This window comes from Oncorhynchus masou, chromosome 25, assembly GCF_036934945.1.
Source record: "Oncorhynchus masou masou isolate Uvic2021 chromosome 25, UVic_Omas_1.1, whole genome shotgun sequence".
Taxonomy (NCBI): Eukaryota; Metazoa; Chordata; class Actinopteri; order Salmoniformes; family Salmonidae; genus Oncorhynchus; species Oncorhynchus masou.
In genome coordinates this window covers 1463440-1534547 of record NC_088236.1, presented here as the reverse complement: position 1 = coordinate 1534547, position 71108 = coordinate 1463440, and the positions used below count along the sequence as shown (strand labels likewise).

Genomic DNA, 71108 nt, shown 5'->3' with positions numbered 1-71108 from the left:
CCACATTTTGCTACATTGCAGTTTTATTCTAAAATGGATTCAACAGTGTTCTCCCCCCCCCCCTTCTAAACACCCCATTATGACATCACAATACCCCATAATGACAAAACGAAAACAGGTTTTTAGAAATGTTTGCATTTTTTAAAATATAAAACACTGAAATATCACATTTACATAGGTATTCAGACCCTTTACTCAGTACTTTGTTGAAGCAACTTTGGCAGTGATTACAGCCTCTAGTCTTCTTGGGTATGATGCTACAAGCTTGGCACATCTGTATTTGGGGAGTTTCTCCCATTGTTCTCTGTCGATCCTCTCAAGCTCTGTCAGGTTGGATGGGGAGCATTGCTGCACAGCTATTTTCAGGTCTCCCCAGAGATGTTAGATCGCATTCAGGTCTGGGCTCTGGGTGGGCCACTCAAGGACATTCAGAGACTTGTCCTGAAGCCATTCCTTCGTTGTCTTGGCTGTGTGTGTAGGGTTGTTGTCCTGTTGGAAGGTGAACCTTCACCCCAGTCTGAGGTACTGAGTACGTTGAGTGAGCTGGAGCTGGTTTTCATCAAGGATCTCTCTGTACTTTGCTCCATTCAGCTTTCCCTCAATCCTGACTAGTCTCCCAGTCCCTGCCGCTTCCATCACCATGCTTCACAATAGGGTTGGTATTGGCCAGGTAATGAGCTGTGCCTGGATTCCTCCAGACGTGACCCTTGGCATTCAGTCCAAAGAGTTCAATCTTGGTTTCATCACACCAAGGAATCAATTATCGCATGGTCTGAGAGTCCGTTAGGTGCCTTTTGGCAAACTGCAAGCGGACTGTCATGTTCCTTTTACTGGGGAGTGGCTTCCATCTGGCCACTCTACCATACATGCCTGATTGGTGGAATGCTGTAGAGATGGTTGTCCTTCTGGAAGGTTCTCCCATCTCCACAGAGGAACTCTGGAGATCTGTCAGATTAACCATCGGGTTCTTGGTCACCTCCTTGACCAATGCCCTTCTTCCAAGCTTCAAGATTGCTTCGATCACGTGGACTGGGACATGTTCCGGATAGCCTCAGACAACAACATTGATGTATATGCTGATTCAGTGTGCGAGTTTATTAGCTAGTGCTGATGATTAGATCGTGTGATCGATCAGTGATGTTGTACCCACGGCGGCTATTAAAACCTTCCCAAACCAGAAACCGTGGATTGATGGCAGCATTCGCGCAAAACTTAAAGCGCAAACCACTGCTTTTAACTAGGGCAAAGCAACCGGAAACATGACCGAATACAAACAATGTAGCTATTCCCTCCACAAGGCAATCAAACAAGCTTAGCATCAGAGACAAAGTAGAGTCACAATTCAATGGCTCAGACACGAGCGGAATGTGGCAGGGTCTCCAGTCAATCACGGATTACAAAAAGAAAAACAAGCCCCGTCGCGGAACACAATGTCTTGTTCCCAGACAGACTTAACAACTTCTTTGCCCGCTTTGAGGACAATACAGTCTCACTGACACGGCCTGCAACGAAAACATGCGGACTCACCTTTACTGCAGCCGAGGTGAGTAAAACATTTAAACGTGTTAACCCTCGCAGGGCTGCCGGCCCAGATGGCATTCCGAGCCTCATCCTCAGAGCATGCGCAGACCAGCTGGCTGGTGTGTTTACGGAATTATTCAATCAATCCCTATCCCAGTCTGCTGTTCCCACATGCTTCAAATCAAATCAAATTTTATTTGTCACATACACATGGTTAGCAGATGTTAATGCGAGTGTAGCGAAATGCTTGTGCTTCCAGTTCCGACAATGCAGTAATAACCAACAAGTAATCTAACTAACAATTCCAAAATGAATTTCTTACACAGTGTAAGGGGATAAAGAATATGTACATAAAGATATGAATGAGTGATGGTGCAGAGCAGCATAGGCAAGATACAGTAGATGGTATCGAGTACAGTATATACATATGAGATGAGTATGTAAACAAAGTGACATAGTTAAAGTGGCTAGTGATACATGTATTACATAAGGATGCAGTCGATGCTATAGAGTACAGTATATACGTATGCATATGAGATGAATAATGTAGGGTAAGTAACATTATATTAGGTAGCATTGTTTAAAGTGGATAGTGATATATTTACATCATTTCCCATCAATTCAAAATTATTAAAGTGGCTGGAGTTGAGTCAGTGTCAGTGTGTTGGCAGCAGCCACTCAATGTTAGTGGTGGCTGTTTAACAGTCTGATGGCCTTGAGATAGAAGCTGTTTTTCAGTCTCTCGGTCCCAGCTTTGATGCACCTGTACTGACCTCGCCTTCTGGATGATAGCGGGGTGAACAGGCAGTGGCTCGGGTGGGTGTTGTACTTGATGATCTTTATGGCCTTCCTGTAACATCGGGTGGTGTAGGTGTCCCGGAGGCCTGGTAGTTTTCCCCCGGTGATATGTTGTGCAGGCCTCACTACCCTCTGGAGAGCCTTACGGTTGTGGGCGGAGCAGTTGCCGTAACAGGAGGTGATACAGCCCGCCAGGATGCTCTCGATTGTGCATTTGTAGAAGTTTGTGAGTGCTTTTGGTGACAAGCCGAATTTCTTCAGCCTCCTGAGGTTGAAGAGGCGCTGCTGCGCCTTCTTCACGATGCTGTCTGTGTGAGTGGACCAATTCAGTTTGTCTGTGATGTGTATGCCGAGGAACTTAAAACTTACTGCCCTCTCCACTACTGTTCCATCGATGTGGATAGGGGGCTGTTCCCTCTGCTGTTTCCTGAAGTCCACAATCATCTCCTTAGTTTTGTTGACGTTGAGTGTGAGGTTATTGTCCTGACACCACACTCCGAGGGCCCTCACCTCCTCCCTGTAGGCCGTCTCGTCGTTGTTGGTAATCAAGCCTACCACTGTTGTGTCGTCCGCAAACTTGATGATTGAGTTGGAGGCGTGCGTTGCCGCGCAGTTGTGGGTGAACAGGGAGTACAGGAGAGGGCTCAGAACACACCCTTGTGGGGCCCCAGTGTTGAGGATCAGCGGGGTGGAGATGTTGTGCCTACCCTCACCACCTGGGGGCGGCCCGTCAGGAAGTCCAGTACCCAGTTGCACAGGGCGGGGTCGAGACCCAGGGTCTCGAGCTTGATGACGAGCTTGGAGGGTACTATGGTGTTAAATGCCGAGCTGTAGTCGATGAACAGCATTCTCACATAGGTATTCCTCTTGTCCAGATGGGTTAGGGCAGTGTGCAGTGTGGTTGAGATTACGTCGTCTGTGGACCTATTTGGGCGGTAAGCAAATTGGAGTGGGTCTAGGGTGTCAGGTAGGGTGGAGGTGATATGGTCCTTGACTAGTCTCTCAAAGCACTTCATGATGACGGAAGTGAGTGCTACGGGGCGGTAGTCGTTTAGCTCAGTTACCTTAGCTTTCTTGGGAACAGGAACAATGGTGGCCCTCTTGAAGCATGTGGGAACAGCAGACTGGTATAGGGATTGATTGAATATGTCCTTAAACACACCAGCCAGCTGGTCTGCGCAAGCTCTGAGGGCGCGGCTGGGGATGCTGTCTGGGCCTGCAGCCTTGCAAGGGTTAACACGTTTAAATGTTTTACTCACCTCGGCTGCAGTGAAGGAGAGACCGCATGTTTCCGTTGCAGGCCGTGTCAGTGGCACTGTATTGTCCTCAAAGCGGGCAATAAAGTTATTTAGTCTGCCTGGGAGCAAGACATCCTGGTCCGTGACTGAGCTGGGTTTCTTCTTATAGTCAGTGATTGACTGTAGACCCTGCCATATACCTCTTGTGTCTGAGCCGTTGAATTGAGATTCTACTTTGTCTCTATACTGACGCTTAGCTTGCTTCAAGAGGTCCACCATTGTTCCTGTTCCCAAGAAAGCTAAGGTAACTGTGCTAAACTAGTATCTCCCCGTAGCACTCACTTCCGTCATCATGAAGTGCTTTGAGAGACTAGACAGGGATCATATCACCTCCACCCTACCTGACACCCTAGACCCACTCCAATTTGCGTACCGCCCCAATAGGTCCACAGACGGCGCAATCGCAATCACACTGCATACTGTCCTAACCCATCTGGACCAGAGGAATACCTATGTAAGAATGCTGTTCATTGACTACAGCTCAGCATTTAACACCATAGCACCCTCCAATCTCATCATTAAACTCAAGACCCTGGGTCTCGACCCCGCCCTGTGCAACTGGGTCCTGGACTTTCTGACGGGACACCTCCAGGTGGTGAGGATAGGAAACAACATCTCCACCCTGCTGATCCTCAACACTGGGGACCCACAAGGGTGCGTCCTCAGCCCTCTCCTGTACTCCCTGTTCACCCATGACTGTGTGGCCAAGTACGCCTCCAACTCAATCATCAAGTTTGCGGACGACACTACAGTGGTAGGCTTGATTACCAACAACGACGAGACGGCCTACAGGGAGGTGAGGGCCCTGGGAGTGTCAGGAAAATAACCTCACACTCAACATCAACAAAACAAAGGAGATAATTGTGGACTTCAGGAAACAGCAGAGGGAGCAACCCCCTATCCACATCGACGGGACAGTAATGGAGAGGGTAGTTAACCTCTTACATCTATGGGGGCGCTATTTCATTTTTGGATGAAAAACGTTCCCGTTTTAAACAAGATATTTTGTCACAAAAAGATGCTCGACTATGCATATAATTGATACCATTCGAAAGAAAACACTCTGACGTGTCCAGAAATACCAAGATATTCTCTGTGCGTGCCCTAGAACGTGAGCTTCAGGCAAAACCAAGATGAGATGGCATCCAGGAAATGACAAGGATTTTTGAGGCTCTGTTTTCCATTGTCTCCTTATATGGCTGTGAATGCGAGAGGAGTGAGTCAACCCTTTCTGTCGTTTCCCCAAGGTGTCTGCAGCATTGTGACGTATTTGTGGGCAGATCATTGGAAGATTGACCATAAGAGACCACATTTACCAGGTGTCCGCCCGGTGTCCTGCGCCGAAATTGGTGCGCAAAAGTCACCTGCCAGTATTTTTCCATGCGATACAGAGAAGAAAGCAAGCTTCCACGAACTGCATATCAATGAAGAGATATGTGAAAAAACACCTTGAGGATTGATTCCAAACAACGTTTGCCATGTTTCGGTCGATATTATGTAGTTAATCCGGAAAAAGTTTTACGTTGTAGGTGACTGAATTTTCGGTTCGTTTCGGTAGCCAGACGCAATGTAGAAAACGGAACGATTTCTCCTACACACAGACACTTTCAGGAAAAACTGCGCATTTGGTATGTAACTGAGAGTCTCCTCATTGAAAACATCAGAAGCTCTTCAAAGGTAAATGATTTTATTTATTTGGTTATCTGGTTTTTGTGAAAATGTTGCGTGCTAAATGCTACTCAAAATGCTATGCTAGCTTTGCATACTCTTACACAAATTAGTCAATTTCTATGGTTCAAAAGCATATTTTGAAAATCTGAGATGACAGTGTTGTTAAGAAAATGCTAAGCTTGAGAGCAGACACATTATTTTCATTTTATTTGCGATTTTCAGAAATCGTTAACGTTGCGTTATGCTAATGAGCCTGAGGCTTTAGTCACAAACCCGGATCCGGGATGGGGAGTTTCAAGAAGTTAATTTTAAGTTGCACATCCCGGACAAACTGAATTGGTCCACTCACACAGACAGCATCGTGAAGAAGGCGCAGCAGGGCCTCTTCAACCTCAGGAGGCTGAAGCAATTTGTCTTGTCACCAAAAACACTCACAAACTTTTACAGATGGACAATCGAGAGCATCCTGTCGGGCTGTATCATTTCCTGGTACGGCAACTGCTCAGCGCACAACCGTAAGGCTCTCCAGAGGCTAGTGAGTTCTGCACAATGCATCATCGGGGGCAAACTACCTGCCCTCCAGGACACCTACACCACCCGATGTTACAGGAAGGCCATAAAGATCATCAAGGACATCAACCACCCGAGCCACTGCCTGTTCACCCCACTATCATTCAGAAGGTGAGGTCAGTACAGCATCAAAGCTGGGACCGAGAGACTGAAAAAGAGTGGCTGCTGCCAACATACTGACTCAAATCTCTATCCACTTTAATAATTAAAAATTGGATGTAATAAATGTATTACTAGTCACTATAAATAATGCCACTTTATATAATGTTTACATACCCTACATTACTCATCTCATATGTATATACTGTACTCTAAACCATCTACTGCATCTTGCCTATGCCGTTCGGCCATCGCTCATCCATATATTTATATGTACATATTCTTAATCATCCCTTTACACTTGTGTGTATAAGGTAGTTGTTGAGAAATTGTTAGATTACTTTTTAGATATTACTGCATTGTCGGAACTAGAAGCATAAGTATTTCGCTTCACTCGCAATAACATCTGCTGACCATGTGTATGTGACCAATAAAATACAATTTGATTTGATTCTCCCCGATCGCTCAGTTTGGCCCGGTGGCCAGCTCTCGGAAGAGTCTTAGTGATTCTGAACTTCTGCCATTTATGAATGATGGAGGCAACTGTGTTCTAGGGGACCTTCAATGCAGCAGAAATGTTTTTCTTCCCTTCCGAAGCGGAGCTCTACGTTTCTGTTTGATTTATTTGTCATTTATTTGTAATACATTTGCAAAATGTTCTAAAATCCTGTTTTTCCACATTTTATTACATTACAGCCTCTAAAATGTATTTTCTTTTTAAAATCCTTTTCAATCTACACACAATACCCCACGATGACATCACAATACCCCACAATGATATCACAATACCCCACAATGACATCACAATACCCCACGATGACATCACAATACCCCACAATGACAAAGCGAAAATGTAAAAGGTCTGAATACTTCCCGATTGCACTGTAGTGGTAGGCCTACTGTATTAATCAAATACTTGTTATTCATTACTCTGTAGGGATGTTTTATGAAAAGTAGTTGAGTGAGAATTTTTGCTACATCCATTGATACAGTCCACATTATAGACCGGCGCATGCTGGGCCTTTTCACAGTGTTGTAACTTACTGGATAAATGAAGAGAGAAAGAAAAAGAAAGAGAGAGAGAGGGCCGAGCTGGAGTATTCCCTCCAGTCGTGAGAGGAGAGGAGAGGAGAGGAGAGGAGAGGAGAGGAGAGGAGAGGAGAGGAGAGGAGAGGAGAGGAGAGGAGAGGAGAGGAGAGGAGAGGAGAGGAGAGGACGTGGAGGACGTAGAGGAGAGGAGAGGACGTAGAGGAGAGGAGAGGACGTAGAGGAGAGGAGAGGACGTAGAGGAGAGGAGAGGATGTAGAGGAGAGGAGAGGAGTGGAGAGGAGAGGAGAGGACGGAGAGGAGTGGAGAGGAGTGGAGAGGAGAGGAGATCCAGCTACAGGAGATCTTTACCACATGCTTCCCCACAGCTTCTCTGTGTAGAGCGAGGCTGAGAAAATGAAGTGTTGGGGTATTTTGGAGCTGTGCTTAACATTACCATGACAATAGTGCCACTCGACTTCTCCTCCATCTAGCTTTCCAGACCAAGGGCCCTTGTCCCGTTCGAAAAAAACTTTTTGCAGCAATCACTGACGTGACATTCTGTTCTATTTTGTTCCCCCGAGTAGAGACAGAGGTAATAGGCGTAACACTTCCTTTAAACTGTTCCAAGAGGAGAAATCTATCCTACTCTAGTCAGAGAGATGTTGTGAAATCTATCCTACTCTAGTCAGAGAGATGTTGTGAAATCTATCTTACTCTAGTCAGAGAGATGTTGTGAAATCTATCTTACTCTAGTCAGAGAGATGTTGTGAAATGTATCCTACTCTAGTCAGAGAGATGTTGTGAAATCCATCCTACTCTAGTCAGAGAGAGGTTGTGAAATCTATCTTACTCTAGTCAGAGAGAGGTTGTGAAATGTATCCTACTCTAGTCAGAGAGATGTTGTGAAATGTATCCTACTCTAGTCAGAGAGAGATTGTGAAATCTATCTTACTCTAGTCAGAGAGAGATTGTGAAATCTATCTTACTCTAGTCAGAGAAATGTTATGCCAAATGCTAAGAAATAAACAAACAAACAAACAAATTAACTTTGTGTTTTTGCACCATAGGAAAAACATTTAATAAAAATGTAAAGCCCTAATTTGACAAATTGTGCAATCCTTCATGAATTATTATAAATCAATGAAAAATGGTGAAGTGATGATAATAATGGTAGGTGAGGGGTGAGGTGAGGGGTGAGGAGGGGGGTGAGGTGAGGGAGAGTAAAAGGGTTGATTTATCAGTGACAGATGTGTTTGACAAAAGTCAGTTAATAAACTGAGTCACTGCTTCATTCAGCCAGTTCAACTGAGTCACTGCTTCATTCAGCCAGTTCAACTGAGTCACTGCTTCATTCAGCCAGTTAAACTGAGTCACTGCTTCATTCAGCCAGTTCAACTGAGTCACTGCTTCATTCAGCCAGTTCAACTGAGTCACTGCTTCATTCAGCCAGTTAAACTGAGTCACTGCTTCATTCAGCCAGTTAAACTGAGTCACTGCTTCATTCAGCCAGTTAAACAGAGTCACTGCTTCATTCAGCCAGTTAAACTGAGTCACTGCTTCATTCAGCCAGTTAAACTGAGTCACTGCTTCGCTCAACCAGTTAAACTGAGTCACTGCTTCATTCAGCCAGTTAAACTGAGTCACTGCTTCATTCAGCCAGTTCAACTGAGTCACTGCTTCATTCAGCCAGTTAAACTGAGTCACTGCTTCATTTAGACCGTTAAACTGAGTCACTGCTTCATTCAGACCGTTAAACTGAGTCACTGCTTCATTCAGACCGTTAAACTGAGTCACTGCTTCATTCAGCCCGTTAAACTGTGTCACTGCTTCATTCAGCCAGTTAAACTGAGTCACTGCTTCATTGAGCCAGTTAAACTGAGTCACTGCTTCATTCAGCCAGTTAAACGGAGTCACTGCTTCATTCAGCCAGTTAAACTGAGTCACTGCTTCATTGAGCCAGTTAAACTGAGTCACTGCTTCATTGAGCCAGTTAAACTGAGTCACTGCTTCATTCAGCCAGTTAAACCAAGTCACTGCTTCATTCAAGCAGTGAATTACTGACTTGCAGCATAAAGAACACCTCTGCAGAAGTCTGACAACACTCCTTTCCCAACTCTGTCAGCCTGAAAACAATTCTTCATGACCGGTTGTATTAGACGTAGTGCATTGTAAAGGCCTATAGCTATTCTATATAAAGATAAATTAACCTTGTGTAGATATGATGAAGTATGAAGGAAAAAACTGCAACCAGTGAATTGAAACTAAAAGACTATTTCCTGAAAGTGTCGTCTGCAAAACTTGAGTCTGTTCCATATCTGGTTAACTTGGCATGGCCCGCAGCTGGGTTGTTGTTTGGGATGGTCGCGCAGCCCAAGGCCTTTGATTGGAGAGAACGATCAGTAGATAAATAAACAGGTCTATCTGGAAGCAAGTCAAATCTTTAACCCCCAAAACAGGGCAAAACGCTCCTTTTGTGTTGCTTTTTGAAAGACACCCAAATGTCAATGTTTATTCCTTCTGGTAAACAGGACTATTTAGAAAGCGAGAGCAGCAGCAACTCCAAGCTCCTCCTGGCGTAACAGTAGCCCTGTTTCAATGCTACAAGATACAATCCAGGCTGTGGGGTTATTAGTGTTTTATATCCAACGGTCAACAAGATTAGTAAATAACTAAGAACCCATGTCCATGGTTCTCCAAAATAGTGAGTCAATATAACAGAACAGCAGTTGGTCAACAGGTACATTAGGGTGAATGAACAAACAGAACAACAGGCACATTAGGGTGAATGAACAAACAGAACAACAGGTACATTAGGGTGAATGAACAAACAGAACAACAGGCACATTAGGGTGAATGAACAAACAGAACAACAGGTACATTAGGGTGAATGAACAAACAGAACAACAGGCACATTAGGGTGAATGAACAAACAGAACAACAGGCACATCAGGGTGAATGAACAAACAGAACAACAGGCACATCAGGGTGAATGAACAAAGAGAACAACAGGTACATTAGGGTGAATGAACAAACAGAACAACAGGCACATCAGGGTGAATGAACAAACAGAACAACAGGCACATCAGGGTGAATGAACAAACAGAACAACAGGTACATTAGGGTGAATGAACAAACAGAACAACAGGTACATTAGGGTGAATGAACAAACAGAACAACAGTCACATCAGGGTGAATGAACAAACAGAACAACAGGCACATCAGGGTGAATGAACAAACAGAACAACAGGCACATTAGGGTGAATGAACAAACAGAACAACAGGCACATAAGACATAATATGGGTCATGAATGTAGGCTACATCACCGAGCCAGTCAGTCTTACAGTGGAATGAGAGGGTTTTTCTAAACAGCGAATACATATTCTTATAACAATCAAATCGTCTCTGGATTGATAGGCTTTAATACACTATTCAGGTGTCTTAAAGAGACAAAACAACACAGCACTTACTTCCTTTCAATCCTCTACTTTTTTCCTTATGTTGTTGTCAGAAATCATATTTATTCAATATTCATATTGAAAGTTTGGATGTGACAGTGACACATCTCACTAGGCTCACACTGGTTGAATCAACTTTGTTTTAACATCATTGAACCAACGTGGAATTGATGTTGAATTGACGTCTGTCCCCAGGGGGATATAGGATTAATAAATTACTTTTAAAAAATGAATTTATTTACCAATATACAATATGTACAAATCCACCATATAGTTTCATTAAATACATAGAGATGGCCATCAGTCACCCAGTATCAATGATATTATGTTAAAATATTAAAATATAGGCAGTGAACTGTTTTTTATAAAAACCTTGCATTGTTTAATCTCTGTGTAACAAAATAGAAACGCATCTGTTGACATGTAGTATAGAAATGGACTACAGCAGGCCTGATGTGACATGTAGAATAGAAATGGACTAGAGCAGGCCTGATGTGACATGTAGTATAGAAATGGACTAGAGCAGGCCTGATGTGACATGTAGTATAGAAATGGACTATAGCAGGCCTGATGTGACATGTAGTATAGAAATGGACTACAGCAGGCCTGATGTGACATGTAGTATAGAAATGGACTACAGCAGGCCTGATGTGACATGTAGTATAGAAATGGACTAGAGCAGGCCTGATGTGACATGTAGTATAGAAATGGACTAGAGCAGGCCTGATGTGACATGTAGTATAGAAATGGACTAGAGCAGGCCTGATGTGACATGTAGTATATAAATGGACTAGAGCAGGCCTGATGTGACATGTAGTATAGAAATGGACTAGAGCAGGCCTGATGTGACATGTAGTATATAAATGGACTAGAGCAGGCCTGATGTGACATGTAGTATAGAAATGGACTAGAGCAGGCCTGATGTGACATGTAGTATATAAATGGACTAGAGCAGGCCTGATGTGACATGTAGTATAGAAATGGACTAGAGCAGGCCTGATGTGACATGTAGTATAGAAATGGACTAGAGCAGGCCTGATGTGACATGTAGTATAGAAATGGACTACAGCAGGCCTGATGTGACATGTAGTTTAGAAATGGACTACAGCAGGCCTGTTGTGACATGTAGTATAGAAATGGACTAGAGCAGGCCTGATGTGACATGTAGTATATAAATGGACTAGAGCAGGCCTGATGTGACATGTAGTATAGAAATGGACTAGAGCAGGCCTGATGTGACATGTAGTATAGAAATGGACTACAGCAGGCCTGATGTGACATGTAGTATAGAAATGGACTAGAGCAGGCCTGATGTGACATATAGTATATAAATGGACTAGAGCAGGCCTGATGTGACATGTAGTATATAAATGGACTAGAGCAGGCCTGATGTGACATATAGTATATAAATGGACTAGAGCAGGCCTGATGTGACATGTAGTATAGAAATGGACTAGAGCAGGCCTGATGTGACATGTAGTATAGAAATGGACTAGAGCAGGCCTGATGTGACATGTAGTATATAAATGGACTAGAGCAGGCCTGATGTGACATGTAGTATAGAAATGGACTAGAGCAGGCCTGATGTGACATGTAGTATATAAATGGACTAGAGCAGGCCTGATGTGACATGTAGTATAGAAATGGACTAGAGCAGGCCTGATGTGACATGTAGTATATAAATGGACTAGAGCAGGCCTGATGTGACATGTAGTATAGAAATGGACTAGAGCAGGCCTGATGTGACATGTAGTATAGAAATGGACTAGAGCAGGCCTGATGTGACATGTAGTATAGAAATGGACTACAGCAGGCCTGATGTGACATGTAGTTTAGAAATGGACTACAGCAGGCCTGTTGTGACATGTAGTATAGAAATGGACTAGAGCAGGCCTGATGTGACATGTAGTATATAAATGGACTAGAGCAGGCCTGATGTGACATATAGTATATAAATGGACTAGAGCAGGCCTGATGTGACATGTAGTATAGAAATGGACTAGAGCAGGCCTGATGTGACATGTAGTATATAAATGGACTACAGCGGGCCTGATGTGACATGTAGTATAGAAATGGACTAGAGCAGGCCTGATGTGACATGTAGTATAGAAATGGACTAGAGCAGGCCTGATGTGACATGTAGTATATAAATGGACTAGAGCAGGCCTGATGTGACATGTAGTATAGAAATGGACTAGAGCAGGCCTGATGTGACATGTAGTATAGAAATGGACTAGAGCAGGCCTGATGTGACATGTAGTATAGAAATGGACTACAGCAGGCCTGATGTGACATGTAGTATATAAATGGACTAGAGCAGGCCTGATGTGACATGTAGTATAGAAATGGACTAGAGCAGGCCTGATGTGACATGTAGTATATAAATGGACTAGAGCAGGCCTGATGTGACATGTAGTATATAAATGGACTAGAGCAGGCCTGATGTGACATGTAGTATATAAATGGACTAGAGCAGGCCTGATGTGACATGTAGTATAGAAATGGACTAGAGCAGGCCTGATGTGACATGTAGTATATAAATGGACTAGAGCAGGCCTGATGTGACATGTAGTATAGAAATGGACTAGAGCAGGCCTGATGTGACATGTAGTATAGAAATGGACTAGAGCAGGCCTGATGTGACATGTAGTATAGAAATGGACTAGAGCAGGCCTGATGTGACATGTAGTATATAAATGGACTAGAGCAGGCCTGATGTGACATGTAGTATAGAAATGGACTACAGCGGGCCTGATGTGACATGTAGTATAGAAATGGACTAGAGCAGGCCTGATGTGACATGTAGTATATAAATGGACTAGAGCGGGCCTGATGTGACATGTAGTATAGAAATGGACTAGAGCAGGCCTGATGTCCATGTCTCCATTTCTGATTGTGTTTTAAAATAAAGGACATTTTTCTTCAGGCCAGTGATACAACAAGGTTCCATAATGTTATTGAATATAATATTTGCATAGAAAATACTAACTGCATTCGATATCTTTTAGTACAGAAAAAAGTCGTACTTTAAAAAAAGCAAGTTTGGTTATGTACGAAATATTACATTCGCTGTTCTTCGGAGTAGTAGCTTCTTCCTTCAATAGTATTGGGCCAGACTGACTGGCGTCTGTTTGGAAAGGCAAGAGTTTCAACTTTGTCTGAACAACAGTCTGAGTTTGTAAGGCCATCAATGTGTTTATCTGTCCAACAGTCTGAAATATATATCTATATGTTTTACTATGAGGAGAGTTTAAAGAAGAGGCACTAGTAGAATCAGGACAGATGCAGTCACCGTTGTCACAACACCACAGGTGCCCAAAGCAGAGCCACCTGAACCGGCGCTCCTCCCCACGAACTCTGGTTCTGACACCGGGAAGCCCCCATCATCTTCCTCGTAGTCCTCTGACCCGCTGCCGTCCTCCGCCGTCACAGGAGCTTGGAAGCACAGGTTCTTCATGCTAATCTTGACATACTCGCAGATGGTCCTCTCCGTCCCGTCGCACACGCACGAATCCAACAGCTCCGCTTTGGGTATTTTGCGCATGTCTGCAATCACATTCCGACAAGCATTCGTGCAAGTTGCCCCGCTGAAAAGCTTCCCGCAGTAGATTAAATAGTCTCGCATGGCAGAGCTGCACGGCTGGTCTCTTTCACACTGCATCCGGGCCTCGGTGCAGCCCATGTTGCTAGTCCTGGGGAGGCATGGCTCGATGGCCCGCTTGGTGTTCCGGCAGATGGGGTCCGAAGCACAGCTGCAGTCCTCAAGCGCAGGCCCGTTCTTCGTCAGGTTGAGCTGCACCAGAGAGGAGATGCAGTGACTGGGACACCTCTTCCTGTCCCCTCTCAGAACAGCAGCGCATGCCTGCATGTACTGTCCATATGCGTAATGGCACTCAGGCTCTGTCTGACAATTCATGATGGCCTGCCAGCAGATTAACCTGCGGCTGTGGGAGGAGGATGCCACCGATAAGCAGCCCAAAAACAAAAACACACAACCGACAGGCCACACCAACATGCGGGAGCTGTGAGCCAAAGCCTCAAAACTGGCCATTTTAGTGATGGCTGTGACTGAAAGGATACAATTACACCAGCTTCATCCCTACGTATTTCATACTTCCAAAGACTGCACTAGACATAAAATATCAACATTCCAAGATAGGTAGTGTGTAAAGAGCAGAGCAGACTGCTGTACAGATCCCGTTCTGAAGTAGCTTCACTGCTCTGTTTGAAAACTCCGACAAAAGTGGTTGGAAGAAAGTTATCCATAAGTGCCCAAATAAAATGAAAACGAACCGTTTTTGAACAAAAAGCACACAACTGTTGGTTACCCATTGGTTTATTCCATTCCAGTATTTGTAGTGGAACCCCTCTGCTGCCTCAGCTCCTGTGCTTTCCTGATCTCGTCTTCCACTAGCAGCCGCTTCCCGTCCCCTCTGTCCTCTCCGTGGACAGAGCTGAGCGCTCAATGAGTCCGTCCATAGGCTATGAGGAGCTATTACTCCGCAGAGACTGTACGTCCACGAGACAGCGCTAATCACCGGTAATTACGTATGCATAGGAACACAAACAAGTATCAGAGGAAAACAGAAACTCTGCTTCTCCCAAAGTGATCTCTCTCTCTCTCTCTCTCTCTCTTGCTCCGTTTGTCTTTCTCTACCCCCCTCCCCTGTTGGCCCTCGCTGTCGAACTTCAGCAGCTTTCTTTTCTATTGGCCAGCCGCCTGTTGTAAATGTCGTCGGGCTATGGGCGGGACTCTGGGGTGGAGTTTTGGGAACATTGGCTCATTCCTCCTCATTCCCTCTCTCCAAACGATCAACTGCAGAGAGGACAGAGGATCAACGCGTTGAACCAATGAACTTGCTTCGTGCATAATTAACAAGTTATTCTACAGTCACGGATAGGCCGATGCTATAGTATAAGCATAGATAGGAAATCAACATAATAATTGGTGCAAAGTTTTCTTTGTCAAAAAGGAGGGTTGCAGCTGCAGATATGGGATGCTCTGCATAACATAAAACACACACAGAAAACAAACAGATAACAATATATACTGGTGATGTGATGGATTAGTTAGATAACAAGGTCAACGGCAGCTGCGGTAACAGAGCAACACAGCAAAAGCTAAGAAAACAATGCAAAAAGTAAAACATATTTTAACCAAGTTTCAACTACAGTGAGCTATGGGGGACTGAGTCAGTATCAATCTTGGGAACTTCCTGGTCAAGTAAACTAAATGGGCCTATTGCAACGGATATTCCCCAATGTACTAACACAAGATAATCTCTGCTTAAAAGATCAATATGCTTAAAATCACTCGCACAGCTGATCAGCAACCATCACTAACCACTGGGATTTAGATCCTTTACTAGGCTAAAGGGGATTTAGATCCTTTACTAGACTAAAGGGGATTTAGATCCTTTACTAGACTAAAGGGGATTTAGATTATATACTAGACTAATGGGGATTTATATCCTTTACTAGACTAAAGGGGATTTATATCCTTTACTAGACTAAAGGGGATTTATATCATTTCCTAGACTAAAGGGAATTTAGATCCTTTACCAGACTAAAGGGGATTTATATAATTTACTAGACTAAAGGGGATTTAGATTATATACTACACTAAGATTCCAAGAACACAGGATGAGATGTTACTATCCTTTGTGCAAGCACTTCCAAGAGTTAATGAACAGTGAGCGTGGTGAAATTTGGGGAGCGCATCGTCAGTAGTGTACCTTTGGTTCCTAGGGTGTTTCGGCCTTTCACACTATACACCCTCCCCAAAGGCGGCCAGCGACAGGGTGATCAATCCTACGCTGGCGTCCCATTCCTAATTAGTCATAGGAGTTGCCTTGTTGTTGATAGCCAACATCCCATGGGACTATGCATGGCAGGGGCGTCCTCCTCCCTGAGTCAAGCATTGTTGACAGCATACCTCCTGGCCCTCTCACTTCGGGGCCCAGCTGGGGTCTTTCCTCTTCATCCAGAGCCATTGACTGCTGCCTTCTGCCGCCTCTGATACAGCTTTGATTGCCGAACGCTGGCTCTGGCCCTTAATTCCCAGGTCTCTAAGCAGTCTGGTTGTAGATGTTGCCCCAAACCTCTGCAGCCCACCTCCACTGGTCGGACTTCTGTGTTCCAGCCATGATGCCGTGCTTCGGCAGCTAGATCAGCATAGCGCAGATGTTTTCGCTCATAAGCCTCATCTACTGAGTTTTCCCAGGTTACTGTGAGCTCAATGATGAAGACCTTATTGAGTGAATGGGACCAGAGCACCATGTCAGGTCTTAGGGTGGTGGTTGCGATCTCCGGAGGAAACACAAGTTGCCGGCCAATGTCAGCTAGCATTTTCCAGTCGCGGGCCAAGCGCAGCTGGTCTCGCTCTTATGGTGTAGAGCCGCTCTTCGGTGGTTTAGCCCCTTCGCGGACAAAGTTTGTCCGTAAGGAGTGTGATGCTGCTGTGGGTGGTAGGGAGTTGGTGGCAGCTCGCTTGTCCTCCAGGGCGGACGCAAAGTTTTTAAGGACTTGGTTGTGACGCCAAGTGTAGCGTCCTTGGGTGAGGCGCTTGTTTTACACCCTGTGAGAATGTGCCTGAGGTTGGCTGGCATGGAACAGAGGGCACAGTCCGGATCTTCACCATACCATTGGTGAAGATTAACTGGTGTTGGAATGTCGTCATATGTTGCTCTGATTGAAAAGCTCAACCGCCTCGCTTCCATGGCCCACAGATCCTTCCAGCTGATCTTCCTCTTCTCCACACTAAAGGGGATTCAGATCCTATACTAGACTAATGGGGATTTAGATCCAATACTAGACTAATGAGGATTTAGATCCTATACTAGACTAATGGGGATTTAGATCCAATACTAGACTAATGAGGATTTAGATCCTATACTAGACCAATGGGGATTTAGATCCTATACTAGACTAATGAGGATTTAGATCCTATACTAGACTAATGGGGATTTAGATCCTTAATTAGACTAAGGCTGATTTGGATATTTTACTAGACTATCAAGTTAAAGTAGCTATCTTATCTATCTATCTTAGCTTGCATGCCTGCTTGCAAAGTTGGTAGACCTTTTAAAGCAAGCAACAAACTGAATGTACTGAATAAGACTCACATTCCATTCCATCTGTTGCTCAGATTTGAGCAGAGAAGCAGAGAAGCGTATTTAGTTTCTTTAAAAAAAACTCCAGTGAGGAAGTTACAGACAACTCAACTCCTTTATATGCGGAAAATATAGAGTACCTGTCAAAAGTTTAGACACACCTACTCATTCAGGTTTTTTTCTTTATTTTATTATTTTTTACATTGTAGAATAATAGTGAAAACATCAGAGATAACACATATGGATTCATGTAGTAACCAAAAAGTGTTGAACAAATCAACATATATTTTAGATTCTTCAAAGTAGCCACCCTTTCTTTGCCTTGATGACTGCTTTGCACACACTTGATTCCACATGTGTGCCCTCATTTGTGAGCTTCAGCCCTCCTCCTTCCCCTCGGATCGCTCCAAAATAGCCTACCTCATCACGCTGATGTCTGGAAGGACTCTCACCTGGGCTACCTCTGTATGGGAACAGCAGCTGGCCATATGAGCATAGCCTGGAGGGGTTCGTGGGAGAGGTGAGGAAGGTCTTTGATGCCCTGTTCTCTGAAGGAGAAGCTGCCCGGAAGCTAATCCATCTCTGGCAATACGCCAAAACTGTGGCCGACTGGTGGTGGATTTCCGTACATTGGCAGAGGAGAGTGTGTGGAATCCGGAAGCAACATGTTCCGGCACGGCGTCTCAGAGCAGGTAAACTTCTTAAGGTATAGGGGGCAGCATTTTCACTTTTGATTAAATAGCGTGCCCAATTTCAACTTACTGTTACTCATGGCATGAATATAAGATATGCATATTATTAGTAGATTTGGATAGAAAACACTCTGAAGTTTCCAAAACTGTTTGAATCATGTCTGTGAGTATAACAGAACGTATGTAGCAGACAAAACCCAGAGGACTAACCATTCAGAATATGACGGAATTAATCCAACAAAAGCACCATTTGTGATGTTTATGGGACATATTGGAGTGCCAACAAAAGAAGCTCGTCAAAGGTAAGGTATGTTTTATATTTTATTTCTGCGTTTTGTGTAGCGCCTGCAGGGTTGAAATACGCTACTCTCTTTGTTTACTGTTGTGCTATCATCAGATAATAGCATTGTTTGCTTTCGCCGAAAATACTTTTAAAAATCTGACATGTTGGCTGCATTCACAACAAGTGTAGCTTTAATTTAGTATCTTACATGTGTGATTTAATGAAAGTTTGATTTATATATAATTTTATTTGAATTTGCCGCGCTGCAGTTTCCCTGGCTTATGGCCAATGGCCAGTCAGAGCTAGCCAACCGGGACCTTGAGACCACCCTGCGCCTCCTGGTCTCCGCCAACCCCACCACCTGGAGCCAGCAGCGGGTGTGGGTGGAACACGCCCATAACACGCGTCCCTGCTCTGCCACGGGACTATCAACATTTGAGTGTTCCCTGGGGTATCAGCCCCTGCTTTTCCCTGAGCAGGAAGAGGAGGTTGGCACCTTCTGCACAGATGTTTGTCCGCCGCTGTCGTCGTATCTGGAAGAGAGCCCGGTATGCTCTTCTCAAGACCACCTCCAGGTATCGACGACAAGCGGATCGCCATCGGACCCTGGCTTCCCAGAAGGGATCTGGTAGGATAGTCTTAATCGTAGATCATCCAGTTTGTTTTCCAATGATTGTACGTTGGCCAATAATACAGAAGGTAGCGGTGGTTTACTCACTCACCAACAAATTCTCACAAGGCACCGAGACTTCCGCCCACTGTATTTCCGTCTGTTCATCACTTGAATTATGGAGATTTGGGCCTGGTCTCTGGGAAGCAGTATATCCTTCGCATCGGACTCATTAAAGAAAAAAAAATCTTCATCCAGTTCGATGTGAGTAATATCTGTTCTGACATCCAGAAGCTTTTTTCGGTCATGAGAGGCGGTAGCAGCAACATTATGTAGAAAATTAGTTCCAAAAAAAATGAAAAAAGTAACAATTGGTTAGGAGACCCTAACATGGCAGCCACCCCTTCTGGAGCCGTTACTATAACCACAGAAGTCAATTTTCCACATTGATTCAACGTCATCAATAGATTTTTTGTAGTTGAAATGAAGTGGAAACTAAGTTGATTCAACCAGTTTGGGTGGTGTAGAAATCCTATTCTACCTTGCATGAGTTGATGATGAATGAGACAAGAGAGAGAGACGGTGTTTCCCCTTTGAAACTAATCTGTTTTGCATCCTGGATCACACAGTCAGTAGGTTTCCATTGACCCAGGTCTATTTGTCCAACTGTGTGACATGCTCTAAAGATTTACAACATTTTGATCTGTTGATCTGGGGGGGGGTTATTTTCTCCAACTTTCTTTATTCAGGCAAATTATGGAAACTGTGTTTTTCAAATAAATGATGATTAACAAATAATTTTAAAGGTACACGGGGTAGTGATGTCACCACATAGCTATAAGGCTCCACTTCACATTACATTTTGTCACCTATAAAATAAAATAAAATGTTTCTTTGCAGGACAAGGATTGTCCGGACTTTCCACAATGCATGAATTGCTTTTCTTTTCTTGATTGGCTGGATGCAAGTTTCACCATCCAATTATTTCAGACCTACAGGAGGGTTCACCAGGCCAGACCTACAGGAGGGTTCACCATGCCAGACCTACAGGAGGGTTCACCATGCCAGACCTACAGGAGGGTTCACCAGGCCAGACCTACAGGAGGGTTCACCATGCCAGACCTACAGGAGGGTTCACCATGCCAGACCTACAGGAGGGTTCACCATGCCAGACCTACAGGAGGGTTCACCAGGCCAGACCTACAGGAGGGTTCACCATGCCAGACCTACAGGAGGGTTCACCAGGCCAGACCTACAGGAGGGTTCACCAGGCCAGACCTACAGTAGGGTTCACCATGCCAGACCTACAGGAGGGTTCACCATGCCAGACCTACAGGAGGGTTCACCAGGCCAGACCTACAGGAGGGTTCACCATGCCAGACCTACAGTAGGGTTCACCATGCCAGACCTACAGGAGGGTTCACCATGCCAGACCTACAGGAGGGGTCACCATGCCAGACCTACAGGAGGGTTCACCATGCCAGACCTACAGGAGGGTTCACCATGCCAGACCTACAGGAGGGTTCACCATGCCAGACCTACAGGAGGGTTCACCATGCCAGACCTACAGGAGGGTTCACCATGCCAGACCTACAGGAGGGTTCACCATGCCAGACCTACAGGAGGGTTCACCATGCCAGACCTACAGGAGGGTTCACCATGCCAGACCTACAGGACGGTTCACCATGCCAGACCTACAGGAGGATTCACCAGGCCAGACCTACAGGAGGGTTCACCATGCCAGACCTACAGGAGGGTTCACCATGCCAGACCTACAGGAGGGTTCACCAGGCCAGACCTACAGGAGGGTTCACCAGGCCAGACCTACAGGAGGGTTCACCATGCCAGACCTACAGGAGGGTTCACCATGCCAGACCTACAGGAGGGTTCACCAGGCCAGACCTACAGGAGGGTTCACCAGGCCAGACCTACAGGAGGGTTCACCAGGCCAGACCTACAGTAGGGTTCACCAGACCGTGGTGATACGTTGACACATGAGAATTGTGGAAACATTCTTGCTTTCTATCCTTCTGTCTTCTGCAACCTGAGATACAGATAGGTGTGTGTATAGGTATAGGCTCTCCCCAATGATTCATATTTGACTAAATTCATAGTAGAAACACACAGTGTGTATAGGTATAGGCTCTCCCCAATTTATTAATACACAATTTGATGAAATGGATAGTAGAAACACTTCGTTTTTGTTCAACAACAGGTTTTTCTGATATTATTTTTTTGCGGGGGGTGTGACATCATTATGTTTAGCTGTTTTTTTATCAACACCAGATTGTTAAATGGAAACGTACCGTCGCTACGGTCACATCTGTTTTCTATGAAAACTTTCTAAATGTCGACAAAACAAATCACGGGACAAGTCAATGGAAACATAGCAACTATCGGTCTCCTAAATGGGACCATAGGGTTAAAAATAATGACCAAAGTTAAAATGTATTTTTCTTTACATAGAGGCTCGTTTGGGACACTAATATGAATCATCATAACCAACCCAGATCAAAGGTGCAGGGGTGTAAAACAACAACAGCACTACAAATCACTACAGGCATGAAGACTCAAGGAGAGGACAGAGAGGAGAGAGAGGAGAAAGAGGACAGAGAGGAGAGAGAGGACAGAGAGGAGAGAGGGGAGAGAGAGGAGAGAGAGGAGAGAGTGGACAGAGAGGAGAGAGAGGAGAGAGAGGACAGAGAGGACAGAGAGAAGAGAGAGAAGAGAGAGGAGAGAGAGGACAGAGAGGAGAGAGAGGACAGAGAGGAGAGAGAGGACAGAGAGGAGAAAGAGGAGAGAGAGGAGAGAGAGGACAGAGAGGAGAGAGAGGAGAGGAGAGAGAAGAGAAAGAGGACAGAGAGGAGAGAGAGGACAGAGAGGAGAGAGAGGACAGAGAGGACAGAGAGGAGAGAGAGGAGAGAGAGGACAGAGAGGAGAGAGAAGAGAAAGAGGACAGAGAGGAGAGAGAGGACAGAGAGGACAGAGAGGAGAGAGAGGAGAGAGAGGACAGAGAGGACAGAGAGGAGAGAGAGGACAGAGAGGAGAGAGAGGAGAGAGAGGACAGAGAGGAGAAAGAGAGGTATTTTCTTACTGCCTCTGATCTTGTAGGTTTTTCTTGTGATTACTTATATGTGGTTATTTTTGTACCTAAATGACTAATGTACACATTTAATAAGAGAGGGGAAGAAGAAAATGGAGGAGAGGAGAGGGAGAAGACAGGTAGAAGGGAAGGGGTAGAGAAGAAGAGAGGGAGAAGACAGGTAGAAGGGGAAGGGGTAGAGGAGAGGGAGAAGACAGGTAGAGGGGAAGGGGTAGAGGAGAGGAGAGGGAAAAGACAGGTAGAGGGAAAGGCGTAGAGGAGAGGGAGAAGACAGGTAGAGGGGAAGGGGTAGAGGAGAGGAGAGGGAGAAGAAAGGTAGAGGGGAAGGGGTAGAGGAGATGAGAGGGAGAAGACAGGTAGAAGGGAAGGGGTAGAGGAGAGGGAGAAGACAGGTAGAGAGGAAGGGGTAGAGGAGAGGAGAGGGAGAAGAAAGGTAGAGGGGAAGGGGTAGAGGAGAGGAGAGGGAGAAGACAGGTAGAGGGGAAGGGGTAGAGGAGAGGGAGAAGACAGGTAGAGGGGAAGGGGTAGAGGAGAGGAGAGGGAGAAGACAGGTAGAGGGGAAGGGGTAGAGGAGAGGGAGAAGACAGGTAGAGGGGAAGGGGTAGAGGAGAGGGAGAAGACAGGTAGAGGGGAAGGGGTAGAGGAGAAGAGAGGGAGAAAACAGGTAGAAGGGAAAGGGTAGAGGAGAGGGAGAAGACAGGTAGAGGGGAAGGGGTAGAGGAGAGGAAAGGGAGAAGACAGGTAGAGGGTGAAGGGGTAGAGGAGAGGAGAGGGAGAAAACAGGTAGAGGGGAGCACAGTACAAAGGGTGTTTTGTGTTTGAGACAGCAGAACAGCTGATTTCTGGAATGTAACTTGAGCAGTGAGAATCTCTCTCCCTCAGTTCCCTTAGTGTCACAACACAACAATGCTCTCAATGTCAGTTGTGAATGGGCAGAGCTGGAGCAGGTTGCTGGCTGGCCAGAGGCTGGATGCAGACTGGGGGATTGTCTTAGGTTCTATCTTCCTAGAGGCTGGCCGCAGGCTGGGGATGGTCTTAGGTTCTATCTGCCTAGAGGCTGGCCGCAGGTCTTAGGTTCTATCTGCCTAGAGGCTGGCCGCAGGCTGGGGGATGGTCTTAGGTTCTATCTGCCTAGAGGCTGGCCGCAGACTGGGGGATTGTCTTAGGTTCTATCTGCCTAGAGGCTGGCCGCAGGCTGGGGGTGGTCTTAGGTTCTATCTGCCTAGAGGCTGGCCGCAGGCTGGGGATGGTCTTAGGTTCTATCTGCCTAGAGGCTGGCCGCAGGCTGGGGATGGTCTTAGGTTCTATCTGCCTAGAGGCTGGCCGCAGGCTGGGGATGGTCTTAGGTTCTATCTGCCTAGAGGCTGGCCGCAGGCTGGGGGATTGTCTTAGGTTCTATCTGCCTAGAGGCTGGCCGCAGGCTGGGGATGGTCTTAGGTTCTATCTGCCTAGAGGCTGGCCGCAGGCTGGGGGATGGTCTTAGGTTCTATCTGCCTAGAGGCTGGCCGCAGGCTGGGGGATGGTCTTAGGTTCTAGCTGCCGAGAGGCTGGCCGCAGGCTGGGGATGGTCTTAGGTTCTATCTGCCTAGAGGCTGGCCGCAGGCTGGGGATGGTCTTAGGTTCTATCTGCCTAGAGGCTGGCCGCAGGCTGGGGGATTGTCTTAGGTTCTATCTGCCTAGAGGCTGGCCGCAGGCTGGGGATGGTCTTAGGTTCTATCTGCCTAGAGGCTGGCCGCAGGCTGGGGGATGGTCTTAGGTTCTATCTGCCTAGAGGCTGGCCGCAGGCTGGGGGATGGTCTTAGGTTCTAGCTGCCGAGAGGCTGGCCGCAGGTTGGGGGATTGTCTTAGGTGCTGGTTGACTAGTGTAAATTCAACTGTAAATTCGGTGTTCCTCAAGGTTCACTATTGTTTTCACTATATATTTTACCTCTTGGGGATGTCATTTGAAAACATAATGTTAACTTTCACTGCTATGTGGATGACACATCGCTGTACATTTCAATGATACATGGTGAAGCCCCAAAATTCCTCGCTAGAAGCCTGTGTTTCAGACATAAGGAAGTGGATAGCTGCAAATGTTTTACTTTTAAACTCGGACAAAACAGAGATGCTTGTTCTAGGTCCCAAGAAACAAAGAGATCTTCTGTTGAATCTGACAATCAATCTTAATGTTTGTACGGTCGTCTCAAATAAAACTGTGAAGGACCTTGGCGTTACTCTGGACCCTGATCTCTCTTTTGAAGAACATATCAAGACCATTTCAAGGACAGCTTTTTTCATCTACATAACATTGCAAAATTCTGAAACTTTCTGTCCAAAAATGATGCAGAAAAATGAATCCATGCTTTTGTCACTTCTAGGTAAAACTACTGCAATGCTCTACTTTCCGGCTACCCGGATAAAGCACTAAATAAACTTCAGTTAGTGCTAAATATGGCTGCTAGAATCCTGACTACAACCAAAACATTTCATCATATTACTCCAGTGCTAGCCTCCCTACACTGGCTTCCTGTCAAAGCAAGGGCTGATTTCAAGGTTTTACTGCTAACCTACAAAACATTACATGGGCTTGCTCCTACCTATCTCTCTGATTTGGTCCTGCCGTACATACCTACACGTACGCTACGGTCACAAGACGCAGGCCCCCTAATTGTCCCTAGAATTTCTAAGCAAACAGCTGGAGGCAGGGCTTTCTCCTATAGAGCTCCACTTTTATGGAATGGTCTGCCGACCCATGTGAGAGACGCAAACTCGGTCTCAACCTTTAAGTCTTTACTGAAGACTCATCTCTTCAGTGGGTCATATGATTGAGTGTAGTCTGGCTCTGGAGCAACTTGCTGTCTCTGCCTGGCCGGTTCCCCTCTTTCCACTGGGATTCACTGCCTCTAACCCTATTACAGGGGCTGAGTCACTGGCTTACTGGGGCTCTTTCATACCGTCCCTGGGAGGGGTGCATCACTTGAGTGGGTTGACTCACTGATGTGATCTTCCTGTCTGGGTTGGCACCGCCCCTTGGGTTGTGCCGTGGCGGAGATCTTTGTGGGCTATGCTCGGCCTTGTCTCAGGATGGTAAGTTGGTGGTTGAAGATATCCCCTCTAGTGGTGTGGGGGCTGTGCTTTGGCAAAGTGGGTGGGGTTATATCCTTCCTGTTTGGCCCTGTCCTGGGGTGTCATCGGATGGGGCCACAGTGTCTCCTGACCCCTCCTGTCTCAGCCTCCAGTATTTATGCTGCAGTAGTTTATGTGTCGGGGGCTAGGGGCAGTTTGTTATTTCTGGAGTACTTCTCCTGTCTTATCTGGTGTCCTGTGTGAATTTAATTATGATATCTCTAATTTTCTCTGTCTCTCTCTCTCTCCTCTCGGTGGACCTGAGCCCTAGGACCATGCCTCAGGACTACCTGACATGATGACTCCTTGCTGTCCCCAGTCCACCTGGCCGTGCTGCTGCTCCAGTTTCAACTGTTCTGCCTGTGATTATTATTATTTGACCATACTGGTCATTTATGAACATTTGAACATCTTGGCAATGTTCTGTTATAATCTCCACCCGGCACAGCCAGAAGAGGACTGGCAGCCCCACATAGCCTGGTTCCTCTCTAGGTTTCTTCCTAGGTTTTGGCCTTTCTATGGAGTTTTTCCTAGCCACCGTGCTTCTACACCTGCATTGCTTGCTGTTTGGAGTTTTAGGCTGGGTTTCTTTACAGCACTTTGAGATATCAGCTGATGTACGAAGGGCTTTATGAATACATTTGATTTGATTTGATTTGCTGGCTGCAGGCTGGGGGATGGTCTTAGGTTCTCGCTGTCCAGAGGCTGGCTGGGGCATGGTCTTAGGTTCTAGCTGCCTAGGGACAGGCTGGGGCATGGTCTTAGGTTCTAGCTGCCTAGGGACAGGCTGGGGGATGGTCTTAGGTTCTAGCTGGCTAGGGGCAGGCTGGGGGATGGTCTTAGGTTCTAGCTGGCTAGGGGCTGGCTGCAGGCTGGGGGATGGTCTTAGGTTCTAGCTGACTAGGGGCAGGCTGCAGGCTGGGGCATGGTCTTAAGTTCTAGCTGTCCAGAGGCTGGCTGCAGGCTGGGACATGGTCTTAGGTTCTTGCTGGCTAGGGGCTGGCTGCAGGCTGGGGCATGGTCTTAGGTTCTAGCTGGCTAGGGACTGGCTGCTGGCTGGGGCATGGCCTTCGGTTCTAGCTGTCCAGAGGCTGGCTGGGGGATGGTCTTAGGTTCTAGCTGTCCAGAGGCTGGCTGCAGGCTGGGACATGGTCTTAGGTTCTTGCTGGCTAGGGGCTGGCTGCAGGCTGGGGCATGGTCTTAGGTTCTAGCTGGCTAGGGACTGGCTGCTGGCTGGGGCATGGCCTTCGGTTCTAGCTGTCCATAGGCTGGCTGGGGGATGGTCTTAGGTTCTAGCTGTCCAGAGGCTGGCTGCAGGCTGGGGGATGGTCTCGGGTTCGAGCTGCCTAGGGGCTGGCTGGGGGATGGTCTTAGGTTCTAGCTGGCTAGAGGCTGGCTGCAGGCTGGGTCATGGTCTTAGGTTCTAGCTGCCTAGGGGCTGGCTGGGGGATGGTCTTAGGTTCTAGCCGTCCAGAGGCTGGCTGCAGGCTGGGGCATGGTCTTAGGTTCTAGCTGGCTAGGGGCTCCAGGCTGGGGGATGGTCTTAGGTTCTAGCTGGCTAGGGGGTCCAGGCTGGGGCATGGTCTTAGGTTCTAGCTGGCTAGGGGCTACAGGTTGGGGGATGGTCTTAGGTTCTAGCTGGCTAGGGGCTACAGGTTGGGGGATGGTCTTAGGTTCTAGCTGGCTAGGGGCTACAGGTTGGGGGATGGTCTTAGGTTCTAGCTGGCTAGGGGCTACAGGTTGGGGGATGGTCTTAGGTTCTAGCTGGCTAGGGGCTACAGGTTGGGGGATGGTCTTAGGTTCTAGCTGGCTAGGGGCTACAGGTTGGGGGATGGTCTTAGGTTCTAGCTGGCTAGGGGCTACAGTTTGGGGGATGGTCTTAGGTTCTAGCTGGCTAGGGGCTACAGGTTGGGGGATGGTCTTAGGTTCTAGCTGGCTAGGGGCTACAGGTTGGGGGATGGTCTTAGGTTCTAGCTGGCTAGGGGCTACAGGTTGGGGGATGGTCTTAGGTTCTAGCTGGCTAGGGGCTACAGGTTGGGGGATGGTCTTAGGTTCTAGCTGGCTAGGGGCTACAGGTTGGGGGATGGTCTTAGGTTCTAGCTGGCTAGGGGCTACAGATTGGGGGATGGTCTTAGGTTCTAGCTGGCTAGGGGCTACAGGTTGGGGGATGGTCTTAGGTTCTAGCTGGCTAGGGGCTACAGGTTGGGGGATGGTCTTAGGTTCTAGCTGGCTAGGGGCTACAGGTTGGGGGATGGTCTTAGGTTCTAGCTGGCTAGGGGCTACAGGTTGGGGGATGGTCTTAGGTTCTAGCTGGCTAGGGGCTACAGGTTGGGGGATGGTCTTAGGTTCTAGCTGGCTAGGGGCTACAGGTTGGGGGATGGTCTTAGGTTCTAGCTGGCTAGGGGCTACAGGTTGGGGGATGGTCTTAGGTTCTAGCTGGCTAGGGGCTACAGGTTGGGGGATGGTCTTAGGTTCTAGCTGGCTAGGGGCTACAGGTTGGGGGATGGTCTTAGGTTCTAGCTGGCTAGGGGCTACAGGTTGGGGGATGGTCTTAGGTTCTAGCTGGCTAGGGGCTACAGGTTGGGGGATGGTCTTAGGTTCTAGCTGGCTAGGGGCTACAGGTTGGGGGATGGTCTTAGGTTCTAGCTGGCTAGGGGCTACAGGTTGGGGGATGGTCTTAGGTTCTAGCTGGCTAGGGGCTACAGGTTGGGGGATGGTCTTAGGTTCTAGCTGGCTAGGGGCTACAGGTTGGGGGATGGTCTTAGGTTCTAGCTGGCTAGGGGCTACAGGTTGGGGGATGGTCTTAGGTTCTAGCTGGCTAGGGGCTACAGGTTGGGGGATGGTCTTAGGTTCTAGCTGGCTAGGGGCTACAGGTTGGGGGATGGTCTTAGGTTCTAGCTGGCTAGGGGCTACAGGTTGGGGGATGGTCTTAGGTTCTAGCTGGCTAGGGGCTACAGGTTGGGGGATGGTCTTAGGTTCTAGCTGGCTAGGGGCTACAGGTTGGGGGATGGTCTTAGGTTCTAGCTGGCTAGGGGCTACAGGTTGGGGGATGGTCTTAGGTTCTAGCTGGCTAGGGGCTACAGGTTGGGGGTGTTGGCTGACAGACGGCTGGGGAGCTGATGGATGAAATATGGGAACTCAATCCCCCTATAGCCATTAGAGCCTCTCTACCCCCATAGAGCCTCTCTACCCCCATTAGATTAGAGCCTCTCTACCCCCATAGAGCCTCTCTACCCCCATTAGAGCCTCTCTACCCCCATAGAGCCTCTCTACCCCCATAGAGCCTCTCTACCCCCATAGAGCCTTTCTACCCCCATTGAGCCTCTCTACCCCCATTAGAGCCTCTCTACCCCCATTAGAGCCTCTCTACCCCCATTAGAGCCTCTCTACCCCCATAGAACCTCTCTACCCCCATAGAGCCTCTCTACCCCCATAGAGCCTCTCTACCCCCATAGAGCCTCTCTACCCCCATTAGAGCCTCTCTACCCCCATAGAAACACGACATGGGTTTCAACAAGACTCCTTTCACTGGATACCTCTTGTGTTGTCTCTGTGGTTCCAGATACATTAGGGAAGTTGTTGTTGTGAAATACCACTGATAATAGTAGGACTACTTTACAGATGATGACACAAACCTGGATAAATGTTGCTGATTGAGCTTTGTTCAAAGAACTCTCTTCAGTTGAGTGGTCTGGTTAATCTGGTCAGAACAATCTGAGGTATAGGAATAGATTCTCTCTCTCTATCTTTCTCTCAACATAACAAGCTTCCTAACATCCTGAAACACTTACACAACGCTTACACAACACTTACAGAAAGAACAGAAACTAATTCAGAGAGCCTAAACTATTTTCCCTGGCAGTTGGTAGCACTATCAGCTAGTACCAGATGTGTGTGTGTGTGTGTGTTGTGACTTTGATGCTGCAGTTACAGTAAGTGTGCAATTAGGATACGGTAACAAGCATGGGAGAGGTACACACACACACACACACACACACACACACACACACACACACACACACACACACACACACACACACACACACACACACACACACACACACACACACACACACACACACACACACACACACACACACACACACACACACACACACACAGAGAGAGAAGACCTGATAGAATGATAGAGAAGAATGATACCATTACTTAACATTAATAATGGTTTTGATGTCATTATTAAACATTATTACGGACTGGCTTTGTAATAATACGTGCCATTCAGCAGACACTTTTAACCAATGAGGGATGTGGATTCTCTTACTCTCCTTTGAACTGACTGTTGTCCAAAACCTTCAACTGAAGCTCTGAATGTGAAAACCAGGAGAGAATCCTGACGAAAAGTCATTATTTTATGAGCGGGGGAGTGGGGCTCTACAGTGTGTGTGTGTGTGTGTGTGTGTGTGTGGGTGTGGGTGTGTGGGTGTGGGTGTGGGTGTGGGTGTGTGTGTGTGTGTGTGTGTGCAGCATAGTCTGTAAAAAGGAAATATCAAACAATAGGAAATGAGTGGACACCCCAATAAAACAATCTGATAGAATGAGTGATATTTCTAATAGAATCCTATAGGATGATTGTATCATCTCAGAAACCTATTGAAATCCTATTGGACAACGTTTTTTCCTATTAAAAATCTGAAGAAATCCAATTGGATCATATAGTATTCTTGCAATCCTATAGGATGTTGTGTCACCTATATCATAATCCCATTATTTATTTATTTTTTATTTTACCTTTATTTAACTAGGCAAGTCAGTTAAGAACAAATTCTTATTTTCAATGACGGCCTAGGAACAGTGGGTTAACTGCCTGTTCAGGGGCAGAACGACAGATTTGTACCTTGTCAGCTCGGGGGTTTGAGCTTGCAACCTTCCGGTCACTAGTCCAACGCTCTAACCACTAGGCTACCCTGCCACCCTGAACCCCCCCATTGAATTTTAATTAATTTTCTTAATTAACCCATTAAAATTATAATTTTATATAATTTGTTCCAGTACAGTATTTATTTTGTTCAGGAGTGATTCAAGGCTGTACGTTAATTTGAGGTATTTCAAGTTGAATATTGTACAGGATACACATGGTACACACCATCCAACCGACAGTAAGTATGACCACCAGTACAGTACATCTTTTAAAACAAAACACAGTTGAGTTGTTTGATTTGATTCTTATTCATGCAACTTATTGCCTTTGAATTAGACATTACAATATGAAATACAATACTATATACAATGTTAGAATAACACATGATTTGGGGGGGGGGGGGGGGGTTCCTATTAGAATTCATTGCATCTTTACATTGCTTATATGCAACAGTAAAAAGTAGAAGGAAAATATATGTTTAGGTCCAGTAACACAAACATATGAGAATGTTAATTTAATGTATAAAGTCAGCTATGCATACAAATAAGAGAATGATATGTCTGAATTGCTTGACCTTTTCTTACTTGTATAGTCATATTGATATATATTACTGCACGGGTGGACATAGAAACACTGCACCTGCGATAACATCTGCAGAAGTGTGTACGTGACCACTAAACGTTGATTTGAGGATGTTCCTTTACTCTCTTTAATATGTTGGGAAAGGAAAATAAAAACCCCATTCCCCTAACTCCTCCCAGCCCAGGGTTGTATCACCGCCTCTCCCTCCCCCCAGAGCTGCCCCCCACCCTCCCTCCCTCCATCTCTAGAAGCTGCTCCCTACTCATCTTCCCTATCTCCATCTCTAGAAGCTGCTCCCTACTCATCTTCCCTATCTCCATCTCTAGAAGCTGCTCCCTACTCATCTTCCCTATCTCCATCTCTAGAAGCTGCTCCCTACTCATCTTCCCTATCTCCATCTCTAGAAGCTGCTCACAACTCATCTTCACTCTCCATCTCTAGAAGCTGCCCCCCACCCTCCCTCCCTCCATCTCTAGAAGCTGCACCCTACTCATCTTCCCTATCTCCATCTCTAGAAGCTGCTCCCTACTCATCTTCCCTATCTCCATCTCTAGAAGCTGCTCCCTACTCATCTTCCCTATCTCCATCTCTAGAAGCTGCTCCCTACTCATCTTCCCTCCCTCCATCTCTAGAAGCTGCTCCCTACTCATCTTCCCTATCTCCATCTCTAGAAGCTGCTCCCTACTCATCTTCCCTATCTCCATCTCTAGAAGCTGCTCCCAACTCATCTTCACTATCTCCATCTCTAGAAGCTGCTCCCCACTCATCTTCACTATCTCCATCTCTAGAAGCTGCACCCTACGCATCTTCACTATCTCCATCTCTAGAAGCTGCTCCCTACTCATCTTCCCTATCTCCATCTCTAGAAGCTGCTCCCTACTCATCTTCCCTATCTCCATCTCTAGAAGCTGCTCCCTACTCATCTTCCCTATCTCCATCTCTAGAAGCTGCTCCCTACTCATCTTCACTATCTCCATCTCTAGAAGCTGCTCCCTACTCATCTTCACTATCTCCATCTCTAGAAGCTGCTCCCTACTCATCTTCCCTATCTCCATCTCTAGAAGCTGCTCCCTACTCTTCACTATCTCCATCTCTAGAAGCTGCTCCCCACTCATCTTCCCTATCTCCATCTCTAGAAGCTGCTCCCTACTCATCTTCACTATCTCCATCTCTAGAAGCTGCTCCCTACTCATCTTCACTATCTCCATCTCTAGAAGCTGCTCCCTACTCATCTTCCCTATCTCCATCTCTAGAAGCTGCTCCCTACTCATCTTCCCTATCTCCATCTCTAGAAGCTGCTCCCTACTCATCTTCACTATCTCCATCTCTAGAAGCTGCTCCCCACTCATCTTCCCTATCTCCATCTCTAGAAGCTGCTCCCTACTCATCTTCACTATCTCCATCTCTAGAAGCTGCTCCCCACTCATCTTCACTATCTCCATCTCTAGAAGCTGCACCCTACTCATCTTCACTATCTCCATCTCTAGAAGCTGCTCCCTACTCATCTTCACTATCTCCATCTCTAGAAGCTGCTCCCTACTCATCTTCCCTATCTCCATCTCTAGAAGCTGCTCCCTACTCATCTTCCCTATCTCCATCTCTAGAAGCTGCTCCCTACTCATCTTCCCTATCTCCATCTCTAGAAGCTGCTCCCTACTCATCTTCCCTATCTCCATCTCTAGAAGCTGCTCCCTGCTCATCTCCCTATCTCCATCTCTAGAAGCTGCTCCCTGCTCATCTTCCCTATCTCCATCTCTAGAAGCTGCTCCCTGCTCATCTCCCTATCTCCATCTCTAGAAGCTGCTCCCTACTCATCTTCCCTATCTCCATCTCTAGAAGCTGCTCCCTACTCATCTTCCCTATCTCCATCTCTAGAAGCTGCTCCCTACTCATCTTCCCTATCTCCATCTCTAGAAGCTGCTCCCTACTCATCTTCACTATCTCCATCTCTAGAAGCTGCTCCCCACTCATCTTCCCTATCTCCATCTCTAGAAGCTGCTCCCTACTCATCTTCACTATCTCCATCTCTAGAAGCTGCTCCCTACTCATCTTCCCTATCTCCATCTCTAGAAGCTGCTCCCTACTCATCTTCCCTATCTCCATCTCTAGAAGCTGCTCCCTACTCATCTTCACTATCTCCATCTCTAGAAGCTGCTCCCCACTCATCTTCCCTATCTCCATCTCTAGAAGCTGCTCCCTACTCATCTTCACTATCTCCATCTCTAGAAGCTGCTCCCCACTCATCTTCACTATCTCCATCTCTAGAAGCTGCACCCTACTCATCTTCACTATCTCCATCTCTAGAAGCTGCTCCCTACTCATCTTCCCTATCTCCATCTCTAGAAGCTGCTCCCTACTCATATTCACTATCTCCATCTCTAGAAGCTGCTCCCTACTCATCTTCCCTATCTCCATCTCTAGAAGCTGCTCCCTACTCATCTTCCCTATCTCCATCTCTAGAAGCTGCTCCCTGCTCATCTCCCTATCTCCATCTCTAGAAGCTGCTCCCTGCTCATCTTCCCTATCTCCATCTCTAGAAGCTGCTCCCTGCTCATCTCCCTATCTCCATCTCTAGAAGCTGCTCCCCACTCATCTTCCCTATCTCCATCTCTAGAAGCTGCTCCCTACTCATCTTCCCTATCTCCATCTCTAGAAGCTGCTCCCTACTCTTCACTATCTCCATCTCTAGAAGCTGCTCCCCACTCATCTTCCCTATCTCCATCTCTAGAAGCTGCTCCCTACTCATCTCCCTATCTCCATCTCTAGAAGCTGCTCCCTACTCATCTTCCCTATCTCCATCTCTAGAAGCTGCTCCCTACTCATCTCCCTATCTCCATCTCTAGAAGCTGCTCCCTACTCATCTTCCCTATCTCCATCTCTAGAAGCTGCTCCCCACTCATCTTCCCTATCTCCATCTCTAGAAGCTGCTCCCTACTCATCTTCCCTATCTCCATCTCTAGAAGCTGCTCCCTACTCATCTTCCCTATCTCCATCTCTAGAAGCTGCTCCCTACTCATCTTCACTATCTCCATTTCTAGAAGCTGCTCCCCACTCATCTTCCCTATCTCCATCTCTAGAAGCTGCTCCCTACTCATCTTCACTATCTCCATCTCTAGAAGCTGCTCCCTACTCATCTTCCCTATCTCCATCTCTAGAAGCTGCTCCCTGCTCATCTCCCTATCTCCATCTCTAGAAGCTGCTCCCTGCTCATCTTCCCTATCTCCATCTCTAGAAGCTGCTCCCTGCTCATCTCCCTATCTCCATCTCTAGAAGCTGCTCCCTACTCATCTTCCCTATCTCCATCTCTAGAAGCTGCTCCCTACTCATCTTCCCTATCTCCATCTCTAGAAGCTGCTCCCTACTCATCTTCCCTATCTCCATCTCTAGAAGCTGCTCCCTACTCATCTTCACTATCTCCATCTCTAGAAGCTGCTCCCCACTCATCTTCCCTATCTCCATCTCTAGAAGCTGCTCCCTACTCATCTTCACTATCTCCATCTCTAGAAGCTGCTCCTACTCATCTTCCCTATCTCCATCTCTAGAAGCTGCTCCCTACTCATCTTCCCTATCTCCATCTCTAGAAGCTGCTCCCTACTCATCTTCACTATCTCCATCTCTAGAAGCTGCTCCCCACTCATCTTCCCTATCTCCATCTCTAGAAGCTGCTCCCTACTCATCTTCACTATCTCCATCTCTAGAAGCTGCTCCCCACTCATCTTCACTATCTCCATCTCTAGAAGCTGCACCCTACTCATCTTCACTATCTCCATCTCTAGAAGCTGCTCCCTACTCATCTTCCCTATCTCCATCTCTAGAAGCTGCTCCGTACTCATCTTCACTATCTCCATCTCTAGAAGCTGCTCCCTACTCATCTTCCCTATCTCCATCTCTAGAAGCTGCTCCCTACTCATCTTCCCTATCTCCATCTCTAGAAGCTGCTCCCTGCTCATCTCCCTATCTCCATCTCTAGAAGCTGCTCCCTGCTCATCTTCCCTATCTCCATCTCTAGAAGCTGCTCCCTGCTCATCTCCCTATCTCCATCTCTAGAAGCTGCTCCCCACTCATCTTCCCTATCTCCATCTCTAGAAGCTGCTCCCTACTCATCTTCCCTATCTCCATCTCTAGAAGCTGCTCCCTACTCTTCACTATCTCCATCTCTAGAAGCTGCTCCCCACTCATCTTCCCTATCTCCATCTCTAGAAGCTGCTCCCTACTCATCTCCCTATCTCCATCTCTAGAAGCTGCTCCCTACTCATCTTCCCTATCTCCATCTCTAGAAGCTGCTCCCTACTCATCTCCCTATCTCCATCTCTAGAAGCTGCTCCCTACTCATCTTCCCTATCTCCATCTCTAGAAGCTGCTCCCCACTCATCTTCCCTATCTCCATCTCTAGAAGCTGCTCCCTACTCATCTTCCCTATCTCCATCTCTAGAAGCTGCTCCCTACTCATCTTCACTATCTCCATTTCTAGAAGCTGCTCCCCACTCATCTTCCCTATCTCCATCTCTAGAAGCTGCTCCCTACTCATCTTCACTATCTCCATCTCTAGAAGCTGCTCCCTACTCATCTTCCCTATCTCAATCTCTAGAAGCTGCTCCCAACTCATCTTCACTATCTCCATCTCTAGAAGCTGCTCCCAACTCATCTTCCCTATCTCCATCTCTAGAAGCTGCTCCCTACTCATCTTCCCTATCTCCATCTCTAGAAGCTGCTCCCTACTCATCTTCACTATCTCCATCTCTAGAAGCTGCTCCCTACTCATCTTCACTATCTCCATCTCTAGAAGCTGCTCCCCACTCATCTTCCCTATCTCCATCTCTAGAAGCTGCTCCCTACTCATCTTCCCTATCTCCATCTCTAGAAGCTGCTCCCTGCTCATCTCCCTATCTCCATCTCTAGAAGCTGCTCCCTGCTCATCTTCCCTATCTCCATCTCTAGAAGCTGCTCCCTGCTCATCTCCCTATCTCCATCTCTAGAAGCTGCTCCCTACTCATCTTCCCTATCTCCATCTCTAGAAGCTGCTCCCTACTCATCTTCCCTATCTCCATCTCTAGAAGCTGCTCCTACTCATCTTCCCTATCTCCATCTCTAGAAGCTGCTCCCTACTCATCTTCACTATCTCCATCTCTAGAAGCTGCTCCCCACTCATCTTCCCTATCTCCATCTCTAGAAGCTGCTCCCTACTCATCTTCACTATCTCCATCTCTAGAAGCTGCTCCCTACTCATCTTCCCTATCTCCATCTCTAGAAGCTGCTCCCTACTCATCTTCCCTATCTCCATCTCTAGAAGCTGCTCCTACTCATCTTCACTATCTCCATCTCTAGAAGCTGCTCCCCACTCATCTTCCCTATCTCCATCTCTAGAAGCTGCTCCCTACTCATCTTCACTATCTCCATCTCTAGAAGCTGCTCCCCACTCATCTTCACTATCTCCATCTCTAGAAGCTGCACCCTACTCATCTTCACTATCTCCATCTCTAGAAGCTGCTCCCTACTCATCTTCCCTATCTCCATCTCTAGAAGCTGCTCCGTACTCATCTTCACTATCTCCATCTCTAGAAGCTGCTCCCTACTCATCTTCCCTATCTCCATCTCTAGAAGCTGCTCCCTACTCATCTTCCCTATCTCCATCTCTAGAAGCTGCTCCCTACTCATCTTCCCTATCTCCATCTCTAGAAGCTGCTCCCTGCTCATCTCCCTATCTCCATCTCTAGAAGCTGCTCCCTGCTCATCTTCCCTATCTCCATCTCTAGAAGCTGCTCCCTGCTCATCTCCCTATCTCCATCTCTAGAAGCTGCTCCCCACTCATCTTCCCTATCTCCATCTCTAGAAGCTGCTCCCTACTCATCTTCCCTATCTCCATCTCTAGAAGCTGCTCCCTACTCTTCACTATCTCCATCTCTAGAAGCTGCTCCCCACTCATCTTCCCTATCTCCATCTCTAGAAGCTGCTCCCTACTCATCTCCCTATCTCCATCTCTAGAAGCTGCTCCCTACTCATCTTCCCTATCTCCATCTCTAGAAGCTGCTCCCTACTCATCTCCCTATCTCCATCTCTAGAAGCTGCTCCCTACTCATCTTCCCTATCTCCATCTCTAGAAGCTGCTCCCCACTCATCTTCCCTATCTCCATCTCTAGAAGCTGCTCCCTACTCATCTTCCCTATCTCCATCTCTAGAAGCTGCTCCCTACTCATCTTCCCTATCTCCATCTCTAGAAGCTGCTCCCTACTCATCTCCCTATCTCCATCTCTAGAAGCTGCTCCCTACTCATCTTCACTATCTCCATTTCTAGAAGCTGCTCCCCACTCATCTTCCCTATCTCCATCTCTAGAAGCTGCTCCCTACTCATCTTCACTATCTCCATCTCTAGAAGCTGCTCCCTACTCATCTTCCCTATCTCCATCTCTAGAAGCTGCTCCCAACTCATCTTCACTATCTCCATCTCTAGAAGCTGCTCCCAACTCATCTTCCCTATCTCCATCTCTAGAAGCTGCTCCCTACTCATCTTCCCTATCTCCATCTCTAGAAGCTGCTCCCTACTCATCTTCCCTATCTCCATCTCTAGAAGCTGCTCCCTACTCATCTTCACTATCTCCATCTCTAGAAGCTGCTCCCCACTCATCTTCCCTATCTCCATCTCTAGAAGCTGCTCCCTACTCATCTTCACTATCTCCATCTCTAGAAGCTGCTCCCCACTCATCTTCACTATCTCCATCTCTAGAAGCTGCACCCTACTCATCTTCACTATCTCCATCTCTAGAAGCTGCTCCCTACTCATCTTCCCTATCTCCATCTCTAGAAGCTGCTCCCTACTCATCTTCACTATCTCCATCTCTAGAAGCTGCTCCCTACTCAACTTCCCTATCTCCATCTCTAGAAGCTGCTCCCTACTCATCTTCCCTATCTCCATCTCTAGAAGCTGCTCCCTACTCATCTTCACTATCTCCATCTCTAGAAGCTGCTCCCAACTCATCTTCACTATCTCCATCTCTAGAAGCTGCTCCCTACTCATCTTCACTATCTCCATCTCCAGAAGCTGCTCCTGGGTAGAGGGGTTCCATACTGGGTAGAGGGGTTCCATACTGGGTAGAGGGGTTCCATACTGGGTAGAGGGGTTCCATACTGGGTAGAGGGGTTCCATACTGGGTAGAGGGGTTCCATACTGGGTTGAGGGGTTCCATACTGGGTAGAGGGGTTCCATACTGGGTAGAGGGGTTCCATACTGGGAAGAGGGGTTCCATACTTGGTAGAGGGTTTCCATACTGGGTAAAGGGGTTCCATTCAGTGTAGAGGGGTTCCATACTGTGTAGAGGGGTTCCATACTGTGTAGAGGGGTTCCATACTGTGTAGAGGGGTTCCATACTGTGTAGAGGGGTTCCATACTGTGTAGAGGGGTTCCATACTGGGTAGAGGGGTTCCATACTTGGTAGAGGGGTTGCATACTGGGTAGAGGGGTTCCATACTTGGTAGAGGGTTCCATAATGGGTTGTGGGGTTCCATACTGGGTAGAGGGGTTCCATACTTGGTAGAGGGGTTCCATGCTTGGTAGAGGGGTTCCATACTGGGTTGAGGGGTTCCATACTTGGTAGAGGGGTTCCATACTGGGTAGAGGGGTTCCATACTGGGTAGAGGGGTTCCATACTGGGTTGAGGGGTTCCATACTGTGTAGAGGGGTTCCATTCTGGGTAGATGGGTTCCATACTGTGTAGAGGGGTTTCATTCTGGGTAGAGGGGTTCCATTCTGGGTAGAGGGGTTCCATACTGGGTAGAGGGGTTCCATACTGGGTAGAGGGGTTCCATTCTGGGTAGAAAGGTTCCATACTAGGTAGAGGGGTTCCATACTTGGTAGAGGGGTTACATTCTGTGTAGAGGGGTTCCATACTGTGTAGTGGGGTTCCATACTGGTTAGAGGGGTTCCATACTGTGTAGAGGGGTTCCATACTGTGTAGAGGGGTTCCATGCTGTGTCGAGGTGTTCCATACTGTGTAGAGGGATTCCATTCTGTGTAGAGGGGTTCCATACTGTGTAGAGGGGTTCCATACTGGGTAGAGGGGTTCCATACTGGGTAGAGGGGTTCTATACTTGGTAGAGGGGTTCCATACTGGGTTGAGGGGTTCCATACTGGGTTGAGGGGTTCCATACTGGGTTGAGGGGTTCCATACTGGGTTGAGGGGTTCCATACTTGGTAGAGGGGTTCCATACTGGGTTGAGGGGTTCCATACTGGGTTGAGGGGTTCCATACTGGGTAGAGGGGTTCCATTCTGGGTAGAGGGGTTCCATTCTGGGTAGAGGGGTTCCATACTAGGTAGAGGGGTTCCATACTTGGTAGAGGGGTTCAATACTGTGTAGAGGGGTTCCATACTGTGTAGAGGGGTTCCATACTGTGTAGAGGGGTTCCATACTGTGTAGAGGGTTTCCATACTGTGTAGAGGGGTTCCATACTGGGTAGAGGGGTTCCATACTGGGTAGAGGGGTTCCATACTTGGTAGAGGGGTTCCATACTGGGTTGAGAGGTTCCATACTGTGTAGAGGGGTTCCATACTGGGTAGAGGGGTCCCATACTGTGTAGAGGGGTCCTATACTTGGTAGAGTGGTTCCATACTGGGTTGAGGGGTTCCATACTGGGTTGAGGGGTTCCATACTGGATAGAGGGGTTCCATACTTGGTAGAGGGGTTCCATACTGGGTTGAGGGGTTCCATACTGGGTAGAGGGGTTCCATACTGGGTAGAGGGGTTCCATTCTGGGTAGAGGGGTTCCATACTAGGTAGAGGGGTTCCATACTTGGTAGAGGGGTTCCATTCTGTGTAGAGGGGTTCCATACTGTGTAGAGGGGTTCCATACTATGTAGAGGGGTTCCATACTGTGTAGAGGGGTTCCATACTGGGTAGAGGGGTTCCATACTGGGTAGAGGGGTTCCATACTGGGTAGAGGGGTTCCATACAGGGTAGAGGGGTTCCATACAGGGTAGAGGGGTTCCATACTGGGTAGAGGGGTTCCATACTTGGTAGAGGGGTTCCATACTGGGTTGAGAGGTTCCATACTGGGTAGAGGGGTTCCATCCTGGGTAGAGGGGTTCCATACTGGGAAGAGGGGTTCCATACTTGGTAGAGGGTTTCCATACTGGGTAAAGGGGTTCCATTCAGTGTAGAGGGGTTCCATACTGTGTAGAGGGGTTCCATACTGTGTAGAGGGGTTCCATACTGTGTAGAGGGGTTCCATACTGTGTAGAGGGGTTCCATACTGGGTAGAGGGGTTCCATTCTGTGTAGAGGGGTTCCATACTGGCTAGAGTGGTTCCATACTTGGTAGAGAGGTTCCATACTTGGTAGAGGGGTTCAATTCTGTGTAGAGGGGTTCCATACTGGATAGAGGGGTTCCATACTGGATAGAGGGGTTCCATACTGGATAGAGGGGTTCCATACTGTGTAGAGGGGTTCCATACTGTGTAGAGGGGTTCCATACTGTGTAGAGGGGTTCCATACTGGGTAGAGGGGTTCCATTCTGTGTAGAGGGGTTCCATACTGGCTAGAGTGGTTCCATACTTGGTAGAGGGGTTCCATACTTGGTAGAGGGGTTCCATACTGGGTAGAGGGGTTCCATACTGGGTTGAGGGGTTCCATACTGGGTTGTTGAGCGGTTCCATACTGGGTAGAGGGGTTCCATACTTGGTAGAGGGGTTCCATACTGGGTTGCGGGGTTCCATACTGGGTAGAGGGGTTCCATACTTGGTAGAGGGGTTCCATACTTTGTAGACGGGTTCCATACTTTGTAGACGGGTTCCATACTTGTTACAGGGGTTCCATACTGGGTTGAGGGGTTCCATACTGGGTAGAGGGGTTCCATACTGTGTAGAGGGGTTCCATTCTGGGTAGAGGGGTTCCATACTGTGTAGAGGGGTTCCATTCTGGGTAGAGGGGTTCCATTCTGGGTAGAGGTGTTCCATACTGGGTAGAGGGGTTCCATACTGGGTAGAGGGGTTCCATTCTGGGTAGAGAGGTTCCATACTAGGTAGAGGGGTTCCATACTTGGTAGAGGGGTTACATTCTGTGTAGAGGGGTTCCATACTGTGTAGTGGGGTTCCATACTGGGTAGAGGGGTTCCATACTGTGTAGAGGGGTTCCATGCTGTGTAGAGGGGTTCCATGCTGTGTCGAGGGGTTTCCATACTGTGTAGAGGGGTTCCATACTGGGTAGAGGGGTTACATACTGGGTAGAGGGTTTCTATACTTGGTAGAGGGGTTCCATGCTGTGTCGAGGGGTTCCATACTGTGTAGAGGGGTTCCATACTGGGTAGAGGGGTTACATACTGGGTAGAGGGTTTCTATACTTGGTAGAGGGGTTCCATACTGGGTAGAGGGGTTCCATACTGGGTTGAGGGGTTCCATACTGGATAGAGGGGTTCCATACTTGGTAGAGGGGTTCCATACTGGGTTGAGGGGTTCCATTCTGGGTAGAGGGGTTCCATACTAGGTAGAGGGGTTCCATACTTGGTAGAGGGGTTCCATACTGGGTAGAGGGGTTCCATACTGTGTAGAGGGGTTCCATGCTGTGTAGAGGGGTTCCATGCTGTGTCGAGGGGTTTCCATACTGTGTAGAGGGGTTCCATACTGGGTAGAGGGGTTACATACTGGGTAGAGGGTTTCTATACTTGGTAGAGGGGTTCCATGCTGTGTCGAGGGGTTCCATACTGTGTAGAGGGGTTCCATACTGGGTAGAGGGGTTACATACTGGGTAGAGGGTTTCTATACTTGGTAGAGGGGTTCCATACTGGGTAGAGGGGTTCCATACTGGGTTGAGGGGTTCCATACTGGATAGAGGGGTTCCATACTTGGTAGAGGGGTTCCATACTGGGTTGAGGGGTTCCATTCTGGGTAGAGGGGTTCCATACTAGGTAGAGGGGTTCCATACTTGGTAGAGGGGTTCCATTCTGTGTAGAGGGGTTCCATACTGGATAGAGGGGTTCCATACTGGATAGAGGGATTCCATACTGTGTAGAGGGGTTCCATACTGTGTAGAGGGGTTCCATATTGGGTAGAGGGGTTCCATTCTGTGTAGAGGGGTTCCATACTGGCTAGAGTGGTTCCATACTTGGTAGAGGGGTTCCATACTTGGTAGAGGGGTTCCATTCTGTGTAGAGGTGTTCCATACTGGATAGAGGGGTTCCATACTGGATAGAGGGGTTCCATACTGTGTAGAGGGGTTCCATACTGTGTAGAGGGGTTCCATACTGGGTAGAGGGGTTCCATTCTGTGTAGAGGGGTTCCATACTGGCTAGAGTGGTTCCATACTTGGTAGAGGGGTTCCATACTTGGTAGAGGGGTTCCATACTGGGTAGAGGGGTTCCATACTGGGTTGAGGGGTTCCATACTGGGTTGTTGAGCGGTTCCATACTGGGTAGAGGGGTTCCATACTTGGTAGAGGGGTTCCATACTGGGTTGCGGGGTTCCATACTGGGTAGAGGGGTTCCATACTTGGTAGAGGGGTTCCATACTTTGTAGACGGGTTCCATACTTTGTAGACGGGTTCCATACTTGTTACAGGGGTTCCATACTGGGTTGAGGGGTTCCATACTGGGTAGAGGGGTTCCATACTGGGTAGAGGGGTTCCATACTGGGTTGAGGGGTTCCATACTGTGTAGAGGGGTTCCATTCTGGGTAGAGTGGTTCCATACTGTGTAGTGGGGTTCCATACTGGGTAGAGGGGTTCCATACTGTGTACAGGGGTTCCATACTGTGTAGAGGGGTTCCATGCTGTGTCGAGGGGTTCCATACTGTGTAGAGGGGTTCCATACTGTGTAGAGGGGTTCCATACTGTGTAGAGGGGTTCCATACTGTGTACAGGGGTTCCATACTGTGTAGAGGGGTTCCATGCTGTGTCGAGGGGTTCCATACTGTGTAGAGGGGTTCCATACTGTGTAGAGGGGTTCCATTCTGTGTAGAGGGGTTCCATACTGTGTAGAGGGGTTCCATACTGGGTAGAGGGGTTACATACGGGGTAGAGGGGTTCTATACTTGGTAGAGGGGTTCCATACTGGGTAGAGGGGTTCCATACTGGGTTGAGGGGTTCCATACTGGATAGAGGGGTTCCATACTTGGTAGAGGGGTTCCATACTGGGTTGAGGGGTTCCATACTGGGTAGAGGGGTTCCATTCTGGGTAGAGGGGTTCCATACTAGGTAGAGGGGTTCCATACTTGGTAGAGGGGTTCCATTCTGTGTAGAGGGGTTCCATACTGGATAGAGGGGTTCCATACTGGATAGAGGGGTTCCATGATGTGTAGAGGGGTTCCATACTGTGTAGAGGGGTTCCATACTGGGTAGAGGGGTTCCATTCTGTGTAGAGGGGTTCCATACTGGCTAGAGTGGTTCCATACTTGGTAGAGAGGTTCCATACTTGGTAGAGGGGTTCAATTCTGTGTAGAGGGGTTCCATACTGGATAGAGGGGTTCCATACTGGATAGAGGGGTTCCATACTGTGTAGAGGGGTTCCATACTGGGTAGAGGGGTTCCATTCTGTGTAGAGGGGTTCCATACTGGCTAGAGTGCTTCCATACTTGGTAGAGGGGTTCCATACTTGGTAGAGGGGTTCCATACTGGGTAGAGGGGTTCCATACTGGGTTGAGGGGTTCCATACTGGGTAGAGGGGTTCCATACTGGGTAGAGGGGTTCCATACTGGGTAGAGGGGTTCCATACCGGGTTGAGGGGTTCCATACTGTGTAGAGGGGTTCCATTCTGGGTAGAGGGGTTCCATACTGTGTAGAGGGGTTTCATTCTGGGTAGAGGGATTCCATTCTGGGTAGAGGGGTTCCATACTGGGTAGAGGGGTTCCATACTGGGTAGAGGGGTTCCATTCTGGGTAGAGAGGTTCCATACTAGGTAGAGGGGTTCCATACTTGGTAGAGGGGTTACATTCTGTGTAGAGGGGTTCCATACTGTGTAGTGGGGTTCCATACTGGGTAGAGGGGTTCCATACTGTGTAGAGGGGTTCCATACTGTGTAGAGGGGTTCCATGCTGTGTCGAGGGGTTCCATACTGTGTAGAAAGTTCCATTCTGTGTAGAGGGGTTCCATACTGTGTAGAGGGGTTCCATACTGGGTAGAGGGGTTACATACTGTGTAGAGGGGTTCTATACTTGGTAGAGGGGTTCCATACTGGGTAGAGGGGTTCCATACTGGGTTGAGGGGTTCCATACTGGATAGAGGGGTTCCATACTTGGTAGAGGGGTTCCATACTGGGTTGAGGGGTTCCATACTGGGTAGAGGGGTTCCATTCTGGGTAGAGGGGTTCCATACTAGGTAGAGGGGTTCCATACTTGGTAGAGGGGTTCCATTCTGTGTAGAGGGGTTCCATACTGGATAGAGGGGTTCCATACTGGATAGAGGGGTTCCATACTGGGTAGAGGGGTTCCATACTGTGTAGAGGGGTTCCATACTGGGTAGAGGGGTTCCATTCTGTGTAGAGGGGTTCCATACTGGCTAGAGTGGTTCCATACTTGGTAGAGGGGTTCCATTCTGTGTAGAGGGGTTCCATACTGGATAGAGGGGTTCCATACTGTGTAGAGGGGTTCCATTCTGTGTAGAGGGGTTCCATACTGGGTAGAGTGGTCCCATACTTGGTAGAGGGGTTCCATACTTGGTAGAGGGGTTCCATACTGGGTAGAGGGGTTCCATACTGGGTAGAGGGGTTCCATACTGGGTTGTTGAGCGGTTCCATACTGGGTAGAGGGGTTCCATACTTGGTAGAGGGGTTCCATACTGGGTTGCGGGGTTCCATACTGGGTAGAGGGGTTCCATACTTGGTAGAGGGGTTCCATACTTTGTAGACGGGTTCCATACTTTGTAGACGGGTTCCATACTTGTTACAGGGGTTCCATACTGGGTTGAGGGGTTCCATACTGGGTTGAGGGGTTCCATACTGGGTAGAGGGGTTCCATACTGGGTAAAGGGGTTCCATACTGGGTAGAGGGGTTCCATACTGGGTTGAGGGGTTCCATACTGGGTTGAGGGGTTCCATACTGTTTAGAGGGGTTCCATTCTGGGTAGAGTGGTTCCATACTGTGTAGAGGGGTTCCATTCGGGGTAAAGGGGTTCCATTCTGGGTAGAAGGGTTCCATTCTGGGTAGAGGGGTTCCATACTGTGTAGAGGGGTTCCATACTGTGTAGAGGGGTTCCATTCTGGGTAGAGGGGTTCCATACTGGGTAGAGGGGTTCCATACTGGGTAGAGGGGTTCCATTCTGGGTAGAGGAGTTCCATACTGGGTAGAGGGGTTCCATTCTGGTTAGAGGGGTTCCATACTGGGTTGAGGGGTTCCATTCTGGGTAGAGGGGTTCCATACTGGGTAGAGGGGTTCCATACTGGGTAGAGGCTTTCCATTCTGGGTAGAGCGGTTCCATACTGGGAAGAGAGGTTCCATACCGGATATAGGGGTTCCCCACTATAGGGTGGCAGTTCAATGATGGTTGCTTTTGACGTTATTATAGTTCACATGCCCACTTTCCACCTTCATAGGTAATTGTCTAAGAGGTTTGTAGGTTGGGTGATCCACACGTTAAGCAGCTAAGTTAACTATAGTGTACAGCACATTCCTTCAGTATGTAATGTAAACATCTCTACAATTCCCATAGACAAAATCTATGTAGGTCTTTATGAGAGAAAAAAAACACAAGTTCCCAATACAAGGATCCAATTAGAATCCAATAGAAAAATCTTCTATAAAATATTTAGGAACCAGTCCTATTGGACTCCATTGGGATTCTGTCCAATATAATTGCATATACAGCAATAGAAACATCCTATCAGTGTGCTGGAGTTTGATGTAGTGGTCTAAGCGCCTGACTCCAGGCCACATATGCCCCTCGAAGACTGTTTTTAACAGGTTTCTGTACCTCTATCTGTACGTACATTTGGCCTGTCAAGAAAATAACTCTCCTTAAACATTTTTACAATAGTAAAATAATATAATTTTGGATTCCAAACTGTTAGAAATCATATGAAAATCCTGTCAGATTTTGGAAATGGTCCTATTGGACTCCTGTAGGGCTTTTTTTACTAGCGCAGACAGGAACATTCATTTAAATCACTTCCTGTGTGTTGAACCAAGGGACAAAGGAAAAGGGAGCGAGATAAACGAAGAGAGATAAACTAATTGAAAAGGAGGCAACAAAGATTAACGATTAATTTCCTTCCGCTATCCTGCTCTGCTCATGTCTATAGTTGTGATGTTTCTCTCAGAGCTCTGAGATGTGGAGATAAAAACTGAGGCCAGTATTCAATCTGTGGAGTGTCAACAATGGTTAAGGTCAACCAATGTCAACTCTTCAGATGTTGGCTCAATGTTCACACATTCAAGGTTAACTCTTCAGTTGTTGGCTCAATGTTCACACATTCAAGGTTAACTCTTCAGTTGTTGGCTCAATGTTCACACATTCAAGGTTAACTCCTCAGTTGTTGGCTCAATGTTCACACATTCAAGGTTAACTCTTCAGTTGTTGGCTCAATGTTCACACATTCAAGGTTAACTCTTCAGTTGTTGGCTCAATTGGAAATAACCTTTACATGTCAAACGTGCTACAACAGATTTGGGATTCAATCTCGGTCTGACTCCAGCACAGAGAAAAAAAGAGTCACTATGATAGAGTCCACAAAGACAGAGAACAGACAGTAACTATGATAGAGTCCACAAAGACAGAGAACAGACAGTAACTATGATAGAGTCCACAAAGACAGAGAACAGACAGTAAATATGATAGAGTCCACAAAGACAGAAAGGGCAGAGAGTGGTGATGACAGCGTTAGAAGGTCTCTTCTTGTTGGAGAGGAACTGAGGTGTTTGATGTCAGTGATCCTGAGGATCTAGGTGTTGTAGGGGATAACAGGGTAGTGTGACCTCTGGCTAAAGATCCTCTAACACATAGCTGGATGGAACTAAAAGCTAGAGTGGACACAACAGGGCTGAGGGATCCTAGGCAGAAGGGCTGGGGCTTGATAACCTCTGGCTAACAATCCTCTAACACATAGTTGGATGGAAAGGGATCGGTGGCAGCTAGTAGACCGGTGACGACGACCGCCGAGCGCCACCCGAACAGGAAGGGAAGCCACTTTCGGTAGGAGTCGTGACAGTGATCCTAAGAAGAAGGGCTGGGCTGGGGCTTGGTGACCTCTAGCTAAATGATCCTGTGAGTTGGGTCGGGTGACCTCAGGTTTGTCTTCCCTGTTAAAAAATAAAGGTGAAATACAAGTATAACTCCTGGTCCCATCAGCCTAATGCAGCCCGGCCCCTAATGTAGCCCCTAATGCAGCCCCTAATGCAGCCCGTCCCCTAATGTAGCCCCTAATGCAGCCCCTAATGCAGCCCGTCCCCTAATGTAGCCCCTAATGCAGCCCGGCCCATAATGTAGCCCGGCACCTAATGTAGCCCCTAATGCAGCCCGTCCCCTAATGTAACCCCTAATGCAGCCCGTCCCCTAATGTAGCCCCTAATGCAGCCCGGCCCCTAATGTAGCCCCTAATGCAGCCTGGCCCCTAATGTAACCCTAATGCAGCCCCTAATGTAGCCCCTAATGTAGCCCGGCCCCTAATGTAGCCCCTAATGCAGCCCGTCCCTAATGTAGCCCCTAATGCAGCCTGGCCCCTAATGTAGCCCCTAATGCAGCCCGGCCCCTAATGTAGCCCCTAATGCAGCCCGTCCCCTAATGCAGCCCCTAATGCAGCCCCTAATGCAGCCCCTAATGCAGCTCGGCCCCTAATGCAGCCCCTAATACAGCCCCTAATGCAGCCCAGCCCCTAATGTAGCCCCTAATGCAGCCCCTAATGTAGCCCCTAATGCAGCCCGGCCCCTAATGCAGCCCGGCCCCTAATGCAGCCCCTAATGTAGCCCCTAATGTAGCCCCTAATGCAGCCCCTAATGCAGCTCGGCCCCTAATGTAGCCCCTAATGTAGCCCCTAATGCAGCCCCTAATGCAGCTCGGCCCCTAATGTAGCCCCTAATGCAGCCCCTAATGCACCCCCTAATGCAGCCCCTAATGCAGCCCCTAATGCAGCCACTAATGCAGCCCCTAATGCAGCCTGGCCCCTAATGTAGCCCCTAATGTAGCCCCTAATGCAGCCCGTCCCCTAATGCAGCCCGTCCCCTAATGCAGCCCCTAATGTAGCCCCTAATGTAGCCCCTAATGTAGCCCCTAATGTAGCCCCTAATGCAGCCCATCCCCTAATGCAGCCCGTCCCCTAATGTAGCCCCTAATGTAGCCCCTAATTCAGCCCGGCCCCTAATGCAGCCAGGCCCCTAATGCAGCCCGGCCCCTAATGCAGCCCGTCCCCTAATGTAGCCCATAATGTATCCCCTAATGCAGCCCGGCCCCTAATGCAGCCCGGCCCCTAATGCAGCCCCTAATGTAGCCCGGCCCCTAATGCAGCCCCTAATGCAGCCCGGCCCCTAATGCAGCCCCTAATGCAGCCCGGCCCCTAATGCAGCCCGGCCCCTAATGCAGCCCAGCCCCTAATGCAGCCCCTAATGCAGCCCGTCCCCTAATGCAGCCCCTAATGCAGCCCGGCCCCTAATGCAGCCCCTAATGCAGCCCGGCCCCTAATGCAGCCCCTAATGCAGCCCGGCCCCTAATGTAGCCCCTAATGCAGCCCGGCCCATAATGTAGCCCGGCCCCTAATGTAGCCCCTAATGCAGCCCGTCCCCTAATGTAACCCCTAATGCAGCCCGTCCCCTAATGTAGCCCCTAATGCAGCCCGGCCCCTAATGTAGCCCCTAATGCAGCCTGGCCCCTAATGTAGCCCCTAATGCAGCCCCTAATGTAGCCCCTAATGTAGCCCGGCCCCTAATGTAGCCCCTAATGCAGCCCGTCCCTAATGTAGCCCCTAATGCAGCCTGGCCCCTAATGTAGCCCCTAATGCAGCCCGGCCCCTAATGTAGCCCCTAATGCAGCCCGTCCCCTAATGCAGCCCCTAATGCAGCCCCTAATGCAGCCCCTAATGCAGCTCGGCCCCTAATGCAGCCCCTAATACAGCCCCTAATGCAGCCCAGCCCCTAATGTAGCCCCTAATGCAGCCCCTAATGTAGCCCCTAATGCAGCCCGGCCCCTAATGCAGCCCGGCCCCTAATGCAGCCCCTAATGTAGCCCCTAATGTAGCCCCTAATGCAGCCCCTAATGCAGCTCGGCCCCTAATGTAGCCCCTAATGTAGCCACTAATGCAGCCCCTAATGCAGCTCGGCCCCTAATGTAGCCCCTAATGCAGCCCCTAATGCACCCCCTAATGCAGCCCCTAATGCAGCCCCTAATGCAGCCCCTAATGCAGCCCCTAATGCAGCCCCTAATGCAGCCTGGCCCCTAATGTAGCCCCTAATGTAGCCCCTAATGCAGCCCGTCCCCTAATGCAGCCCGTCCCCTAATGCAGCCCCTAATGCAGCCCGACCCCTAATGTAGCCCCTAATGTAGCCCCTAATGTAGCCCCTAATGTAGCCCCTAATGCAGCCCATCCCCTAATGCAGCCCGTCCCCTAATGTAGCCCCTAATGTAGCCCCTAATTCAGCCCGGCCCCTAATGCAGCCCGGCCCCTAATGCAGCCCGGCCCCTAATGCAGCCCGTCCCCTAATGTAGCCCCTAATGTATCCCCTAATGCAGCCCGGCCCCTAATGCAGCCCGGCCCCTAATGCAGCCCCTAATGTAGCCCGGCCCCTAATGCAGCCCCTAATGCAGCCCGGCCCCTAATGCAGACCCTAATGCAGCCCGGCCCCTAATGCAGCCCGGCCCCTAATGCAGCCCAGCCCCTAATGCAGCCCCTAATGCAGCCCGTCCCCTAATGCAGCCCCTAATGCAGCCCGGCCCCTAATGCAGCCCCTAATGCAGCCCGGCCCCTAATGCAGCCCCTAATGCAGCCCGGCCCCTAATGCAGCCCAGCCCCTAATGCAGCCCGTCCCCTAATGCAGCCCGGCCCCTAATGCAGCCAGTCCCCTAATGCAGCCCCTAATGTAGCCGAGCCCCTAATGCAGCCCGTCCCCTAATGCAGCCCAGCCCCTAATGCAGCCCGGCCCCTAATACAGCCCCTAATGCAGCCCGGCCCCTAATGCAGCCCCTAATGCAGCCCGGCCCCTAATGCAGCCCAGCCCCTAATGCAGCCCGTCCCCTAATGCAGCCCGGCCCCTAATGCAGCCAGTCCCCTAATGCAGCCCCTAATGTAGCCGAGCCCCTAATGCAGCCCGTCCCCTAATGCAGCCAGTCCCCTAATGCAGCCCCTAATGTAGCCGAGCCCCTAATGCAGCCCGTCCCCTAATGCAGCCCAGCCCCTAATGCAGCCCGGCCCCTAATGCAGTCCCTAATGCAGCCCAGCCCCTAATGTAGCCCCTAATGCAGCCCGGCCCCTAATATAGCCCCTAATGCAGCCCGGCCCCTAATGCACCCCAGCCCCTGATGCAGCCCCTAATGTAGCCCCTAATGCAGCCCGGCCCCTAATGTAGCCCCTAATGCAGCCCCGTACCTAATGCAGCCCGGCCCCTAATGCAGCCCCTAATGCAGCCCCTAATGCAGCCCGGCCCCTAATGCAGCCCCTAATACAGCCCAGCCCCTAATGCAGCCCGGCCCCTAATTCATCCCGTCCCCTAATGCAGCCCGGCCCCTAATGCAGCCCCTAATGCAGCCCGGCCCCTAATGTAGCCCCTAATGCAGCCCCTAATGCAGCCCGGCCCCTAATGTAGCCCCTAATGCAGCACGGCCCCTAATGCAGCCCCTATTGCAGCCCGGCCCCTAATGTAGCCCCTAATGCAGCCTAGCCCCTAATGCAGCCCATCCCCTAATGCAGCCCGGCCCCTAATGCAGCCCCTAATGCAGCCCAGCCCCTAATGCAGCCCCTAATGTAACCCCTAATGTAACCCCTAATGCAGCCCGGCCCCTAATGTAGCCCCTAATGTAGCCCGGCCCCTAATGTAGCCCCTAATGCAGCCCAGCCCCTAATGCAGCCCAGCCCCTAATGCAGCCCGGCCCCTAATGTAGCCCCTAATGTAGCCCGGCCCCTAATGTAGCCCCTAATGCAGCCCAGCCCCTAATGCAGCCCAGCCGCCAATGCAGCCCGTCCCCTAATGCAGCCCCTAATGCAGCCCGGCCCCTAATGTAGCCCCTAATATAACCCCTAATGTAACCCCTAATGCAGCCCGGCCCCTAATGTAGCCCCTAATGTAGCCCATAATGCAGCCCGGCCCCTAATGCAGCCCCTAATGCAGCCCCTAATGCAGCCCGGCCCCTAATGTAGCCCCTAATGTAGCCCCTAATGCAGCCCGGCCCCTAATGCAGCCCGGCCCCTAATGCAGCCCCTAATGCAGCCTGGCCCCTAATGCAGCCCCTAATGCAGCCCAGCCCCTAATGCAGCCCGGACCCTAATGCAGCCCCTAATGCAGCCCAGCCCCTAATGCAGCCCAGCCCCTAATGCAGCCCAGCCCCTAATGCAGCCCGGCCCCTAATGTAGCCCCTAATGTAGCCCGGCCCATAATGTAGCCCCTAATGCAGCCCAGCCCCTAATGCAGCCCAGCCCCTAATGCAGCCCGTCCCCTAATGCAGCCCCTAATGCAGCCCAGCCCCTAATGTAGCCCCTAATGTAACCCCTAATGTAACCCCTAATGCAGCACGGCCCCTAATGTAGCCCCTAATGTAGCCCATAATGCAGCCCGGCCCCTAATGCAGCCCCTAATGCAGCCCCTAATGCAGCCCGGCCCCTAATGTAGCCCCTAATGTAGCCCCTAATGCAGCCCGGCCCCTAATGCAGCCCGGCCCCTAATGCAGCCCCTAATGCAGCCCGGCCCCTGATGCAGCCCCTAATGCAGCCCAGCCCCTAATGCAGCCCGGCCCCTAATGTAGCCCCTAATGCAGCCCGGCCCCTAATGTAGCCCCTAATGCAGCCCGGCCCCTAATGTAGCCCCTAATGCAGCCCGTCCCCTAATGTAGCCCCTATTGCAGCCCGTCCCCTAATGTAGCCCCTAATGCAGCCCGGCCCCTAATGCAGCCCCTAATGTAGCCCCTAATGTAGCCCCTAATGCAGCCCGTCCCCTAATGCAGCCCGTCCCCTAATGCAGCCCCTAATGCAGCCCGACCCCTAATGTAGCCCCTAATGTAGCCCCTAATGTAGCCCCTAATGTAGCCCCTAATGCAGCCCATCCCCTAATGCAGCCCGTCCCCTAATGTAGCCCCTAATGTAGCCCCTAATTCAGCCCGGCCCCTAATGCAGCCCGGCCCCTAATGCAGCCCGGCCCCTAATGCAGCCCGTCCCCTAACGTAGCCCCTAATGTATCCCCTAATGCAGCCCGGCCCCTAATGCAGCCCGGCCCCTAATGCAGCCCCTAATGTAGCCCGGCCCCTAATGCAGCCCCTAATGCAGCCCGGCCCCTAATGCAGCCTCTAATGCAGCCCGGCCCCTAATGCAGCCCGGCCCCTAATGCAGCCCAGCCCCTAATGCAGCCCAGCCCCTAATGCAGCCCCTAATGCAGCCCCTAATGCAGCCCGGCCCCTAATGTAGCCCCTAATGTAGCCCCTAATGCAGCCCGGCCCCTAATGCAGCCCGGCCCCTAATGCAGCCCCTAATGCAGCCTGGCCCCTAATGCAGCCCCTAATGCAGCCCAGCCCCTAATGCAGCCCGGACCCTAATGCAGCCCCTAATGCAGCCCAGCCCCTAATGCAGCCCAGCCCCTAATGCAGCCCAGCCCCTAATGCAGCCCGGCCCCTAATGTAGCCCCTAATGTAGCCCGGCCCATAATGTAGCCCCTAATGCAGCCCAGCCCCTAATGCAGCCCAGCCCCTAATGCAGCCCGTCCCCTAATGCAGCCCCTAATGCAGCCCAGCCCCTAATGTAGCCCCTAATGTAACCCCTAATGTAACCCCTAATGCAGCACGGCCCCTAATGTAGCCCCTAATGTAGCCCATAATGCAGCCCGGCCCCTAATGCAGCCCCTAATGCAGCCCCTAATGCAGCCCGGCCCCTAATGTAGCCCCTAATGTAGCCCCTAATGCAGCCCGGCCCCTAATGCAGCCCGGCCCCTAATGCAGCCCCTAATGCAGCCCGGCCCCTGATGCAGCCCCTAATGCAGCCCAGCCCCTAATGCAGCCCGGCCCCTAATGTAGCCCCTAATGCAGCCCGGCCCCTAATGTAGCCCCTAATGCAGCCCGGCCCCTAATGTAGCCCCTAATGCAGCCCGTCCCCTAATGTAGCCCCTATTGCAGCCCGTCCCCTAATGTAGCCCCTAATGCAGCCCGGCCCCTAATGCAGCCCCTAATGTAGCCCCTAATGTAGCCCCTAATGCAGCCCGTCCCCTAATGCAGCCCGTCCCCTAATGCAGCCCCTAATGCAGCCCGACCCCTAATGTAGCCCCTAATGTAGCCCCTAATGTAGCCCCTAATGCAGCCCATCCCCTAATGCAGCCCGTCCCCTAATGTAGCCCCTAATGTAGCCCCTAATTCAGCCCGGCCCCTAATGCAGCCCGGCCCCTAATGCAGCCCGGCCCCTAATGCAGCCCGTCCCCTAACGTAGCCCCTAATGTATCCCCTAATGCAGCCCGGCCCCTAATGCAGCCCGGCCCCTAATGCAGCCCCTAATGTAGCCCGGCCCCTAATGCAGCCCCTAATGCAGCCCGGCCCCTAATGCAGCCTCTAATGCAGCCCGGCCCCTAATGCAGCCCGGCCCCTAATGCAGCCCAGCCCCTAATGCAGCCCAGCCCCTAATGCAGCCCCTAATGCAGCCCGTCCCCTAATGCAGCCCCTAATGCAGCCCGGCCCCTAATGCAGCCCCTAATGCAGCCCGGCCCCTAATGCACCCCCTAATGCAGCCCGGCCCCTAATGCAGCCCAGCCCCTAATGCAGCCCGTCCCCTAATGCAGCCCGGCCCCTAATGCAGCCAGTCCCCTAATGCAGCCCCTAATGTAGCCGAGCCCCTAATGCAGCCCGTCCCCTAATGCAGCCCAGCCCCTAATGCAGCCCGGCCCCTAATGCAGCCCCTAATGCAGCCCAGCCCCTAATGTAGCCCCTAATGCAGCCCGGCCCCTAATATAGCCACTAATGCAGCCCGGCCCCTAATGCACCCCAGCCCCTAATGCAGCCCCTAATGTAGCCCCTAATGCAGCCCGGCCCCTAATGCAGCCCGGCCCCTAATGTAGCCCCTAATGCAGCCCCGCCCCTAATGCAGCCCGGCCCCTAATGCAGCCCCTAATGCAGCCCCTAATGCAGCCCGGCCCCTAATGTAGCCCCTAATGCAGCCCCTAATGCAGCCCGGCCCCTAATGTAGCCCCTAATGCAGCACGGCCCCTAATGCAGCCCCTATTGCAGCCCGGCCCCTAATGTAGCCCCTGATGCAGCCTAGCCCCTAATGCAGCCCGTCCCCTAATGCAGCCCGGCCACGAATGCAGCCCCTAATGCAGCCCAGCCCCTAATGCAGCCCCTAATGTAACCCCTAATGTAACCCCTAATGCAGCCCGGCCCCTAATGTAGCCCCTAATGTAGCCCGGCCCCTAATGTAGCCCCTAATGCAGCCCAGCCCCTAATGCAGCCCAGCCCCTAATGCAGCAAGGCCCCTAATGTAGCCCCTAATGTAGCCCGGCCCCTAATGTAGCCCCTAATGCAGCCCAGCCCCTAATGCAGCCCAGCCCCTAATGCAGCCCGTCCCCTAATGCAGCCCCTAATGCAGCCCGGCCCCTAATGTAACCCCTAATGTAACCCCTAATGTAACCCCTAATGCAGCCCGGCCCCTAATGTAGCCCCTAATGTAGCCCATAATGCAGCCCGGCCCCTAATGCAGCCCCTAATGCAGCCCCTAATGCAGCCCGGCCCCTAATGTAGCCCCTAATGTAGCCCCTAATGCAGCCCGGCCCCTAATGCAGCCCGGCCCCTAATGCAGCCCCTAATGCAGCCCGGCCCCTAATGCAGCCCCTAATGCAGCCCAGCCCCTAATGCAGCCCGGACCCTAATGCAGCCCCTAATGCAGCCCAGCCCCTAATGCAGCCCAGCCCCTAATGCAGCCCGTCCCCTAATGCAGCCCCTAATGCAGCCCGGCCCCTAATGTAGCCCCTAATGCAACCCCTAATGTAACCCAGCCCCTAATGCAGCCCGGACCCTAATGCAGCCCCTAATGCAGCCCAGCCCCTAATGCAGCCCAGCCCCTAATGCAGCCCGTCCCCTAATGCAGCCCCTAATGCAGCCCGGCCCCTAATGCAGCCCAGCCCCTAATGCAGCCCGGACCCTAATGCAGCCCCTAATGCAGCCCAGCCCCTAATGCAGCCCAGCCCCTAATGCAGCCCAGCCCCTAATGCAGCCCGGACCCTAATGCAGCCCCTAATGCAGCCCAGCCCCTAATGCAGCCCAGCCCCTAATGCAGCCCGTCCCCTAATGCAGCCCCTAATGCAGCCCGGCCCCTAATGTAGCCCCTAATGCAACCCCTAATGCAGCCCCTAATGCAGCCCAGCCCCTAATGCAGCCCAGCCCCTAATGCAGTCCGTCCCCTAATGCAGGCCCTAATGCAGCCCGGCCCCTAATGCAGCCCGTCCCCTAATGTAGCCCCTAATGCAGCCCGTCCCCTAATGTAGCCCCTAATGCAGCCCGGCCCCTAATGCAGCCCCTAATGCAGCCCCTAATGTAGCCCCTAATGCAGCCCGGCCCCTAATGCAGCCCCTAATGCAGCCCGGCCCCTAATGCAGCCCCTAATGCAGCCCGGCCCCTAATGTAGCCCCTAATGCAGCCCCTAATGTAGCCCCTAATGCAGCCCCTAATGCAGCCCCTAATGTAGCCCCTATTGCAGCCCGACCCCTAATGCAGCCTCTAATGCAGCCCGGCCCCTAATGCAGCCCCTAATGCAGCCCGGCCCCTAATGTAGCCCCTAATGCAGCCCCTAATGTAGCCCCTAATGCAGCCCCTAATGCAGCCCCTAATGCAGCCCGGCCCCTAATGCAGCCCCTAATGCAGCCCCTAATGTAGCCCCTAATGTAGCCCCTAATGCAGCCCGGCCCCTAATGTAGCCCCTAATGCAGCCCCTAATTTAGCCCCTAATGCAGCCCCTAATGCAGCCCCTAATGCAGCCCGTCCCCTAATGCAGCCCCTAATGTAGCCCCTAATGTAGCCCCTAATGCAGCCCCTAATGCAGACCGGCCCCTAATGCAGCCTGGCCCCTAATGTAGCCCCTAATGCAGCCCCTATTGCAGCCCGGCCCCTAATGTAGCCCCTAATGCAGCCCGTCCCCTAATGCAGCCCGGCCCCTAATGCAGCCCGGCCCCTAATGTAGCCCAGCCCCTAATGTAGCCCCTAATGCAGCCCGGCCCCTAATGTAGCCCCTAATGCAGCCCGGCCCCTAATGTAGCCCCTAATGCAGCACGGCCCCAAATGCAGCCCCTATTGCAGCCCGGCCCCTAATGTAGCCCCTGATGCAGCCTAGCCCCTAATGCAGCCCGTCCCCTAATGCAGCCCGGCCACGAATGCAGCCCCTAATGCAGCCCAGCCCCTAATGCAGCCCCTAATGTAACCCCTAATGTAACCCCTAATGCAGCCCGGCCCCTAATGTAGCCCCTAATGTAGCCCGGCCCCTAATGTAGCCCCTAATGCAGCCCAGCCCCTAATGCAGCCCAGCCCCTAATGCAGCAAGGCCCCTAATGTAGCCCCTAATGTAGCCCGGCCCCTAATGTAGCCCCTAATGCAGCCCAGCCCCTAATGCAGCCCAGCCCCTAATGCAGCCCGTCCCCTAATGCAGCCCCTAATGCAGCCCGGCCCCTAATGTAACCCCTAATGTAACCCCTAATGTAACCCCTAATGCAGCCCGGCCCCTAATGTAGCCCCTAATGTAGCCCATAATGCAGCCCGGCCCCTAATGCAGCCCCTAATGCAGCCCCTAATGCAGCCCGGCCCCTAATGTAGCCCCTAATGTAGCCCCTAATGCAGCCCGGCCCCTAATGCAGCCCGGCCCCTAATGCAGCCCCTAATGCAGCCCGGCCCCTAATGCAGCCCCTAATGCAGCCCAGCCCCTAATGCAGCCCGGACCCTAATGCAGCCCCTAATGCAGCCCAGCCCCTAATGCAGCCCAGCCCCTAATGCAGCCCGTCCCCTAATGCAGCCCCTAATGCAGCCCGGCCCCTAATGTAGCCCCTAATGCAACCCCTAATGTAACCCAGCCCCTAATGCAGCCCGGACCCTAATGCAGCCCCTAATGCAGCCCAGCCCCTAATGCAGCCCAGCCCCTAATGCAGCCCGTCCCCTAATGCAGCCCCTAATGCAGCCCGGCCCCTAATGCAGCCCCTAATGCAGCCCAGCCCCTAATGCAGCCCGGACCCTAATGCAGCCCCTAATGCAGCCCAGCCCCTAATGCAGCCCAGCCCCTAATGCAGCCCAGCCCCTAATGCAGCCCGGACCCTAATGCAGCCCCTAATGCAGCCCAGCCCCTAATGCAGCCCAGCCCCTAATGCAGCCCGTCCCCTAATGCAGCCCCTAATGCAGCCCGGCCCCTAATGTAGCCCCTAATGCAACCCCTAATGCAGCCCCTAATGCAGCCCAGCCCCTAATGCAGCCCAGCCCCTAATGCAGTCCGTCCCCTAATGCAGGCCCTAATGCAGCCCGGCCCCTAATGCAGCCCGTCCCCTAATGTAGCCCCTAATGCAGCCCGTCCCCTAATGTAGCCCCTAATGCAGCCCGGCCCCTAATGCAGCCCCTAATGCAGCCCGGCCCCTAATGCAGCCCCTAATGCAGCCCGGCCCCTAATGCAGCCCCTAATGCAGCCCGGCCCCTAATGTAGCCCCTAATGCAGCCCCTAATGTAGCCCCTAATGCAGCCCCTAATGCAGCCCCTAATGTAGCCCCTATTGCAGCCCGGCCCCTAATGCAGCCTCTAATGCAGCCCGGCCCCTAATGCAGCCCCTAATGCAGCCCGGCCCCTAATGTAGCCCCTAATGCAGCCCCTAATGTAGCCCCTAATGCAGCCCCTAATGCAGCCCCTAATGCAGCCCGGCCCCTAATGCAGCCCCTAATGCAGCCCCTAATGTAGCCCCTAATGTAGCCCCTAATGCAGCCCGGCCCCTAATGTAGCCCCTAATGCAGCCCCTAATTTAGCCCCTAATGCAGCCCCTAATGCAGCCCCTAATGCAGCCCGTCCCCTAATGCAGCCCCTAATGTAGCCCCTAATGTAGCCCCTAATGTAGCCCCTAATGCAGCCCCTAATGCAGACCGGCCCCTAATGCAGCCTGGCCCCTAATGTAGCCCCTAATGCAGCCCCTATTGCAGCCCGGCCCCTAATGTAGCCCCTAATGCAGCCCGTCCCCTAATGCAGCCCGGCCCCTAATGCAGCCCGGCCCCTAATGTAGCCCAGCCCCTAATGTAGCCCCTAATGCAGCCCGGCCCCTAATGTAGCCCCTAATGCAGCCCGGCCCCTAATGTAGCCCCTAATGCAGCACGTCCCCTAATGTAGCCCCTATTGCAGCCCGTCCCCTAATGTAGCCCCTAATGCAGCCCGGCCCCTAATGTAGCCCCTAATGTAACCACTAATGCAGCCCGTCCCCTAATGTAACCCCTAATGCAGCCCGTCCCCTAATGTAACCACTAATGCAGCCCGGCCCCTAATGTAGCCCCTAATGCAGCCCGGCCCCTAATGCAGCCCGGCCCCTAATGCAGCCCCTAATGCAGCCTGTCACCTAATGCAGCCTGTCCCCTAATGCAGCCCCTAATGCAGCCCCTAATGCAGCCCGGCCCCTAATGCAGCCCCTAATGTAGCCCCTAATGTAGCCCCTAATGTAGCCCCTAATGCAGCCCCTAATGCAGACCGGCCCCTAATGCAGCCTGGCCCCTAATGTAGCCCCTAATGCAGCCCCTATTGCAGCCCGGCCCCTAATGTAGCCCCTAATGCAGCCCGGCCCCTAATGCAGCCCGGCCCCTAATGCAGCCCGGCCCCTAATGTAGCCCAGCCCCTAATGCAGCCCCTAATGCAGCCCAGCCCCTAATGCAGCCCGTCCCCTAATCTAGCCCCTAATGCAGCCACCAATGTAGCCCCTAATGTAGCCCAGCCCCTAATGTAGCCCCTAATGTAGCCCGGCCCCTAATGCAGCCCGGCCCCTAATGCAGTCCGGCCCCTAATGTAGCCCCTAATGCAGCCCAGCCCCTAATGCAGCCCCTAATGCAGCCCGGCCCCTAATGCAGCCCCTAATGCAGCCCAGCCACTAATGCAGCCCGGCCCCTAATGTAGCCCCTAATGCAGCCCGGCCCCTAATGTAGCCCCAAATGCAGCCCGTCCCCTAATGTAACCCCTAATGCAGCCTGGCCCCTAATGTAGCCCCTAATGCAGCCCCTAATGCAGCCCGGCCCTTAATGCAGCCCGTCCCCTAATGCAGCCCGTCCCCTAATGTAGCCCCTAATGCAGCCCGTCCCCTAATGTAGGCCCTAATGCAGTCCGTCCCCTAATGCAGGCCCTAATGCAGCCCGGCCCCTAATGCAGCCCGTCCCCTAATGTAGCCCCTAATGCAGCCCGTCCCCTAATGTAGCCCCTAATGCAGCCCGGCCCCTAATGCAGCCCCTAATGCAGCCCCTAATGTAGCCCCTAATGCAGCCCGGCCCCTAATGCAGCCCCTAATGTAGCCCCTAATGCAGCCCCTAATGTAGCCCCTAATGCAGCCCGGCCCCTAATGCAGCCCGGCCCCTAATGCAGCCCGGCCCCTAATGTAGCCCAGCCCCTAATGCAGCCCCTAATGCAGCCCAGCCCCTAATGCAGCCCGTCCCCTAATCTAGCCCCTAATGCAGCCACCAATGTAGCCCCTAATGTAGCCCAGCCCCTAATGTAGCCCCTAAAGCAGCCCGGACCCTAATGCAGCCCCTAATGCAGCCCAGCCACTAATGCAGCACGGCCCCTAATGTAGCCCCTAATGCAGCCCGTCCCCTAATGTAGCCCCTAATGCAGCCCGTCCCCTAATGTAACCCCTAATGCAGCCCGTCCCCTAATGTAGCCCCTATTGCAGCCCGTCCCCTAATGTAGGCCCTAATGCAGCCCGTCCCCTAATGTAGGCCCTAATGCAGCCCGTCCCCTAATGTAGGCCCTAATGCAGCCCGTCCCCTAATGTAGGCCCTAATGCAGCCCGTCCCCTAATGTAGCCCCTAATGCAGCCCGGCCCCTAATGCAGCCCGTCCCCTAATGTAGCCCCTAATGCAGCCCCTAATGTAGCCCCTAATGCAGCCCGTCCCCTAATGTAACCCCTAATGCAGCCCGGCCCCTAATGTAGCCCCTAATGCAGCCCGGCCCCTAATGCAGCCCGGCCCCTAATGCAGCCTGGCCCCTAATGTAACCCCTAACGCAGCCAGGCCCCTAATGTAGCCCCTAATGCAGCCCGGCCCCTAATGCAGCCTGGCCCCTAATGTAACCCCTAACGCAGCCAGGCCCCTAATGCAGCCCCTAATGTAGCCCCTAATGCAGCCCGTCCCCTAATGTAACCCCTAATGCAGCCAGGCCCCTAATGTAGCCCCTAATGCAGCCCGGCCCCTAATGCAGCCCGGCCCCTAATGCAGCCTGGCCCCTAATGCAGCCCCTAATGCAGCCCCTAATGCAGCCCGGCCCCTAATGCAGCCCAGCCCCTAATGTAACCCCTAATGCAGCCCGGCCCCGAATGTAACCCCTAATGCAGCCAGGCCCCTAATGTAGCCCCTAATGCAGCCCGGCCCCTAATGCAGCCCGGCCCCTAATGCAGCCTGGCCCCTAATGCAGCCCCTAATGCAGCCCCTAATGCAGCCCCTAATGCAGCCCGGCCCCTAATGCAGCCAGGCCCCTAATGTAGCCCCTAATGCAGCCCGGCCCCTAATGCAGCCCGGCCCCTAATGCAGCCCCTAATGTAGCCCCTAATGCAGCCCCTAATGCAGCCCCTAATGCAGCCCGGCCCCTAATGCAGCCCCTAATGTAACCCCTAAAGCAGCCCGGCCCCTAATGCAGCCCGGCCCCTAATGCAGCCCGGCCCCTAATGTAGCCCCTAATGCAGCCCGGCCCCTAATGCAGCCCCTAATGCAGCCCCTAATGTAGCCCCTAATGTAGCCCCTAATGCAGCCCCTAATGCAGCCCCTAATGCAGCCCGGCCCCTAATGCAGCACCTAATGCAGCCCCTAATGCAGCCCGGCCCCTAATGCAGCCCCTAATGCAGCCCAGCCCCTAATGTAGCCCCTAATGTAGCCCCTAATGCAGCCCCTAATGCAGCCCCTAATGTAGCCCCTATTGCAGCCCGGCCCTAATGCAGCCCCTAATGCAGCCCGGCCCCTAATGCAGCCCCTAATGCAGCCCGGCCCCTAATGTAGCCCCTAATGCAGCCCCTAATGTAGCCCCTAATGCAGCCACTAATGCAGCCCCTAATGCAGCCCGGCACCTAATGCAGCCCCTAATGTAGCCCCTAATGTAGCCCCTAATGTAGCCCCTAATGTAGCCACTAATGCAGCCCGGCCCCTAATGCAGCCCGGCCCCTAATGTAGCCCCTAATGTAGCCCCTAATGCAGCCCCTAATGCAGCCCCTAATGCAGCCCCTAATGCAGCCCGGCCCCTAATGCAGCCCCTAATGTAGCCCCTAATGTATACCCTAATGTAGCCCCTAATGCAGCCCCTAATGCAGCCCCTATTGCAGCCCGGCCCCTAATGTAGCCCCTAATGTAGCCCCTAATGCAGCCCCTAATGCAGCCCGGCCCCTAATGCAGCCCGGCCCCTAATGTAGCCCCTAATGCAGCCCCTATTGCAGCCCGGCCCCTAATGTAGCCCCTAATGTAGCCCCTAATGTAACCCCTAATGCAGCCCGGCCCCTAATGCAGCCCGGCCCCTAATGTAACCCCTAATGCAGCCCAGCCCCTAATGTAACCCCTAATGCAGCCCGGCCACTAATGCAGCCCGGCCCCTAATGCAGCCCCGCCCCTAATGCAGCCCAGCCCCTAATGCAGCCCCTAATGTAGCCCCTAATGCAGCCCGGCCCCTAATGCAGCCCGGCCCCTAATGCAGCCCCTAATGTAGCCCGGCCCCTAATGTAGCCCCTAATGCAGCCCCTAATGCAGCCCCTAATGTAGCCCCTAATGCAGCCCGGCCCCTAATGCAGCCCGGCCCCTAATGCAGCCCCTAATGCAGCCCGGCCCCTAATGCAGCCCCTAATGCAGCCCAGCCCCTAATGCAGCCCGGGCCCTAATGCAGCCCGGCCCCTAATGTAGCCCCTAATGTAGCCCCTAATGCAGCCCCTAATGCAGCCCGTCCCCTAATGAAGCCCCTAATGTAGCCCCTGATGCAGCCCGGCCACTAATGCAGCCCGGCCCCTAATGCAGCCCCTAATGCAGCCCAGCCCCTAATGCAGCCCAGCCCCTAATGCAGCCCGTCCCCTAATGCAGCCCCTAATGCAGCCCAGCCCCTAATGCAGCCCGGGCCCTAATGCAGCCCGGCCCCTAATGAAGCCACTAATGTAGCCCCTAATGCAGCCCGGCCACTAATGCAGCCCGGCCCCTAATGCAGCCCGGCCCCTAATGCAGCCCAGCCCCTAATGCAGCCCAGCCACTAATGCAGCCCAGCCCCTAATACAGCCCAGCCCCTAATACAGCCCAGCCCCTAATGCAGCCCCTAATGCAGCCCCTAATGTAGCCCCTAATGCTGCCCTGCCCCTAATGTAGCCCCTAATGCAGCCCCTAATGCAGCCCGGCCCCTAATGTAACCCCTAATGCAGCCTGGCCCCTAATGTAGCCCCTAATGCAGCCCCTATTGCAGCCCGGCCCCTAATGTAGCCCCTAATGCAGCCCCTAATGCAGCCCCTAATGCAGCCCGGCCCCTAATGCAGCCCGGCCCCTAATGTAGCCCCTAATGCAGCCCCTAATGCAGCCCAGCCCCTAATGTAACCCCTAATGCAGCCCCTAATGCAGCACCTAATGCAGCCCCTAATGTAGCCCCTAATGTAGCCCCTAATGCAGCCCGGCCCCTAATGTAACCCCTAATGCAGCCCGGCCCCTAATGCAGCCCGGCCCCTAATGCAGCCCGGCCCCTAATGTAGCCCCTAATGCAGCCCGGCCCCTAATGTAGCCCCTAATGCAGCCCGGCCCCTAATGCAGCCCCTAATGCAGCACCTAATGTAGCCCCTAATGCAGCCCCTAATGCAGCCCCTAATGCAGCCCGGCCCCTAATGCAGCACCTAATGCAGCCCCTAATGCAGCCCCTAATGCAGCACCTAATGCAGCCCCTAATGTAGCCCCTATTGCAGCCCGGCCTTAATGCAGCCCCTAATGCAGCCCCTAATGCAGCCCCTAATGCAGCACCTAATGCAGCCCCTAATGTAGCCCCTATTGCAGCCCGGCCCTAATGCAGCCCCAAATGCAGCCCGGCCCCTAATGCAGCCCCTAATGCAGCCCGGCCCCTAATGTAGCCCCTAATGCAGCCCCTAATGTAGCCCCTAATGCAGCCACTAATGCAGCCCCTAATGCAGCCCGGCCCCTAATGCAGCCCCTAATGTAGCCCCTAATGTAGCCCCTAATGTAGCCCCTAATGTAGCCCGGCCCCTAATGCAGCCCGGCCCCTAATGTAGCCAATAATGCAGCCCCAAATGTAGCCCTTAATGCAGCCCCTAATGCAGCCCCTAATGCAGCCCGGCCCCTAATGCAGCCCCTAATGTAGCCCCTAATGTAGCCCCTAATGTAGCCCTTAATGCAGCCCCTAATGCAGCCCCTATTGCAGCCCGGCCCCTAATGTAGCCCCTAATGTAGCCCCTAATGCAGCCCCTAATGCAGCCCGGCCCCTAATGCAGCCCGGCCCCTAATGTAGCCCCTAATGCAGCCCCTATTGCAGCCCGGCCTCTAATGTAGCCCCTAATGTAGCCCCTAATGCAGCCCGGCCCCTATTGCAGCCCGGCCCCTAATGTAGCCCCTAATGCAGCCCGGCCCCTAATGCAGCCCGGCCCCTAATGCAGCCCAGCCCCTAATTCAGCCCCGCCAGTAATGCAGCACAGCCCCTAATGCAGCCCCTAATGTAGCCCCTAATGCAGCACGGCCCCTAATGCAGCCCGGCCCCTAATGCAGCCCCTAATGTAGCCCGTAATGCAGCCCCTAATGTAGCCCCTAATGCAGCCCGGCCCCTAATGCAGCCCGGCCCCTAATGCAGCCCGGCCCCTAATGCAGCCCCTAATGTAGCCCCTAATGAAGCCCCTAATGTAGCCCTTAATGCAGCCCAGCCCCTAATGCAGCCGGGCCCTAATGCAGCCCGGCCCCTAATGTAGCCCCTAATGTAGCCCCAAATGCAGCACCTAATGCAGCCCGTCCCCTAATGCAGCCCCTAATGTAGCCCCTAATGTAGCCCCTAATGTAACCCCTAATGCAGCCCGGCCCCTAATGCAGCCCAGCCCCTAATGTAACCCCTAATGCAGCCTGGCCCCTAATGCAGCCCGGCCCCTAATGCAGCCCCTAATGCAGCCCAGCCACTAATGCAGCCCAGCCCCTAATACAGCCCAGCCCCTAATACAGCCCAGCCCCTAATGCAGCCCCTAATGCAGCCCCTAATGTAGCCCCTAATGCTGCCCGGCCCCTAATGTAGCCCCTAATGCAGCCCCTAATGCAGCCCGGCCCCTAATGTAACCCCTAATGCAGCCTGGCCCCTAATGTAGCCCCTAATGCAGCCCCTATTGCAGCCCGGCCCCTAATGTAGCCCCTAATGCAGCCCCTAATGCAGCCCCTAATGCAGCCCGGCCCCTAATGCAGCCCGGCCCCTAATGTAGCCCCTAATGCAGCCCCTAATGCAGCCCAGCCCCTAATGTAACCCCTAATGCAGCCCCTAATGCAGCCCGGCCCCTAATGTAGCCCCTAATGTAGCCCCTAATGCAGCCCGGCCCCTAATGTAACCCCTAATGCAGCCCGGCCCCTAATGCAGCCCGGCCACTAATGTAGCCCCTAATGCAGCCCGGCCCCTAATGTAGCCCCTAATGCAGCCCGGCCCCTAATGCAGCCCCTAATGCAGCACCTAATGTAGCCCCTAATGTAGCCCCTAATGTAGCCCCTAATGCAGCCCCTAATGCAGCCCCTAATGCAGCCCGTCCCCTAATGCAGCACCTAATGCAGCCCCTAATGCAGCCCCTAATGCAGCCCAGCCCCTAATGCAGCCCGGGCCCTAATGCAGCCCGGCCCCTAATGTAGCCCCTAATGTAGCCCCTAATGCAGCCCCTAATGCAGCCCGTCCCCTAATGAAGCCCCTAATGTAGCCCCTGATGCAGCCCGGCCACTAATGCAGCCCGGCCCCTAATGCAGCCCCTAATGCAGCCCAGCCCCTAATGCAGCCCAGCCCCTAATGCAGCCCGTCCCCTAATGCAGCCCCTAATGCAGCCCAGCCCCTAATGCAGCCCATTTACATTTTACATTACATTTAAGTCATTTAGCAGACGCTCTTATCCAGAGCGACTTACAAATTGGTGAATTCACCTTCTGACATCCAGTGGAACAGCCACTTTACAATAGTGCATCTAAATCATTAAGGGGGGTGGTGAGAAGGATTACTTATCCTATCCTAGGTATTCCTTGAAGAGGTGGGGTTTCAGGTGTCTCCGGAAGGTGGTGATTGACTCCGCTGTCCTGGCGTCGTGAGGGAGTTTGTTCCACCATTGGGGGGCCAGAGCAGCGAACAGTTTTGACTGGGCTGAGCGGGAACTGTACTTCCTCAGTGGTAGGGAGGCGAGCAGGCCAGAGGTGGATGAACGCAGTGCCCTTGTTTGGGTGTAGGGCCTGATCAGAGCCTGGAGGTACTGCGGTGCCGTTCCCCTCACAGCTCCGTAGGCAAGCACCATGGTCTTGTAGCGGATGCGAGCTTCAACTGGAAGCCAGTGGAGAGAGCGGAGGAGCGGGGTGACGTGAGAGAACTTGGGAAGGTTGAACACCAGACGGGCTGCGGCGTTCTGGATGAGTTGTAGGGGTTTAATGGCACAGGCAGGGAGCCCAGCCAACAGCGAGTTGCAGTAATCCAGACGGGAGATGACAAGTGCCTGGATTAGGACCTGCGCCGCTTCCTGTGTGAGGCAGGGTCGTACTCTGCGGATGTTGTAGAGCATGAACCTACAGGAACGGGCCACCGCCATGATGTTGGTTGAGAACGACAGGGTGTTGTCCAGGATCACGCCAAGGTTCTTAGCGCTCTGGGAGGAGGACACAATGGAGTTGTCAACCGTGATGGCGAGATCATGGAACGGGCAGTCCTTCCCCGGGAGGAAGAGCAGCAGCTCCGTCTTGCCGAGGTTCAGCTTGAGGTGGTGATCCGTCATCCACACTGATATGTCTGCCAGACATGCAGAGATGCGATTCGCCACCTGGTCATCAGAAGGGGGAAAGGAGAAGATTAATTGTGTGTCGTCTGCATAGCAATGATAGGAGAGACCATGTGAGGTTATGACAGAGCCAAGTGACTTGGTGTATAGCGAGAATAGGAGAGGGCCTAGAACAGAGCCCTGGGGGACACCAGTGGTGAGAGCGCGTGGCGAGGAGACAGATTCTCGCCACGCCACCTGGTAGGAGCGACCTGTCAGGTAGGACGCAATCCAAGCGTGGGCCGCGCCGGAGATGCCCAACTCGGAGAGGGTGGAGAGGAGGATCTGATGGTTCACAGTATCGAAGGCAGCCGATAGGTCTAGAAGGATGAGAGCAGAGGAGAGAGAGTTAGCTTTAGCAGTGCGGAGCGCCTCCGTGATGCAGAGAAGAGCAGTCTCAGTTGAATGACTAGTCTTGAAACCTGACTGATTTGGATCAAGAAGGTCATTCTGAGAGAGATAGCGGGAGAGCTGGCCAAGGACGGCACGTTCAAGAGTTTTGGAGAGAAAAGAAAGAAGGGATACTGGTCTGTAGTTGTTGACATCGGAGGGATCGAGTGTAGGTTTCTTCAGAAGGGGTGCAACTCTCGCTCTCTTGAAGACGGAAGGGACGTAGCCAGCGGTCAGGGATGAGTTGATGAGCGAGGTGAGGTAAGGGAGAAGGTCCCCGGAAATGGTCTGGAGGAGAGAGGAGGGGATAGGGTCGAGCGGGCAGGTTGTTGGGCGGCCGGCCGTCACAAGAAGCGAGATTTCATCTGGAGAGAGAGGGGAGAAAGAGGTCAGAGCACAGGGTAGGGCAGTGTGAGCAGAACCAGCGGTGTCGTTTGACTTAGCAAACGAGGATCGGATGTCGTCGACCTTCTTTTCAAAATGGTTGACGAAGTCATCTGCAGAGAGGGAGGAGGGGGGAGGGGGAGGAGGATTCAGGAGGGAGGAGAAGGTGGCAAAGAGCTTCCTAGGGTTAGAGGCAGATGCTTGGAATTTAGAGTGGTAGAAAGTGGCTTTAGCAGCAGAGACAGAGGAGGAAAATGTAGAGAGGAGGGAGTGAAAGGATGCCAGGTCCGCAGGGAGGCGAGTTTTCCTCCATTTCCGCTCGGCTGCCCGGAGCTCTGTTCTGTGAGCTCGCAATGAGTCATCGAGCCACGGAGCGGGAGGGGAGGACCGAGCCGGCCTGGAGGATAGGGGACATAGAGAGTCAAAGGATGCAGAAAGGGAAGAGAGGAGGGTTGAGGAGGCAGAGTCAGGAGAAAGGTTGGAGAAGGTATGAGCAGAGGGAAGAGATGAAAGGATGGAAGAGGAAAGAGTAGCGGGGGAGAGAGAGCGAAGGTTGGGACGGCGCGATACCATCCGAGTAGGGGCAGTGTGGGAAGTGTTGGATGAGAGCGAGAGGGAAAAGGATACGAGGTAGTGGTCGGAGACTTGGAGGGAGTTGCAGTGAGGTTAGTGGAAGAACAGCATCTAGTAAAGATGAGGTCGAGCGTATTGCCTGCCTTGTGAGTAGGGGGGAAGGTGAGAGGGTGAGGTCAAAAGAGGAGAGGAGTGGAAAGAAGGAGGCAGAGAGGAATGAGTCAAAGGTAGACGTGGGGAGGTTAAAGTCGCCCAGGACTGTGAGAGGTGAGCCGTCCTCAGGAAAGGAGCTTATCAAGGCATCAAGCTCATTGATGAACTCTCCGAGGGAACCTGGAGGGCGATAAATGATAAGAATGTTAAGCTTGAAAGGGCTGGTAACTGTGACAGCATGGAATTCAAAGGAGGCGATAGATAGATGGGTAAGGGGAGAGAGAGAGAATGACCACTTGGGAGAGATGAGGATCCCGGTGCCACCACCCCGCTGACCAGAGGCTCTCGGGGTGTGCGAGAACACGTGGGCGGACGAAGAGAGAGCAGTAGGAGTAGCAGTGTTATCTGTGGTGATCCATGTTTCCGTCAGTGCCAGGAAGTCGAGGGACTGGAGGGAGGCATAGGCTGAGATGAACTCTGCCTTGTTGGCCGCAGATCGGCAGTTCCAGAGGCTACCGGAGACCAGGAACTCCACGTGGGTCGTGCGCGCTGGGACCACCAGATTAGGGTGGCCGCGGCCACGCGGTGTGGAGCGTTTGTATGGTCTGTGCAGAGAGGAGAGAACAGGGATAGATAGACACATAGTTAACAGGGTACAGAAGAGGCTACGCTAATGCAAAGGAGATTGGAATGACAAGTGGACTACACGTCTCGAATGTTCAGAAAGTTAAGCTTACGTAGCAAGAATCTTATTGACTAAAATGATTGAAATGAAACAGTACTGCTGGAGTAGGCTAGCTGGTAGTGGCTGCGATGTTGACACTACACTAATCAAGTCGTTCCGTCGAGTGTAATAGTTTCTACAGTGCTGCTATTCGGGGGCTAGCTGGCTAGCTAGCAAGGTTGATTGCGTTCCGTTACTTTAAAAGAACGACAATAGCTGGCTGGCTAACCTAGAAAATCGCTCTAGGCTACACAATTGTCTTAGATACAAAGACGGCTATGTAGCTAGCTAGCTACGATCAAACAAAACAAACCGTTGTACTGTAATAGTTACTACAGTGCTGCTATTCGGGGGCTAGCTGGCTAGCTACGTTAGAAGAACGACAATAGCTGGCCAGCTAACCTAGAAAATCGCTCTAGACTACACAATTGTCTTAGATACAAAGACGGCTATGTAGCTGGCTAGCTACGATCAAACAAATCAAACCGTTGTACTGTAATGAAGTGAAATGAAAATGTGATACTACCTGTGGAACGACGCGGAATGTTGACCGGGTAGTTGGAGTTCAATTCGGTAGAGGTTGGCTAGCTGTTGGCTAGCTAGCTAGCAGCATTTCCTACGTTAAGGACGACAAATAGCTGGCTAGCTAACCTCGGTAAATTAAGATAATCACTCTAAGTCTACACACTCTAAACTGCACAATTATCTTGGATACGAAGACAACTATGTAGCTAGCTGACACTACGCTAATCAAGTCGTTCAGTTGAGTGTAATAGTTTCTACAGTGCTAGTGGACAGTGGATGTTAGCTAGCTGCTTAGCTAGCTGCTGGGCAGATACGTTAGGACGACGAAATACGATAATTATGCAATTGTCGTTGATACAAAGACGGCTATGTAGCTGGCTAAGAAGAAATCGCTAAGATTAGACAAATCAAACCGTTGTACTATAACGAAATGTGATGAAAAGTTATAAAAAGTTATACTACCTGCGGACCGAAGTGTAACACATTCTGATTGCCCGGGCCCTAATGCAGCCCGGCCCCTAATGAAGCCACTAATGTAGCCCCTAATGCAGCCCGGCCACTAATGCAGCCCGGCCCCTAATGCAGCCCGGCCCCTAATGCAGCCCAGCCCCTAATGCAGCCCAGCCACTAATGCAGCCCAGCCCCTAATACAGCCCAGCCCCTAATACAGCCCAGCCCCTAATGCAGCCCCTAATGCAGCCCCTAATGTAGCCCCTAATGCTGCCCTGCCCCTAATGTAGCCCCTAATGCAGCCCCTAATGCAGCCCGGCCCCTAATGTAACCCCTAATGCAGCCTGGCCCCTAATGTAGCCCCTAATGCAGCCCCTATTGCAGCCCGGCCCCTAATGTAGCCCCTAATGCAGCCCCTAATGCAGCCCCTAATGCAGCCCGGCCCCTAATGCAGCCCGGCCCCTAATGTAGCCCCTAATGCAGCCCCTAATGCAGCCCAGCCCCTAATGTAACCCCTAATGCAGCCCCTAATGTAGCCCGGCCCCTAATGCAGCCCGGCCCCTAATGTAGCCCCTAATGTAGCCCCTAATGCAGCCCGGCCCCTAATGTAACCCCTAATGCAGCCCGGCCCCTAATGCAGCCCGGCCCCTAATGCAGCCCGGCCCCTAATGTAGCCCCTAATGCAGCCCGGCCCCTAATGTAGCCCCTAATGCAGCCCGGCCCCTAATGCAGCCCCTAATGCAGCACCTAATGTAGCCCCTAATGCAGCCCCTAATGCAGCCCCTAATGCAGCCCGGCCCCTAATGCAGCACCTAATGCAGCCCCTAATGCAGCCCCTAATGCAGCACCTAATGCAGCCCCTAATGTAGCCCCTATTGCAGCCCGGCCCTAATGCAGCCCCTAATGCAGCCCCTAATGCAGCCCCTAATGCAGCACCTAATGCAGCCCCTAATGTAGCCCCTATTGCAGCCCGGCCCTAATGCAGCCCCAAATGCAGCCCGGCCCCTAATGCAGCCCCTAATGCAGCCCGGCCCCTAATGTAGCCCCTAATGCAGCCCCTAATGTAGCCCCTAATGCAGCCACTAATGCAGCCCCTAATGCAGCCCGGCCCCTAATGCAGCCCCTAATGTAGCCCCTAATGTAGCCCCTAATGTAGCCCCTAATGTAGCCCGGCCCCTAATGCAGCCCGGCCCCTAATGTAGCCAATAATGCAGCCCCAAATGTAGCCCTTAATGCAGCCCCTAATGCAGCCCCTAATGCAGCCCGGCCCCTAATGCAGCCCCTAATGTAGCCCCTAATGTAGCCCCTAATGTAGCCCTTAATGCAGCCCCTAATGCAGCCCCTATTGCAGCCCGGCCCCTAATGTAGCCCCTAATGTAGCCCCTAATGCAGCCCCTAATGCAGCCCGGCCCCTAATGCAGCCCGGCCCCTAATGTAGCCCCTAATGCAGCCCCTATTGCAGCCCGGCCTCTAATGTAGCCCCTAATGTAGCCCCTAATGCAGCCCGGCCCCTATTGCAGCCCGGCCCCTAATGTAGCCCCTAATGCAGCCCGGCCCCTAATGCAGCCCGGCCCCTAATGCAGCCCAGCCCCTAATTCAGCCCCGCCAGTAATGCAGCACAGCCCCTAATGCAGCCCCTAATGTAGCCCCTAATGCAGCACGGCCCCTAATGCAGCCCGGCCCCTAATGCAGCCCCTAATGTAGCCCGTAATGCAGCCCCTAATGTAGCCCCTAATGCAGCCCGGCCCCTAATGCAGCCCGGCCCCTAATGCAGCCCGGCCCCTAATGCAGCCCCTAATGTAGCCCCTAATGAAGCCCCTAATGTAGCCCTTAATG

General features: G+C 51.3%; 2 protein-coding genes across 2 annotated transcripts; both read right to left on the bottom strand.

Moving 5' to 3' along the window:
• Positions 1-13032: 13032 nt before the first annotated feature.
• Positions 13033-15108, bottom strand: gas1a (growth arrest-specific 1a). Its single transcript, XM_064936349.1, has one exon. It carries the CDS (start codon positions 14491-14493, stop codon positions 13693-13695), a length of 801 nt encoding a protein of 266 aa, XP_064792421.1. The 5' UTR covers positions 14494-15108; the 3' UTR covers positions 13033-13692.
• An 8265-nt stretch (positions 15109-23373) lies between these two features.
• Positions 23374-31695, bottom strand: LOC135514440 (uncharacterized). Its single transcript, XM_064937942.1, has 4 exons — positions 31458-31695; positions 26818-28466; positions 26011-26215; positions 23374-23606 (listed from the first exon to the last, which is right to left on the bottom strand). Exons 1-4 carry the CDS (start codon positions 31693-31695, stop codon positions 23374-23376), a joined length of 2325 nt encoding a protein of 774 aa, XP_064794014.1.
• Positions 31696-71108: the final 39413 nt, after the last annotated feature.

Coding starts and splice junctions, on each gene's coding strand:
- gas1a (XM_064936349.1), bottom strand. CDS start 14,493: ATGGCCAGTTTTGAGGCTTTGGCTCACAGCTCCCGCATGTTGGTGTGG.
- LOC135514440 (XM_064937942.1), bottom strand. CDS start 31,695: ATGAGTAGGGAGCAGCTTCTAGAGATGGAGATAGGGAAGATGAGTAGG. Junction 28,467..31,457: donor GATGGAGATAGGGAAGATGA/GTAGGGAGCAGC, acceptor TTCATCCATCAG/CTCCCCAGCCGTCTGTCAGC. Junction 23,607..26,010: donor CATCCCCCAGCCTGCAGCCA/GCAAATCAAATC, acceptor GCCTGCGGCCAG/CCTCTAGGCAGATAGAACCT.